The following is a 63,751-nucleotide window of genomic DNA, read 5'->3' as shown; positions in this document are numbered from 1 at the left end:
TTGTAACTCCTTCTATGAAGCTTTGAAGAAAGTTCACACAGGAGAATGTTATTGGAAAAGAAAGAATACTTAAATCCCAGAGTGATGGCAGAAAGCATTAGATTTATCCCATATTGTAAGGCGCTAAGATAACGCTGCTCTCTACAGCTGAACAAATTTCATTGGCACTTCAGCTCACAGCCTTTTGTGAGCAGTCCTGACAGTACGTGTGAAACTGCCAAGGACATCTCAGCACTATTTGCCCAGAGAGCATTCGGAACTTGCCTTATTTTACAATGGACACTTCCACGTGATTTCATTCTTCTGCAGCTGCTGAAATCCAAGCAAAGCCATTGCCTGCCCTCCCGAAAACATTCCGTTTCAGTATGGTGTGATTTAATGTCCTCTGCAATTCGTTGCTAGAAAGTTCAAACAGACTTGATCGGAGAAAAAAAAAAGACATTATCTGTAATCGTTGTTTACATGGGCAAAGCACTATGAGTTTGCCCAAGGGTTCAATGGAAGGTTGAATTTGTACTGATGTCACAGCTCTGAGATAAAATGACACAAGAAGCCTCAAGGCTGTTGTGGTTAACATTCTCAGCCAACCTCTGTGTTTTTGCTGAAATGATGAGAAATGACTGACATCCATCTCTCCATGGCAGCCATGACCTATAGGATATCTGTTCTTCTTTTGGTTTCTTGCCTGGGCAGTGCTACGTCAGCCTCTCTGTGTCCGCCTCGGTGTACTTGTTACCCAGGATCTTCGGATGTGGATTGCAACTACTGTGGTCTTCGAGATATCCCTCCATCAACCTCTATTCCAGACAACACTCAGAGACTTAGGCTGAAGAGTAACTTCATTCGGCAAATCCCTGCCAGGGCTTTTGAATCACTGACTGAGCTACGGCACCTAGATTTAAGCTCAAATGCTATTGCTTTTTTCGACAACCAGACCTTTTTGGGATTGGCTAAACTGGAGATCCTTTCCTTAAATAGGAACAACATCAAAGAAATAGTGGGAAATCCCTTTAAGGCTCTTTCCAATTTAAAGACTCTTCTCCTGAGAGACAACCAGATCAAGATCATTGATACTCATGCTTTTGCTGGACTATTCCTTCTTCTGATTTTGGATTTGTCCAACAATACAATACAGGAGCTTCCGCAGGGGGTGTTCTCTGACCTCCAGACTGTGTCTGAAATTCAGCTAACTCTGAACAACATCTCCCAGGTTGCTGCTGGAGCCTTTGACGGACTGAGACAATTGCCAACTTTGAATTTGAGTTTCAATCACATTAGTGATCTGGAAAAGGATGCTTTTAAAGGGTTGGGAAGGTCATTACAGAGGTTGTGTCTGGATTACAACATCCTTTTCACAATCCCTCCAGGGGTTTTATATGATCTCCCTCTTCTGGAGGAGATTAGCTTATTTGGGAACACCCTACAGTTGATTTCTACAGGGTCATTCATGAATCTTCCCTCTCTCAAGTTACTCAATCTGAGTAGGAATCAGATCTCCATGATAGAACCCAAGGCATTCCAAAGTCTTCAGGAGCTGGTACTGATGGACGTCTCCAATAATCACTTGCAAACTATAGAAAGTTTCATTTTTGTGGGTTTACGGCAGATGGTGGAGCTAAACCTGGAGTTTAATCTTATCCAAGTTTTAGACCAGTTTGCTTTTTTCGGGTGCTCATCGCTCTCAGTGCTTCATCTGGGAAATAACCGGATTCATATGATTCATCCAAGAGCATTTGAAGGTGCATATTTCCTCACAGCATTACATCTGGAAAACAACAATTTGACCTATTGGTCGTCTGAAGCCACAAAAACTTTGAGGCTTTTACACACAATAACATTGTTCAACAATTTTATAGGAGAACTCCAAGACGGAGCATTCAGTGGACTGGCCCATCTGCAGGCTTGTAATCTCAGTTACAACAACATCACCACAATCATGGACGGAGCTTTTAGTGATGTAGTTAATTTGAGGCTACTTGATCTCTCTAGGAATTTTCTCTCAAGTCTTGGATCCAACATATTCCTGCTGCCAAAATTAAAAATTCTCAACTTTTCCAGAAATGTCATACACAGCATTCATTGTGATGCATTTAATGGACTTGATGCTCTGGAGCTGTTGAATTTAAATGACAATCAGCTCAGTGAGGTACCCAGCTGTGCTCTGGAAAATGTTTCTTTTCTAATTATATTGGATCTGAGCAGCAATGCAATTCACCACCTGGGAAAGGATGCTTTTACTAAACTAGACTTCTTACAGGAACTTTACATCCAAACAAATGGCCTCACATCTGTTCACCCCTTAGCCTTTCTGCAACTGAGGAAACTTCAGGTCGTAAATCTACAGAACAACTCCCTTGCTTCATTTGACACACAATGGTTCTCAGACTGTCGTGAACTTGAGTATTTATCTTTGTCAAACAATGAAATCCAGGCCATAAATAACAGATTCTTTTCTGAAGCTATGCTATTGAAGGCATTTTCTGCCCAGGGCAACCCATGGAGTTGCAATTGCTCCAATTTCTGGTTGACTGAGAAAAAATCAATAATGGACAGCAGCCTCCATCACCTCTACATCTGTCACAGCCCTGCTGAGTGGAAAAGTGTGAATGCATTTGAGGCAATCGGCAGTTTGCCATGCAGGGCTCCAGAGATAAGGGAAATCCAGGAAGTAAGTAAGTGTGTGCTTGGAGAGAAAGAGGAGTTATTGTGTTTAAGCTGTAGAGCAAATGGGTTTCCAGACCCCGAGGTGCACTGGATCCTTCCTGATCACACAAAAGGCGAGTCTGTGTTTGATCCAGTCTTAATGAGTCACACATTAGAGCTACTGTCACGGGGACCTATTCTTGGAAACTACACATGCAGAGCTGAGAACGAGGTTGGTATGGATGAGCTTCAGGTCATTGTTGATGTTATTGAAACCATTTCTGTAGCAATGCCCAATAGTTATTTTACAGTGGAAGACATCAGCACTGTCAGCATGACCTGTTCAGTGAGGGGCTATCCAGAATACTCTGTGAAATGGATCATGCCTTTGGGCTTGCAATATCCAGGCCATCACCGATCTATGGAGGCAGTCAGCCATAGAGAGGTAGGTACTTACTACTGTTTAGCTAATGACTCGCAAACATCCATCAATGGCACAGTCTACATGGCTTTTGGAAGCCCACCAGAAATTCAGGATAGGCCTACGAATTTCAGTTTATTGGCTGGTGATGTCTTGCCATGTTTTGCATCAAGATTCCCCCCACCCCATGTGGTTCTGAAACTCCAAAACCTTCAATACAATGTCTCTTATAAAAAAGAGGGAAGGCTACAAATATTGGAAAAAGGTGAGCTCTTGATAGACGGTTTGGTCTGGAGTGACAGTGGTGTGTATGTATGTGAGGCTGCAAACCTTGCTTCCATGGGTTCCATTCATCATGTTGTCTTAGTCTTTGATCATGCTTTTTTCATTCCACCTTCTAACTCAAAGAGACTTTTAAAACTGCTGCTTTTGACACTGATTGTCTTCTCTGTGTTCACTGGCATCGCAAGCCTTTGTAGTAGAAGACTACACAAGAACAGAGTGAAAATCATTCAGGTGCAGCCAATCTCAGAGAAGAGTCTTAAAACCCAACCAAATGATGCAGATACAGTATTGTGAAAGAAGTGGATACCTTAATTGCTTAAAAATGGAATAACAGCATCCGACAATTTTACTGGAGAACTGAATTTTATCTCCCTTTGTACAAACTCAGATAGGGTAAGCCCTGTATCTTATTTTCAGGAACGTATTGGGCTTTATTTCAGAACAGAAACACACAGCTCAAAAAGGTTTTAGCTGCAAATGGAAATCCTGCAATATACATTTTTTGTTACTGACTTAGTGGATGTTGTCTGCTGACTTTAAATAGCTAAAATTTTGTTAAATGACAGCTCTAAGAGTAGTTGACATCAGCAGTGCATGAGACAGTCAAACCAATGCACATTGGGGGTAAGATGTTTGAGAAAAAAGATATTTTATCACTGTATAGGAATACTGTCCTTTGTTAACATAAAGGTAGCAGACTTCTGCATGTTGTTTTACATATTGTTTTTGTAAGAACATTAAAGTGACAAGGCTACATGAAAGGCTGCAGAGCATGTAAAGCAGAGATTTGTGTATGATTTTGATTGATTTTCATAACATGGAATAAGTACTGTAATCTTCTGTGACATCAGTCTACATTTGACTTTACTTTACCTTTATTGTGTAAACGCAACAAAACTGTATCTACATTGGCAGAGCTCTATCCAGCACATTGAGCACTTTTGGAAAAAGGTTTGATTGATTCAACAGTTGAGACTGAATGCTCATGTTAAATGATTGGACCATCTCTGAACTTAGACATAATATACAATGTACAAGTCATATTTCAACCAAAGTGTGTATACAAAGGTATATGTGCATTCTAATTATCACAGCACAGAATTGCTTCTTGTTGCTTGCCTAAAAACCCATTTTAGCTCAGTCCTTGCCGGCCAAGACACAACAGCCTGGACTTAACCCCTGATCCAGGGACATTCTTCTGACCAGACTGAAATAAATCGGTATATGGAATACAGTGTATGAAATAAATGGTATGTAACATGATTTCAATATATGGACATTGAGCTGCTTGGAATATTGAGGTACATGACTCCAGAATTGTTTCTGCTTCAGTGTTAAATGTTTTATTGTTATGACAACATTATGCAGATATTGCTCATGTGTATCCAAATGCAGCATCATATGAATAAAACATGAAAAATATCCCATATAACTGACAAGTATTTGATTAGACTGTTTCATGGCCACCAATATTTGATTTACTCTGAGCTGAATTCAAAATTTAATATTAGATATGTTTTGCCCTACTGTGTACATATTGCCATATTGCACAGGTTATACTGTGGAAACGCTGATGTTTTTTTTTTTTGTGACATACCAATAAAACTATAAACTGTTTTTCTGAGTAAACAATGATGGCAAAAATATCAAGTGTCTGTGTCAGCAGTGAGTCAAAAAATGCAAAAGCACATCTCTAGCAAACAGTATTCCTAAAACACACATAAATGAGTATTGCCACTGAGCAATAGCGGCATCATTTTGATCAAATGCCTGTTTTCTGGTAATACCAGTAGAATATACCTGTCTGAATGTCTAAAAAATGGGAATGCACAGACAACCCTCTTCCACCATGGGGCAATTAAATAATATGAATTATTTCATCTCAAACAAAATGCATGTCTACTGATTTTGTAACAGAAAAAAAATGTGACAGTTTTATGACAAGTACTGCCTCCTTCAAGAGTAACATTCGCAGTATTAGACAGTATGATTATGATGACTCTGTGGAAGTGAAAGACTGTTGAACTATATTTAACCACTGTATTGCTTAAAAGGAAACTGCCAGAAGGACAAAATTGCAAAATTACTGAACTCTGTGAAAAGCTGACAGAAGATAAGGGGATCTGGGATCTGTGAACCAAGGATGCAGTGGTAAAAAATTAAGAACAAAGTTATGTGCATTAAAAGATGTCTCACTATCTGTTTCCCTTTGGCAGGTAAATCACTGTCCCTGTATAACCCTGAGGGTGTTTACTAAGTGTATATATATATATATATATATATATATATATATATATATATATATATAGATCCACTGTGTGTGTTTGTGTGTGTGTGTTTCATAACTACATATAACTATATATGAAACTAAGTTACTTGTTTGAGTTACACTGTGCATTTTGTGAGCAGTCAGTCTGTTTGTATCCATGCAATGCCACTACTGTTTCATATCCGTGTAAATGTACATAGGATCACAAGCAATTTGCCCAAACATTACCTCCTTCAAATAGTTTCACTCCAGATGGTCAAACGCTTTTTCAGCAGCTGAGTGACAACATTGCGCGTGACAGGTGCACGTGATACAATCAAACTTGCAGCAGAGCCTGTAGGAGAGTGGTTAATATTTTCGTATTAAATCTTTTTTCGTATTTTCTTTCATTTAAAGAACTTGGAAAATAAAATAGTGGTTTAGTCTTTCTGTACAAAGTAAATTATTGTAATAATGACAACAACAATATTAATCAAAATGTTAACTGCGATCTCAAGCACAGTGTAATAATACAATATTTTCCACCGCATAATACTTACTACCAACAACAACAACAACAACAACAACAATAATAATAATAATAATAATAATAATAATAATAATAATAATAATAATAATAATACGACAAGTTGTGTGCTTTTGGTTATGTGAATCAGACATGTGCATTGTTCCATTCTTGCCACACTGAATTCCAAGCGGAGAGGGAGAGTATTGCATCACCGACCTCTCCTCACAGCATTGGTCGCCATCCATCCCGGATCAACACAGATACCCATACAGATGGTGTAAAATATCACATCTGTCTGGAAGCACCACAACAAAAGAAAGTATTAAGCTCGAGTGGGGCTCCTCGGACCACGACCAACATGTCGGTTACTCAGTGAGCGCGGTAGTCATTTCTGATGCGAGGTTTCAGCGCGACTGTTGAATAAGGGTCTTGCGTCTATCTGGATTTTCCAGCGAGCGAGGAAGATGGCTGCCATGAAGATTTTAACCAGTACTGGACTGTTTTTGGCGTTTAGTGCGTTGGGATTGTTAGCAATGGCAATCTGTACCGATTACTGGTACGAGACGGATGCGAGGAGGCACAGGGAACGATGTAAGAATTATGCCAACAAAAGAAATGATCCTGGATATATTTACATTTCCAATCATAACCTTCCCCTCCGGATGCCTCCAAATGAAGTCTATAGAAAAGGCAAAGGAGTGGGTGACGGAGATCTACCCCGGGCTAAGCGGCACTTCTTGGCCTCTGCTTCAGCAATGGAGTCTCACTGCAGTCGGCAGTTCAACTCCACCATCTCTGGGTTGTGGAGAAAATGTCATCGAGAGGGTTTTGATCTGGAGACTGAAGACCTCATCTATAAAGGTTAGGATTTCTACGCTACCATATCGGTGTTTAACGTCCGTCAAGTAGCAACGATGTGCCATCAACTAAAACAAAAATATCCAAAATTAAAATAGCGCGTGCAAATTACTTCGATCATAAAGTAGACTAGAGATATTAATTGTTTTTCAACCTGTATGTGCATGTATGTCTTTAACAGCGAAAACAATGGGATAGATTTTACCATAACATCAGTCAACTATCTACCACCACAATTGCACAGCCTAGAAATATTTGGTAAGTTAAGTATGGACAGAGTAAACATGTCTACAGCTGTTAAGATCTCTCTGCTTTGCAAGGAGTCACTAAAAAACCGTCTCTCTGCAATATGTGTTTGTGTTTAGATCGTGGGCGAATCCACTGAATAAAATCACTTGTAATACTTTGGTTTTATTGACATAAATGGATTGTTTATTTTGACCGGAGGTGGTAATTGAGTGGCGCTGAAGATGCGACGTACTTTTAACGATAATGGTAAGAAAATCCTTGCGCTATCCGTGGTGCTGATTTTGCGCGCCCATCCCCGCCTGGCTGTCATTACGTGCTGGCGCACACAATGTACAGGCTGAAAGGGAGTCTGTCTCAGGTACCGTTTAGTCAATTCGATTTTTTTCCCCTTGTGATTTTGGCCTGTTTCACATACATATACAATATCTATAGTATAATTCAATTGATGTCTTGACATCTTCAAAGGAAAAAAGAACAATGACTGAATAATTGATAAACATCCGGGTATGGAGAGGTTTCAGCTGCAGAAAAAAAATCACATACGGACTGCAAATGGCACTCTCATGGAATCGTAAAACCCAATCCAGCCACATACTCTACGTACTGCCCGACACACCGGAGATGTTGTCCCATGATGCAGAATGTGGAAAATGCACAATGTGAAAGTCAATTACTTTAAAATGTAAGAAGTTAAAAGCAAACCAATTAATAACAAAAATGACAATGACAACCATAATGATGATGATGATGACGATGATAACTGTAATAATAACAACACTTGTATTACTATATTCATCAAGGAAATTATAATTAACAGCTTTCCATCAACTTGTGTTCCAGTTTAATGTAAAGAACATCTTTTTGGTTCAATATAAAACTGGAGAAAGCCAATAACGATGGTTTATAAAATTAATAATTACAATTACTGTCTCGGTCAATGCATTAATACCAATCATTCATGTCACAATATTCTGGTGCTGGCAAACCCTTTTCATATTGCTCTGTAAAAGACCTGAGCTAAAGTGCCTTCTCAGTGTACTGAACATTCTAATTGCTGTTTGAAACACATTGAATCCAAAGAGATACCCTATCAAAGGGGACTATACAGTAAAACATATCATACTATATAACATTTCTGCATGTTTTGGATCAATGAATATTTATTCAAGTGACCCATCTGGTGTGTGTGTGTGTGTGTGTGTGTGTGTATTGATGTTGTTGTTGTTGTTGTTGTTGTTGGGGGGGGGGTTCAGTAATCTTGATCCGAAACATGTGGTCAAACTGGTCCCCAGCAACCTCTTACCTCTTCAACACAGAGGTCCTAAAATATTTAAACAATCCTGACGAGACTACAAAATCTCCACAGACTGAGAATTTTAAACAACCAAACTTTTGTCATTGTTTTACAGTGTTGCTTTAAGTAAATTTGGTTATTAATAATAAAACAATGTTGTATTAGCTTTATTACATGAAAAAGTAATGATATTACCCTGACTCTTTGCTTACTCTGTTGCTAGCACAAGACACCAGAGGTTTGGAGCAAAGGAGTGAGTTACAGTTTCCCCACTGCCAAAGACTCTTTATGTAAAGTTAGAGCTGTCTATGTGTTAGGTTGTGTGGGCGAGTTGTTTTTCTCAGCACAGCAAACTTCCTCATAAGGTGGGAACAAAGTTGGCAATTACACATTCAGTGCCACGGTTTACTGGGACCAGTGATATTTGGCAGGAGGGGGATAGTTTTTTGTTGCTTGTACAAACTTTGAGTGCAGTTGAGTTTAGAGTGCAAAGGTTGTGTTGTGAGTTTGAGAGAGGATGCTACAAATCAAAAATATTATGGAGTGAGTTGCTTCTGCTTGACACTCAGCACTACAGAGATCAGGCTGGAGCTATTGCCTTGTGACAGACAGACTTCCAGTTCAGTGGGTGTGTCAAGCAAACAGGATAAGATCTGACCCTATGGATAGTTGTTCAGTTGAAGAACTGAATATTTACAATTGGTATGGTAGGTAGTATTTCTGTGGTGGGTAGTTGTATTGTTGGCTCATAATTTGTTACAACTGTTACTGTCCAGCTCTCTGATACAGTGGTGAGTAGTTCAGTGAGTTTCTGTAACAGTACAATGGGCAAAAATGCCTTGAATGTGGGGAAGGACTGCTAACTGGAAAAGTAAATAAAAGTGCATAAATAATTAAAATAAATAGTGTGCAAAAAATATTTTAGAATGGTATTATTGTGTTTGAATCAACAAGATGACTGATTTACTATTTTTTACATTTACATGTAGAGATCAAATATATGCAAATGCAGTTCCAAACAAAGATTTGGGTGGATAATTTTTAGAATTTTTACATTTTTAATCCCTTTTTTAATCCTCAAATCCATCCCATTCTCAAGTATAAAAAACCCACTCACCACGTCCTTTTCAGATTAGCTGTTCACGGCATCCCTCCTCCACCCCATTGCCTCCTAATATCTATTCCCAAGTACGATGTCCACAAAAGGGATGTCAACAACCTTTGCCCCTGGAAAGGTGTGACCCCCTTCCACAGACTCCAAGCCATATGTTGTATGCCTATAACCTCACCATCAGCAATGCCCCGATTGTATTAAAATTACTTAACTGAATAGCATCAACAAAATGGATCAACAAAATGTTATATTTATTGTTTTTCATTTAGATGTAGTCTACACAAATCTTAATCTATTAAATCTTAGTAGGTGGATAGGGAAATTACAAATACGACATACCTGTCCATATTTTATGATTTCATAACATGACTTAACTTTCATAACATTTCTTAGAACATGTCATAGTTACAACATGATTGCATACAGGGCTGAAATTATGATTATAACTGTCTGAATCATTTGTATACAAAAAAATCAATAAAATTTTTGATTTTCAAGCACTTGGTGGATATTCTAAATGGTGGACACCAGACCTTCACTTTAAAGTCTGCTACCACAGGGTGAACTGAAGAAACATTAACTGATTTGGAATAAAAAACATGTCTGTACTAGTGATGTTACGTTTGCAACCGATCCGAGTCTTTTGAACAGCTCTTTGGTACGAACGAAGCCATCCGAGTCGTACTTGAGAGCCATTTCTTTTTATCGTTGCACCCAAATTTCACTGCGTGCCTTAAGTTCAGTCAGTGCAGCATAGTGGTTATGGAGCAGGAATCGAGAAAGTTTTTTTCCCCCCCTCTCTTTCATGGTGGTTACGTTGTAAAGCACAAATACACAATGACATTAGGTCTGGCAATACGAGTATCATTATACGATGCAATCATTTTTCAGATAAACCTAGTAATCCCCGCCCCCTAAAAGAAAGGAAAGGAACGGAGCCATAAGATCCGGCTCCCTTCAAAGAGCTGTTATTCCCATCACTAGTCTGTGCAGCATTTCAACATGTAGGCAGGAGTGAAAAAACCCTGTTCAATATCAGGGAAGCAGAGGATGTCCACAGGGCATATATAGCTAGCTAGCGTTATTCTTATCCTGAATTCATTAGAGTAACCTTCATTAAAGTAACCTTTCAATCAATAAATCATTAATAATGCAAGAAAGCTGACCAGCACTTCTCACAAAACAGAACTGGAGAAACAAACTTACAAAAAAAATCAAATCCTTTTAAAAATGAAAGCAAAGAAACTCAGCCTAGGCCATCAGCACAACAAGCTGCTCACAATGGTCTCCTAGCAGCATTCACACACCTGTATTTAATGTCCCTCTGGGAACAAGAGGGACATTAAATACAGGTGTGTGAGTACTTTTGTGAGCAGCTTGTGGTCCATTAACCAATGGCTGGCTTCACATGCACACAGGTAATTACAATGACAAACAGTTCCACAATTGACAATTGACAGATTAGGATGCACTTGATGAAATGATTTTCTGTTGGTAGGTTTGAATTGGACTGAAGACAAAGGACCTTGAATATTTAACATTTTAATGATTAACAAACTAATAATGCATTCAGTTTCTAGTGAACAGGTGAAGGCTCTCTTTCTCAAATAATATCATCAGTTAACCCAGCTTGAAAATGAATATTGCCATAAAGCTCACTAAATAGACCCCAATTGATTAATTACCACTGGCTAACCTGGCCAGCAGGATTACTATGAAGCTAGCTAGCTAGTTACATGAAGTATGCAATTTGCTTGTAGTTACATTTATTCATTTAGCAGATGCTCCTATTCAGAGTGACTTACAAGAAGTACGTTCAATAAGCTTCAGGAATTTGCTGCACAGACACTGAATATTTAGCGCCATCCTTGAAATGTAGTGCCATTGTGTGAAACATTGACACAATGGAAGAAAGTGCTGTTAGAGGGCATACAACCTCTAAAGTATTACCGACAGCTTCCAGCCAAGTTTGTGTTGACACAACATGTTTACCATTGAGCTATTGCTGCTGCACAATCTTGAAGTGCCACCAAGCTTTTATCTTCTATGTTCAAATCATGATTTGTTTTACAACTGCTAGCTGTTATTACAATGTTAGGAGGGGGTGGGGTGAGTGTGGGGGTGGGGGTGGCTGGGGTCGTGGGGGTTGGTAAGAGTTTAGAGAACCTAAGTGTAGTCTGGATAGATGAGCATGATGCCAACAATGGACAGATTTGTGCTGGGTCCTGAGAGTGAGCTCTTTTAAATCTGCTGTGTTGCAGATCACTTTATCATTTGTGAGTAAGGGTGAGTTCGGGAAACATGGGTTGTCCCTCAATAAACAGAGGTGCTAACGGGAGAAAAAAAGTCCAGAAGTAGATTTGTCCTAGTCCTTAGGCTTTACACATGGAGCCCATCTTCCATCTGCACCGTTGCAAAACATTGCCCCAGGTTTGACAACTGAAATCTCCCCTGGGCTGCATTTAAGATTGTAAACAGTTCTGTGTAGTTTTATAAACAGTAGTGAGTTGAACTTCCTGTTGCAGAATGCTTTTAGTTTTGTGGATGGAGTAACGCATTGCCAGTTCAATTTGACATTTTGTTCGATAAGTGTTGCAGATGCAAAACCCCTGCTTGTTGTTGCTCAAAGTAGCTCTCAAATGGCCAACACATTGGGACAAACACCTCCAACATTTTGCCACACACATGAAAATGAAGAGAACTGGGTTCAATTTTGCGAAAGCTGTTGCACAGAATGTCAGTTTTGAGTGATGCGGCTGTTTACTTCAAAACATTTGTGATATAACAGAAGAGAGTTCAATACAAATCTTAAACACAGCCCAAGTATTTTGACCAGTGGTAACACCTGAGGCCATTTACCAAAATCATGCCTCTTATAAAACTAGTCTATTGTAAATATTTGTTTTTTATGTAAGATACAGCACAACACTCTTTTCACCCAACTTCCAGAAGAACTATGGATGCTGCCATATATTTGTAGTGCCCTTGTGGATAGGTTTGTGTGTCTCTTGTCATTTTATTCTTGATCCACTGCCCTCTGGTAATCAGAATTTTGAGTCGCTGAGGAGAAATGTCTCCAGCTTTGTTCTAAATTTTGAAGAAGTCAATTTAATGAAACAATACATTTATAAACTATAACCCCAAATTGAAAATGCAGGTTTATATTGCAATAAAATGTTTTTACAAATGGAAAAAAAGGCTTTGTTAACTTTGTTCTGAATAAATTAAATACTTGTTCTATGTATGATTAAATTGTTGCACATTGAAAATGTATACTACTATGTATACTTACCATAATATATCAACTGTATAATATAATTTGATAACATGTAATAATGTAGAAGGTATTCAATATGCAAAGATATGACACCTTTTTTAATTACTACTATTATTGTGAATGGCTTAATGACATTTTGAAAGGTAAAGTAAGCCAAAGTTCCTAGTGCATGTTAGAAGTTGTAATTCCTCATCATAGAATTGTGTCTTCTCCTTTATTTAATTGAAAGTCCAAAGAAGGATGAAGTATACATTAGATACATTGTTTGTATCTAAGGATTAATGATTCACAGTTCATAGCAATACCTAACTGCTTTCCTTTGTTTCAATGGATATTTGAACAGGGAACACTGGTCAAAGTAGGCCATTTGTGAAAGTCAAGCAAATTGGAAAGAATGTAATAGAAAAAAGTACACAGTACACTTCAAGAAAACATCACAATTGCGCAACAAAGAAAATACTGTAATTGTAATTGAGTGAATAGTTCCCTCAATAGCTCATTGGCCATACTACACTTGTTGCCTCTTATAAGAGTCTTAGGTCTGGAATTGTGGTCAAAATCAAATGAAACAGACATGATAATATTGAGGTGCATCAGTTCAGTCACACTTCCTTATAAAAGTGCAATATCTTTTCAATATCAATCTCATTCAAGTATTGCTTTTATGAGCCTGTTGATTCTCTTGATTTCGCTTCTCTTGATTTAATTTCTCTACAGTATAACTGATATAAGGAAAATACCCATAGCAAAAGACTACCCATTAATTGTTTTTATTTGTTTCAGATAATTACTTTGAAAAACATTACTCCTAACTTCACCTGAAGTGTCGTGATTATTAGCAGGGTCTGACCTAGGGCGTGGGTGACCAGTCCGTTTCCTAATGTGAAGGTCTTGCCATGTGTCACTGTAATACACCTGCTTCAGTGTGAATATTTTACAACGAATTGACTGAACTGACTACTAGTGTGTCATAATTATGCCTATCACATCATATAGCATATATCTGTTACTGTTCTTAGTAGCTGTTCTTGTTAAGAATTATAATTCCACTTCATTACAGTGAACCATGCTGTGAAAAGCAGCGGTAGGTTACTGATAGTGATAGAGAAAAACATGAGACTGCCGCTTAGTTGTACCCAAACAGACTGTACTGTAGTTAAGCTATCGATGTGCATAGGGAGACCTACTGTAGTCTAACTCCATGAGGCCTTTTTATGGCCTGCCTTTTTGTAATCATAAATTGAGTGAATTCATGAATTGAGTCAGGATGAAAAACAAAAAAAAAAATACAGAAACACACTATTTTTCTTGCTTTTCAATGTACTGTACACAGCCACATCAGAGCCACTCAGGTGTATTGACGCAAAAATAGGGAGGTATTAACCTTGGCACTGAGTGAGTATTAGATTTTTTCCAGTTTGTCCCGTGTGCAAAAACAATACAGATTAGAGTTGCACAGATGTGCACATTACAGTGAACAATAGCAATCCCAATATTTGAGGATACACGGGAACCCTGATGTGCAATGATTCTTTTCCCTCTATTGTTATAATTAAAATAAATTTCCCTCAGTTTCTAAACACTGATTATGTGGTTATTCTCTATTATTAAAGTGGTTATTCTCACTTCAGGATTTTCTTTTAAAAAACTGGAATAGTGATACTGAAAATGCTTAATTTATGAAAAAAAAATAAAAGGCCAAAAGGAAAAGTTGTATATACAAAATATATGTATATGTAAGTTGTTATTATTAGGGTGATATTATATTATTATAATATCACCCTTCATAATTAATGTTTATATGATACTAGACAAAGATTTGTAAGTGTTACATGACCATACATCATATTTCTATACTCACATTGGCTAACAATGACCTAATAGAGCTATACTACATTATATGCTACACACCTGGATCCACCAATACAACAAAGTCTGTGGCTTAGTTGTGTGCAATATATTGCATATCATGTCATTAATTAATGTTTTTAATTGTATATTGTCTTTGAAACAAACATTTTAAATATAAAGCCTCAGAATTAATATAAGGATGTGGAGGTGCAGGTCAAAATTTTGGAATCCTGGAAACTTTGGAAACTTGTGCATTGTAGTCGATACTGGAAGACTCTGAAAGATGTTCTGACAATATGTGCAGCGTACCCCACCACCTGGGAGCCAATTAGGAAAAAGGTTTGGGATGTGCAGCCATGGAGAACAAGAACAGCCAGATGACCAGAGGATTATGATTGTAGAGTGCAGAGCTGTAAGGTCTGATCATGGACTGAAAAGGGGGAATCATGCCCTTGACTGCCTGGAAAGCTAGCATTAAGGGCATGAACTTGATGCCAACAGCAGTTGAAAGCCAGTGAAGGGAGACAAGGACAGGTGTATTTTGTGAGTCTGGGGAAAATGCCCTGAGAAATAGGGAGACAGACCAGTGCCTGATGTTCCCATTCCAACCATGAGGAACATCGATCCCCATTTTGTCTCATATGCTCCTGCATATTGAGATCTGAAACTGTTATCATGACTATGTATTCACTATCGTTCATATTCCCACATGTGGAAATATTCATTGCAAGAGGCCACTGGTCATATGTGATGTGAATCTCTCTCTCTCCTGGTACAGAATACAGTGAGAGCTGAGAGAGTTTGGGGCTCACATCCCTCCACCATGTTACAGAAGCTCTTAACAAAGACATGGATCATGTGTTTGCTGATTTCTCAGCTTTATCCGTGGATAACGAGAAAATATTCAGCTGCAACATCAGTGAAATCAATGTGCAGAAGACTGTTGGCTTGAAGAGTAGTACTCAAACATTTGCCTGGGAAACCATCTGAGATGGATATTGATTTCTGGAAAGTACGTCACATCCGTGACCAGATTTCCTCCATCTGGCTCTCCTTCTTTCAGCTGCTGCAATTAGGACACACTTCAGTGCAGACACACAGCTGAAAGAGCACAATGGTGTTAAATCAGGTTCCTATATGCACTTTTAATAGGTGTCAATTAAATCACAATTGAAACGGTTGTGATTATGAACACAGGAGTTCCGGGAGAAAAAAAGCATTTTCGATATATTTTAAATGTGAGGGTATGCAAGGTAAGGTTGTACAAGGTTATTTCACCACAGTACTTGCATTGGATGTAAATATTTCCCTGAACACGAGCACACCACAAAACCATTGCATTGTATTCTTTCCTTTTCCAGAAAATTAGAATCAAATATTCATTAAAGCGCCAAACAAATGATACATCTTAACAATGCTTTCCTGTCACATCAGACATCATTCAGCATTATTGTCTCTCATTTAAATACACCATTCCTTTGAAAATGTTGCTATTTCATGTTATTGCATTCTGGCTGTACTTTCAGAGAGCTTGAACCCCTGGGTTTTTTCACACTAGGTTGGGTTCTGACTTCTGTCAAATTACATGTAATATCTGATACCATCAGCCATATTTGTCTTATTTGTCCCCTTAGTTTGCACAAAAATTATTTCTGTTAAAAAGGCTTGGATTGTAGTTTCCATGAGTTGATAGTTTATTCTCGCCTTGAAAACTTTTATTTTTATTTTTATTTTTTAATGCACTGGCAATATTTTGATATCAGAAGATTCCTTTGTTGCCTGATGATTGTTAAGTAAAACATAGTTTAAGTTACAGCAAAGAAAAAGAGAAAAAGAAAGAGATGTGTGACTGCCCCAGATCCCTGGCCTTTCAGCTTAAGTTAAGTGCACTTGGCCTCCTTTTTCCACGCAAACCCTTCCCAACTCAGTTCAATGGTCTATGTTGTATGAAATCAAGAAGATAAGCAGGCTCCTTTGTGTAAACATTGTATAAATATATTAAAGCCAGACACCCAGAGTTTCGTTCATCCCATGTGATTTTTTCACAATTTTAGCTGCTGCTTTATCTCTTGGCAAACAAAACAAAATTTCATTTATAAATAAGTTAATTATCTTTCAATGCAGGCAGTGTTTTTGCAAAGATGTTCATTATTAAGGAATTGAATGCGAAGGTTAATAGCCACAGGGTGATACAGTGCACCTCCACCCTCCCCTCCGCTTGTCTGCACAGATACAAAAATGCTGAACGGGTCCCTTTTTCCCTTGGCACCAAAGAATGTTTGCCAACAGAGTAAATACAAGCCCAGGAAAAAAAACATATTCTAAGATGCAAATGCTGGCAGAGGGTGTTTTGCCTTCTCACATTGCTTTAATGAAGAATTCAGAGCAAAGATTGGTTCTCTAATTTTACAGTGTTATATTAGCTTACATTAGATCATGTTTATATAAGGCAAGTTGAGGACCGTAATGTTTACATCTTGATTTGGGCCAAAATCAAATAAATAAATACATCTTCAAATGAATAAATGGCTTTTGAAATCATCTTTAAATAATAAAAAAAATTGCTCAAATCTGGAGAGATTCATTTGAGAGGATATAAGGCATGTCTTTAATATATCCTCAAATATGTGCATTTTACTTATTTAGTTTTGTATTGCTACATGTTTGATTTTATTTCATTGTGAATGTATTCTGCTTTAAAGTGCAATTACAGTATTTAAAGGTTCCATTCTGTTTCCATCAAGCACCCTCCTCCTCTTTCTCATGTACAGGTCATACGCCTGCTCTTTCACATATGCCAACTGTGCATGTGTCTACACTCGGCCACAGAATGATAGCTGATGCTTACAATGATTGTGCTGATCATGGCAACTTTTTATTACATTGTTTTTGTGGTTAACGCATGAATGAATGAATTAATCACTCTTTAATATATTGTAGCTCCTCATGCTGGTGTGTGGTATGTTCTTTCTGTTCAAGGGAAAAACTGTTTGAAAATATAAAAAAATTAATGTGCTTCTGGAGAGGAATTTCCAGCATTTTAAGCTATTACTTTAAGACTATTTAAGGCTAATTGCTTGTGCCTAAATCCACATTGCAGAAAAAAAAAATTCAATACGGATAAAAGGCACAGTGAATGGAAATGAACTTATTTTCCACATGGTGTTTTTTTTTTTTTCTCAGTCTCAATAGTTCATCCTCTTTGTATATGCAGGGTTGATTCAGCGCTGCACCCCAGTGAAGTACCACTACTCCTCATCCACCCTCCCCCGAAATCTGCCTGTCAACATAACCAAGACCATCCGGCAGGATGAGTGGCACGCGCTCCGTAAGTAGTTATTTCCACAACATCCCGCCATGTGCTCGGGCGTGTTCCAAGCGTATCCACTGGGGAGCCGACTGGGCCCATTCCAATCTCGCAGCAGCCGCCGCAGGCAGCGTGACATGAAGTGCTGCAGTACAAAAAAGCATTAGTGAACTTTTAAATTCATTAATGCAACAACGACGACGGCAGCAAAACAATGGTAAAATAATAATGAAACAGTGTCACAAAACGAGGAACTAAATGTTGGAGAATCGATCATGACTGATTACTGTTTCATTATGCTTTCCAACAAAAGGGATCCTCTAGACTATATACAGAACCTATATACCCCAATAAAATATACATAGAACTGGGACCGTACATGAACTGTAATATTTCTATATATTACATTCTCAATTTCAGTGAAATAAGTTAAACTGCTGGACTCAGAAATAGCGCATCCACTTATGAAAAAGCTGTTACTACAGGGCAGAGTGAGAAGGCCTCCAGTATACACATTTGTCATGGCTGTCATCATATGGGAGTTTTCTGTGGAAACAAGAACAACTATGACATTATCCCATGAGGGGAGACAACAAGGATATTTACAATGGAGATGACCTTAGACTACAGAGATGATTTATGTGTGATTTATTGTCTTTCCATCCCACAAAAAATGTCCCAGCACAGCTGAGATGTAAATGTAACATGTAATCTTCAGGCCAAAGCCATTAATGTGCTGATCTACTATAAACAAAACAAGCCCTTATTATTGTGTTCTTAGACACTAATGTTTGCCAGCACATACATGCAGAGACTTGGTCCATTTTTGCTTTGTAATTGCATTTGCTTTTCTAGGGAAACACAATCTTATGCAATATGGTCCACATAGAAACATTGTTTTTACAAGGTTTTTGTGAAAAGGTTGTGTGTATGTGCCACCTGCTGGTACTCAATGAGTTTTGTGAATAAACTGAGATTATGTACATGTAATTGTAAATACATGGACATAATGCAACCACAACCTGTAATATACAAGTTCAAACAGTGACTTACAGGTAGCGTTTTGATTGTTTTTTTCCCCTTTATGCAACCTTGTTTTTGGAATATTGTGTGCATGCATGATGCATATGCAAATCATGCTTAGTGTGAAGAAAAATGTGCTTTTGAATCTGCTGGTGTAGGATCCAGATGTTTCTTAAGAGTCTTAAGAGGGTCAATGTGCTTCAGGTCTTTTTTTATCTGATTCACTTTGGTTATTGTCACCATACTTGTTTTTTATGACTTTTTGCATCTCTCTGTTTTTTCCTTGCCCTACAGATCTGAGGAGAATGACTGCAGGCTTTATAGGCATGGCAGTCTCCATCATCCTCTTCGGATGGGTCATCGGGGTCCTGGGCTGCTGCAAGCAGCATGACCTAATGCAGTATGTAGCAGGGCTACTCTTCCTCATGGGAGGTGAGAGGCTGTTCTTTGAGCAAGTGTTTTGTGTTTGCTTTGGTGGGTGGGTGTGAGGCAGGAAGGCTATGGGTGATGCGTGTGCGCTCTCCAGCCGAATTTGTCTTTGCTTGTTACAAATGATTTTCTGTTTGTGTTTTCCCACTAATTTATCAAAGTGAGGCTGCAGAGTAGGGCTTCATTAGAGATGTAAAGCTTGTTTCACATCAGTGATGGGCCAACAAAGGTCCATTGCTGTTCATTGACACCATCGTAACATTAAATATGCTAAATATAAATGCCACTGTCAGTAAGCATAGCTACGCAATACCATTATCTGACATCATGCCATGCCAAACAAAAAAGACAACCGTTCAGCCTAACACAGTTGGCAAACTGAAGCTTCTAGGGCATCCTGTTGTATTCTTGAGAATGCTGGACTTGGATTTGTGACTTCAGCAAGATCTTTGAAGGAAAGGACATACTGTAGTTTGATCTTGCATTCTTTTATTATGTACGATGTTGGAAGCATCCAGTAAAATTAATTATTTCCACAATTTCGTGTCAAGTCATGTCATAAGTAACAACCTGGGAAGTTTGTAATGGAGTATGTCAACTATAAATCATGTAAAATTCTGACGGTTCCCTTTTCAGACCAAATGGATTTTTTTTCCCAAGGCTTAAATTCTCCTGGTTTGTAACAAACTAACTTTCCACTCCTTGCACAGTTTTGCTGTGTTATGCCGTCAGCCGAATCGTCTCTCTCATATTGAGCTTAAACTCAGATACTATTTGAATACTTAATGTAGCTTCTTTTAGACATATTTTATTCTATTCCATTCCATTTTTTTGCTCCAGCAGCAGATCTTAGGGACATATAGTGCCAAAATTCATGCTGTCTCAACACCCAGTTTGTCCCGAGCTGTTCCTCTAGCTTAAAACCTGCTGTAGGCATTTGGAGATTAGGACTCCTGGCCTAAATGCAATTTATGAAAGTATTTTTCAGCTGGTTTGACTGAAAGAAAACATATACACTGCAGAACACTGGATAACATGGGAACAAAGATACATTGTCATACTACAATTTAGTAAATCCAGCTGAGAGACTCAGTTTACTGCTTTCTGGCCGGAGCCTTTACACAGCTTGCAGAATGTGCTGCTGATTTCAGTTGAGAGTAAACTGATCCATATTTCATTAAAGAGATACATTTGTGAGAATTGGGGTTTAAGTCAGAGGTTGCAGGTTCAAACACTGCGCTGATGTGCCCTGGAGCAAGGTGCATTACCTTAATTGCTTTTGTACAGCACATGTCCAACTGTATTTAACATGATAACATTCCCCAAATAAGGGCATCCACTAAGCAAATAACTTATGTAATCCATGTAATCAGACCAAATGGATAAAATATTAATGGTTGAAGGCATATCAGGTAATGGGATTTGTAGTTTTCCTGTAAGGAATCCAGGGACAAGAGGTTACAGAATAGTAGGAATAGTAGGAGGCTACAGAATAGTAGGAAGCACCCCCAACCCCCCTCCCCAAAAAAAAAACCTCTCGTATTTTGAAACCTAAATGTTGGCAGATATGGGTAGGGGGGGCCCCCCGATTGCCACCGGGTATTTCGTACACTGGTAGGAAGTATTTGATGAATTTACTGTTAATTATACTGATTAAGAGGTTTATTCATTTTATGAAAAATTAAAACAAAAGCAATACCTAAGTGACATTTAACATAATAAAATGAGGTTTACTTTTACATTTCTTACACAACCTTTTCCATTTTGGCAAAAAAGAAAAATGTACATGAACTTTTCTTTTAAAAGACTACTGTTTAAAATCTGTAGCTGATCCTGAATGTAGCACGTTAACATTTTGCACTGTAGTTAGAGTGAGTAAGCCTATAATTAGCATTCGCCCCCGACCGTCTAAAAATTGAGTTTCACACTCTTAGAATAAGGTGTTCTTATGGGTTCCTCTGCAGAGCAGCAGACTCAGTCCTTGCTTTCCAATTGAAGCGTTTCCGGCAGTATTTTTATCCCCCCGCCTCCGTGTGCTGCAATCATGCTTCTGCACAGCATGCTGGTCACGTTTCTTATGCCGGGCTGAGAGGGACGGTTTTGATGTTAATGCAACAAAGGGAGCAGAGAGCTCCGCGTTTTTTTTGCAGCTCCGACTTAACATAGCCGACCCGGTCCTTCGCCGCCTGGCCATTCTACCTGTGTGGCCCACAGACACACCTGTCACTTCTAGTGAAAGGGAGAACCGTGATGTGGTATGAGAGGACGGTTCACCACGCTGGGTCTTTATTAGAGCTGACAGATATATGACAGATTTCAAAAGCTGCGTCTTCCCCTCTGCGTCCTCTGCGTCTCATTTCTTTGGGAATCCAGCACCTTGCTCCTCTCCCGTTGTAGACAAAACATGCGCACGCTCTTTGTTTGCCTCAATCAGAAGTGCTGTGGTCAGGGATTCTTCAGCAATGTAACTGTGCCGTAGATGCGGCTGACTCCAGGTGGGTCCCCAGATGGTGCAGTGGGCAAAAGGACCATATCATTCTGCTGCACCTCCCTATTTGAGCCCCTGATGCCTTTGCTGAACACAGTCAATGAAATTTCAGTGCTGGCAGCACATGCAGTTTTCACTTGCTTTTTAAGAACTGTTTATATTTCAGTTACATTTAGCTGATGTTCTTATCCAGAGCTATTTACAAAGCGGAAGTACATGAGGTCACATAACGAGGTTATATGAACAACGGGATATGCAGAATATGTTGGATCACATCCGAACAAGTGTCGGTCCATCACACCTTACTGTAGTAGCCTGTGCCATGCTGAACACAGACTGAACAAGTGCTACAGTAATCAAGCATTTCAACAACTAGAGTCAAAGTATAAAATACCCTAATGTAATATACAAGAAAAGGCAAACTGTAAGTGCTATAACTAGGGCAGGGATGGGAGACTTTTTTATTGTTGTTATTATTTATTAAAACATTTACTGAATGAGTTTGCTTACTTGCACAAACACCAACAGCAACACTAAAGCATCATTATAATGCTTATTGGTAATGGAAAAAAATAAACTGCATGGGCTAACTGGCATACATGTAAAAATCTGTTGTATTAGGAGTTATACATCTGGTTGGAAATTGTGGCTGAAACTTGCAAAAACATCTAATTTCAGAGTATTTGGGTAAAAAAAAATGTACATTTGCTGTTTGATGTCGTGAATTGGAAGTGAATTTGGAAGAGCTTACGTTAATGTGTTCTGATGTGTGTCACTTTGGATGGATTGCAAAACTGTCCCTATTTGGAAATATATATCATCAAGAGTTTATAATGTAAGTTGTTTAAAATGAGATATTTCTAATAAAGCAGGGACACATTGCATTAATATACATTTGGTGCAAATGAGATCAGGGGTTTTAAAATTCTGTTTCTGGAGTCCCACAATCCTACTGATTATCTTGGACTCCATTGTGAGTAAAATATGCATCACTTTGAATGCAGTATGCCCTGCACTATTATAGGCTAATAACTGATACAGTTTCACAATTATGGCTTCAGATGGAACAAAAACAAGAGGCATCTCCGGCACTCCAGGAAAAGGATTGCCTACGCCTTTTACGCACCATCTGTTGAGAGCTTGACTGCTTCTGTTGGTGTGTTTCTATGGTGCCATCTAGTGGTTGGGTCCCCACTCTGTTCCAGGAGAGCCTAGATGAATGTGATCATGAAATAATCATTCATTTAGCTAGATGAGGAAAAAGCCATGAGACATAATATCAGGCTGACCACCCTATTTGATGTCTGCCAGTTATATTAATATTGCATACAGTAAACCAAGAAATCACTGAGGTGCCAAAAAAAAGAAAAACTCTTCTTAGGCAGGTATATTATGAGGTGATAACACAGCTGAAATGAAAGCAGAGGTACATGTACCCCTAACTTAAATTGTTTTATTGTTACTCAGTATGATACTGCAGTACTACAAATGTTCCACAGGGTATTGTAAAAGTAAATATACAGTAACTGTAGGTGCATGTTTTACACTTAAAAAATGACTTCACTCACTCAGTTCCTTCCCTTCTTGTTTCTCCAATAGGAACATGCTGCATTATTTCCTTGTGTACCTGTGTGGCCGGGATAAATTTTGAACTGTCCCGTTATCCACGCTACATGTATGGATTGCCAGAGGATATCAGCCACGGGTATGGTTGGTCCATGTTCTGTGCCTGGGGTGGGCTGGGTCTCACCCTGCTAGCTGGATTCCTGTGTACATTAGCACCTTCTCTTAGCAGTCCTCGCACAATGGTGCATAAGCCAAGGCAAGAAAATGGCACCGTGTGACAAGTGACAGAACGCACAGGCAGTCAGTGGCTCCCACTCTCCTTTGACCCATTTCTGTTTCCCTTCCTTCAAGACATTTGTAGTAAAGTGACCTGGACAGTTATTGGGGGAGGAATGCTATTACTGAACCCCCTAACCACTTACAGACGGATCAGCAGTACCCAGAGTTCATTGGGGTCTCTTGCTCAGCACAAACCGGACAAGACCTTTGCTCACTTCCAACCAAGTAGCAGTGGCTGTTTTTTTTTTTTTTTGAAGAGGATTTGTGTTGAAATGGTGCTCTCTCTCTCTCCATCTTTCCTTTTTCTCTCGAGGAACTGATATGCCTTTCAGTATTAAAAAAAAAACTAAACAAAACAACAACAACAACAAAAATATATTGTGGCAGCGAATCCTGTCCGATTGTTCTTTTTGTCGGGTGACCTGTTCCGTGTTTATTAATGCTCGCAAGATACATGAAAAACAAAATGAATTATGCTGGCATAAACTGCATATTGTTAAAAAAATATCTTAAAGGACATCTTATTATATTGCTTGGAATGAAACAGGGGATGGGATTCAGCAGTTGTAACTGCCCCTAACAACCCTGCATTGGTATTGGGAAAGTGAAATATTAAAAGCACAAAATGGAAACGGGAAGACTGGAACTGACAAATAGAAAGACAGAAATGTGTTTTCAGCTTTTTAGAGTAACATTTCAGTGCTTCTAAGATAAAGTATGTGTAAATGCATTTCTATGTAGAAGCGGGTCTCCGTTTATAGTTCTTGTATAAAGAATGTTTTTTCCATTTGTTATGAGGTAATCTTAAGTGTAAGACAGTCTTGGGTATTTAGTGGCTTTGCTGGGGGGAATAAGTGTGCCCTTGGGGTTGAATAAAACCTTTCTCAAGTCATTTTTTACATGAATTGAGCATGACTATTGAGCTCCACCTGTGACTGACAGAAAAAGTGAAAAAAAAAAAAGAAAAATAGTCCTTGCTGCTTCTGGCGATGTTTACAAGATTTCAAGGAACCTGTAACTTTTCTCTTTCCTCCTCTTCCACTCAGTTTCTTGTAGAGGAGATTCAGGTAAGGTCATTCATTTCTGATACTAAACATGCCAAATGCCACTCCAGCAATCAAGCCACCTATCCCCAGAGCTCTGCATTTTCACAATCAGCATGAACCAGCAGACAGTCAAAGTTGCAGTGCCAGAGAGTTGCTGGCAGACGAGCAAGAAACTTGGACAGCTACTCCCAAACAGTCAATAATTACTTGGTTGTATAGTTAAAAAAACAAAAAAAACATCATCTTCCAACTTAGCTGCAAAAATGCTTTACATATCCACAGGTTCACCTTCAGAAGAAGAATTAACTCCTCTTGTGCTGACATTGAACGGTTTAGTGGGAACAGCGAAGTTTTTTCAGTTCTATGATTTTTATTTTTTACATTCATGCAATATGTTTAGTCTAATGGCTGTGGGTTCATGTCATCATCCAATTGGGAGTATGTCCAATGTATGATTCACTTTAAAATTATGAAATGATAGTGTGTAGCTTTTGTTAGCATGATGACAAAAATAGACTCATTAAACTCATGTCCACAGTGCTGCCAGGTGGTAAGAGCAATCCACTACTGTAAGAACTGGCATTTGTGATCATTTATACTCAATATATTTTGTCTACATGAAGTAAACTTCCATCTACAGTAGATGCTGGTTGAACAAATGGCACTGTGCAATGCATTATATGCAGGTAAGTGCATTGTTGGATAATGCACATGAACTGGTGTGGTCTGTGTCATCTTACATAACACAGGTTATGTTTATACACAATCGCTCCCTGCAGCACAGTCCGCTAAATGTCTAGGGGTATGTTATTTATCTCCTGGGTTACAAGTTACCTCACATTCCAGAGACTTTCTCCATAATAATGAGACACAAGAGATATAGTCATGCTTTTATGCATGGAAGTTTTTTTTTTTTTTTTTTTTTAAGATTTTACATAACAATTTTGCACCATCAGTAAGAAAAAAGTATCACAGTGACATGGGACCAGACTTAAAAAGATGCCAAGAAAATAATTCAAAGAGACTCATTCATTTTTTTTTTTCCCGGACCATTAGATTTCTTGATATGAAACACTTGAATGCAGGTTTGGTGTTCATCTATCTCTCCTTTAAGAATTTCTAAATGCATGTCTGACAAGTGAAGAGTGAAATGTAACACATGCACACACAGCGCTGTCATAGTCTCATGTGTGGTGTGACGTACCTTTTTCATGAGCAAGTTTTTTTTTTTTCCTCCATCATACACAAGTTATTTTGGTTTCTTTGAAGTATTACTATAATTACGAATGCTTCATGTGTTGGTAATGATGAAATTAAGTATCACTGATCAAATAATTGTCATCGTCAATTGAAAGACTATACCTAATGGAAGTTATTTCTTGTGGTGAGAATCTCAAGTCATTTTCAGCTTGATTCATGTTTGGGATGTAGTAACAAGAGTCTGTGGTGTACTTGACTACATGGAATGTGCAAAAGATCAGAATAGCAAGTAAATATAATTTTTGGTGGCACTGGCTTAAAAGTTAACATTACAAAGTCATCTAAAAATAATCATCAAGCCAGGGTGGACCATATAAAATAATATTGCACAGTACTGCATCTACCATGCATGGAGCAAAAATGACATCATCATTATGATTAATATTCATTATTATTAGTTGGAAAAGATCCGGTTCATTTGTTTGTATTTAAAAATAAACTAGATTTCAAATTATGCATTGAAATTATTTCACGTTTAGTAGCTGGTTAACTGTCAGGCAGAGAAAACAAAGTTTTTTTTTCTGAAAGCACAATGTCATATTTGTATGCAAAACTGACAAAACCATTCACCTCAGAAGCCAATGTTAAGGTAGTTCCCAATTGTATAACAGAGGTTTTAAGTGTTTTGTGCAGAACTGTGGAAGTGTTTGGCATTTGTAAGATGTATGATGCTTTGTACAAATACAGACATATTGCTGACATTTACAGTTTGATTTCTTCAAGTAGCACCACTATACTTTTGTAAGAATAATTTTTACTTATGAACATATGAACAGGAGGGCAAAGGTATTATTCAGCATGGAGTCATGATTTCTTTTAATGTATTAAAATGTGACAATTTTTTTATTTGCTGATTTAATTGAAATAAAATGTAATTAACATTCTATTCCAACATTCTGGGTTCATGAGTTTGTTTCACTTAAATATAGGTCAGATTCTATACCCCTGCCATTGCCATTGCCACCCCTGCTGATTACTGTCAATTGAAAATAAGAAAATTCCCCCAAAACTACCTACTGCATGATTCAACAAACTTTACTGGCAACACCTAAAAGTGTTATTATTGTTATTAGTAATTATTCATTTGGCACATACTTATGTAGAGTAACCTACAATGCAGACAAGAGAAGATTCATAGAGTGTACAACACAGAAATGCAAGACCAAGAACATGTTATAGTATGAAGAAGCAGGCACCAGATCAGTGATAAAGCATCAAGCTAAAAAAACAGTTGTAGGACAAGCATACTACTATTCTTATGCAGTACTTATGTACTTTTGAGATTCACGTCACATTTAATTGTTAAAAGCATCCTAACAGTGGGGTTCCAATGAATGTTTAAGGTTTACACAACATCTACCTATCTAAATTCTTCGAACATGTAACAAAATGCATTTCACCTGTTCAGTTTTTTGGTTTTTTTTTTTCCTCAACAATTCTTCAGTACTAATACGTAATACATGTTAGTTACCATTTGAATGGTACCTTGTTAATTCCTGGCACTGTTGGAGTAACAGTACCACCCAGTCGATATCTTTTGAATTTGTTTTCATAATGTGATGCCTCCTTAGGTCTTCAATTTGCCAAATTTCTTGCATTTTTTCCCCTTGGGCCACACTATTACAGTATTTCCATTTTTTCCACAATATTACAAGACTGAATGTAGCATTTATCATCTGTATCTCTGTTTCATGCCATGTCACCTGGCAACAAGGCACTTAGCTATACTGCCCAATTATATGTCTGACTATTTCATGTTAGGTATTTCGGATCATGTAGTTAATATGGCAGGAGAAATAAAAACATTGCTTTCTGCCAATGAAAAACATGAACTTTTTTGAGAGCATGAAGAATGGATGAGACAGAAACCTACCGGAAACTATGTTTAAGGTGAAGTTTGACACATTAGCAATCAGATAAGCAACAACATCAACATAAGCAGCAGAACATTTTGTAAATCATAAACATTAATTTTCTGCTTGTGAGAATCAACAGCTTGTTAGCATCAAATCATCTGATAAATACAGAGCACTGTAGAGAAAAAATGCATGCATACTAGTACCACAAATTAGTCTATAGAAAAATTTTACGTTCATTGCCTTTATTGGGGTAGGTTCTCAAATGCATGTACGAGACAAAAACTGTGTATCACATCGAGAACCTGTCAGCTGTTTGATTTGCAGCATCATAAACTGATAATTTTCTGAGTTTTATGATTAAAACACTATTTACAGCATACAAAGAACAAATGATGAAAAAAATTCTACACCCACAATGTTGATTTAATGTACAAACGATTAAAAATTTTGTTATCGGTCCTGGCACAGTATGTATAAGCACAAGCTGAAATAAGGCACTCAGCTCTGCACAAGCTACAGATAGTAGTTTCATTCCTATCAATTTCTGTCATTAGTGGAGTTCTCATGAGGATTATACACACATAAAAATGATTCATGTTAGGCAAAAAAGCCAACATTTACACCAAAGTTTATCAAGCTGACAACTGGTGAAAATTACGTTAAAACAGATGTCCATTTGATCACAGGATTTAAAGTGAATGATCCATTTGCAGTATGTGTGTAATACAACCCGTGAACCTCCACAAATAACAAAGAACTGGCTTCTAAGGGCATATGTGGTGATTTGCTGAACACTACAAACAAACAAGGCTGTTAACTCGTGAAAACATTTACTAACTATTAAGGCTATTATGAAATTACAATGAAAAGACTTTGGACGTAACAATACATAACTGTCAAGTTCTAACAATATAAGGTGCTTTTAAAAGTTTCTTTCATTTAAACATTTTAAAAGAAAACATCACACAGATAAATAGTACCTTTTCCTCTACAGTTTTCCCTACTTTTTGTTTTTAGTTTTTAAGCTATGAACTATCATCTACAGAGTGACAGAAAAATATTAATTATACAGACATCACAAACCTTACAGAAATTACACAGACATTTCATGTCTGTGAAGTTTGCATTAAACTTGCATAACATTATCAAAGACTTTTGGTGATGCTACAACAAACATACGGATTTGCCAAAAAACTTTGTTTCTATTTAAACCAGCTGTCATTCCTGTACCATTAGACAGAATTTGTGAAGGGAACACCTAAATGTTGATGGATTATCCATTTCATTTAACAGACACAGTATACTTTGATGCCTCTGTTTGTTATATAATTGTTTGGTTGCCTGTAGAGAATCTGCAGAATGTGCAGCTACACGCAGGTACAGTTGTTGTATGTATATCTGTAATAGATGTTTTAGACACACATAATCTAACTTTAGATGTTCCTGTCACAACATCAATGAATAGGGTTAAATCCAATGGGCTTGTGTTTTTTGATTACAACTACTTTCTTTTAATGGTTCAACGTTTATGTATCCAAATATGTATTCATGGTGACATTTTTTTTGTTATACAGTAAATTAGTGTTAGTACAGTGATTTTGAGAAATGACTTTGGGGAAAAGTGTACAAATGAGAAAAAAAAAAATTACAATAGTTTCAGAATTCTTAAAATATTCTGTTACAATAGTACCTGGACTGTCATACATTTAAGCAGCTATATGTTGGCTAATCTGCTGCTAAATTATGTTGTCAACTGGCTAGTACCAACAAACAGCTACCCACCAATCACAGTATGTTACCGTGTACCTAAACCTACCACAAATGGAAATAGGAACAAAATTAAGAGGACGACAGAATGTTGTGTAAACTAAAAACATAATGGTAAAATAAGCCGATTGCTGCCATCGACCAGAACACACAAGTAGTTCCACAGTCTGTCATTCAAAACAAAAATACCACATTCATGACAAAGATATTTTTGTTTTGTACCTACCAGATACAATTTTTTGAGAACACCCGTTTTTTCATTACAGCAAGCACGCACATGCTCCACACAGTATGTCTTAAGCAGTGCAGCCAAAGCACTTTGAAAGCCTCCAATGAAATTCACCCCTTTCCTCAGTAACCATTTCATTTTTCATTACAGTAAGGACCAACATAAGTATAATATTGCAGTTATCAATTGACTCACAATCAACTTTCACACATTGCTTTTTGCACACATCACAGTTCATGATTGAAAACATTGGCTGATGTTTGGTTAAAGAAGCTTGGATCATCGGCAGCCACTCCACATACACACACTGACTGCAGTTATGATGAAGGAGGCAACATCTTTTCAGTTACTAAAAAATATATATATATATATATGTTGGAGATAGCTATGGTTTTAAATTTTGTATGAGGAGTGCACACATTTTTTTTGTACTCGAGTATCTATTACATCAAGACTTGAGGTATACACTCAATGGACTGGCACTTAGTCTGTAAATCAGCGTTTTAGTATCATTCCGGACCGACATTTCATATATTCTCACACAATCCTGACAGGTTCTTCCACTCAATCTGTAAGAGACCAACATACTCGGCAATGGTTTTTAAATTTTGCCAATGACTGCTTCCTTCCATTTTTGAATTCTAGATGAAGACAAAAAGTAATACAAACTAGTAGTGCATTCTCTTGCCAACCGCCCAATTTAGATTTGGTGATGTTCAGAAAACCTTTTTGCATTATGTTGTACAGTGGTGGGTTTTCCATAGTCAGGTCAACTCAGGTTCCTAATAATTCCTAATAATCTGCAAGAGTTGTTTTGTGAATTTACCTTCTTTCTTTCTCTTCTCCATAGGTCTCACATTTTGCTAGGTAGGCAATCCTATTGTCTGTGACCTTTTAATAAAATAAAAAAATATAAGTCTTACATATAATCACTTCAGCTAAACCTGACAAGTCAAAATATTGGCCTCTCTACAGCAAGATATTTGTATTGAACATTATATGGTGGAAAATGCATGCTGTGCATTACCCCATTACATGGATGAGGAAGGTAAACCTCTTACTAAGGAGAGCTTTGAGATCCTTGGTGAAAGACACAGAAATATAAGCATTTATAGAATTATGTACACATAAACTCATTGCTATAAAATCCTCTGAAGTCCCAAGACCACAAGGACACTCCAGAAATGATACTTGAAAAATAGCCAATCCTCCCACAAAACACGTTAAGCATACAACAAATGCCTATCCCCTATATCTTTGCTACGTAGCCTTTCAATTTTTTATTTACTGTGACATCACTTCCAAGTCACAGTGATTTAGAGAAGAGCAGATCAGACCGGGAACAGAATCAAAATGGAGAAGCAAAGGTTCTGAAGGGTTTAGGCCTCCCCACGAACAGCCTTCCGCAGGATCCTCAGGCGAGACATGACCTCATCCCAGTCTAGGTATGCTCCCTCCAGGTGCCTAATGTTGTCTCGGTGGGACATGTAACTCTTTCGCCCATGGAGTAAGCGCCAGTTATCGAAGGTCACCAAGTCGCCTGCCAATGTAACAAACATAGAGATAAAACCTGACATTAAGTATTCCCTTCCCTAAATCTGTACAATGTCATTTCCAACACCCTGTTTCTTTTTAATTATTTTCCATCTCTATAAAACTGATCTATCTCTGCAAAAAACATTTTTATCAGCTTCTACCTTGTCGAGCATCAACACCAATGGTGACTTACACCAAGTACTTGTATGTACTTGTATGATGCCGTCATTCAACATCAACTATTCGAAGACACAAACAAGTCAGGTGCTGTTAACTTTATGGCTACTTTACTCAACAGCCAATGATAATTTTCACTTTGATAAAAGGATCTGATGAATACAAAAAAAGATACTCAGAAAAATGAGATACTCAGGTGTTTTTGGACTAAATCTGGATGATAAACTCCCACCTGGCTCCATTCTGTAGGTGACAACATTTTCAGGCTGACACATGAGGTCCACATAGGCTTTCAGAGAAGAGTAGAAGGGTTGGACCTGTTCCAGAGGTAGGTCTAGAATGGAGTCTCTGGTGGCATTGTTGTAGTTGATCCTCACTACCTGCCCATCACAGTCCACACTGTAAACAGAAAAAGAAGTTCAAAATTCCCCCACAGAATGGTGTGTAATGGGTATAGCTGTGTGATGGAATAATTTCTATTGCAAACACGTACGGCTCAGGTCCATGGCAAAAGTCAAACATTAAAGACAAGGCTTCATAGTGATTTTCAATGTCGAAAATACTGTACATGATATGCATTATTATTCAATCTCTTCACTGCTCAGGAAATTTGATTTACTCACAGTACCTAGTCATTATTCCTTTGGTCACTCTGCTGATATATATATACTCCTCACCATGATTTTTTTTTTTTTTCCATTCCAAACTTTTATTAAAGTACAGATGCAACCTTTTAAAAAAAATAAACAGTATGTGAATTTGTTTTTGAATGCCCTCTCTGATTAAATAGTGTAATTCACTGCAATAACATTGAACAAGCCTTGCTGACAAGATAAAATCAGTAATAAATCTTGTTCATTAAACTTGTTTATTATTAAGCATCATTTCTCCCATTATCATGTTATACCATTTATTTAATACCAAACCATTTACTTCGAGTCCATCCTTAACTTTTTCCAGCCACTTTCATCAGACAGAAACCAGGTAATTTGTCTACACAAACACTGTCTTCATTAAACCCATATGTAACCTAAAATACTCTGCTTCCCTTGAGGAATGGATTTCCCCAGAAACACAGTCTCCGATACATACTTTTTTCCTTCATGGATGGCTTTGAAAGATGACCGTTCTGTAAAAATAGTCATGGTCTGTTTATTACTTGACCAATAGATGGCAATATTCTCAACAATTTGGCCTCAAACGCAAATAAAAAAAGAAGTGCTATTCACGGACAGCAGGGCAGGCATATGGAGTATTTAAAGAACTCCAATGGCGAAATTATGGCCACAGGATTTTGTCTGCACCCTGCCTTTGCTCCCTTGAGAAAATGATTTAACCTGATTCCTCAGCAGCTATTCAGATGTGTAAATGAGGAATCAAAAAAAAAAAAAAAGTGACAAAAATGCTTTGTAAGGATATCTGTCCAGCAAAAACAATCAGGTAACTAACACATGTAACGTCTTTTATCTCTGAGATATAACACACATTTTTTTTTTCCCCCAATTTCAATTTTTTTTCAAAAGTAGAATGTTTCATTATGTATTATTATTTATTATTTATGACCCCATGTAGAGACTTGATGGGCAGTGCATTCTAAGCGCTTGCACTTGCCACTTTTGTGCCTGTGGGCCCAGTGCCACAGCAGAGCCTCTGTCATTCAGGATGCGTGCATGCGTCATCGTTATGTGCAGGACATTACTTCACCTCTAGTAATGGCTGACAGCGGCGTTAAATGAGATGCAGATGCCTCTGGCAAACGCATTAAGAGGGCAAAGCCATAGCATAGCAGACGGGGGGGAAAGAAACATGTAAGATGCCCTTCCCAGAAGGAAGGAATCTGAGACCTGAACCTTCAAACATGAATCAGTAAAATGTATGCACTTAATCAGACAGTTATGGGAATATGTCTTGGTGTCGCATTTCAAACGTGCATACTAAAACATGCCTATAAAATGTATACATATACACAGGGTAAACAGACCAAATGTACAGTACATGGATGTCAATGCACATATAGCGCAAGTGTTTGAATGAAACATAAGCAATTGCATAGAGCTGAATAAAACATAAAGAGAGATATGGAGTCTAAACATCAACATGCTGACTCATGGACATGACAATCTTTAAAGTGATGTGTATTGGTGCAAATTGGGCATAAATCCGTAGTGCCTAATTTGCACCAGTATACATCACTAGGTGCACTTAAATGTGGCCGTGCAAAAAAAATTTCTACTCAAAGCGATAGACAATGACTGTCTAGCAAAACCAATGAGCTGGCATAACTGTTCCTGAGTCATAGGTGAAAGCTGGCTAATTCCTTTTGTACCTAGATGACACTATCTACTGTAGAATAGCTAACAAACCGGCTAAAAGGTTAATTCATTACCTAAACAGTCTAAAAATGTGAATACATTATTTCCTAATTATAAAACACTAGCATTATACATTTGTCTTAGCTCGTCTTAACTGGTCAATCACAATTTTGCTGCTGGTAAGCAGTGACACAAGTTTACACAATATAATTTCAAAAATATAACAATCAAGCTAGCCAGATAATATTCAACATATGGGTGAAATGAAAAAGATTTGTCCACGCTGACCAGTTACAATGTGACTTGCTACTTGGAAAACCTTCAAGACATCTGTATTGCTAAAAAGCATCACAAACAACAGCGGTTAAAAAAAATAAAATAAAATAAAATGAAATAAAATGAGGCCCTCATCATCGCGAGCCCCATATTTAGATATGCTACGAATAAGCAAAGGGTAAAATTTTTTTTGCATATTTGAGTGCCTGTTCATTGACACAATGGTGTTTTTAACGACCATATCTGTGATAGAAACACAAGGGATGCAAAAATGGAATGACACCTTTAAGAAATTAATTCTGGCGCCAGTTTTCCTGCAGAATAAATTAGCAGGCCTTGAACAAAGCTTCTGGTTTTGCTCTGGTTTGTGAGCCCTTACTTTCGTGAATTGTTTGTGTTCTCCTGGCATAAACAAACAGCTCAAATCTTGTTTTTGTGTCTGCACAGCTTGTGCGTGCAGGATTTTGATGAGGTAAAAGCTTTTGAGAAGATTTGCATTCTTATGAACTTTACTTGGCATTTACAGTAAGAATCATAGGGGGGAAAAAAGCAAATTACATATGTAAATATGGCATTGAACAAAGACGCATACTGTACATCCATTTTTGCTTTGAGCCTGTGTGCTGATCTTCGTTTTACCCTTTAAAGTGTGTCACTCACTCGATGATGCGGTTTTTGGACTGCACAGCAAAGTCGCAGTAGTCGGCTCCCGTGTCGGTGAAGTCCACCCGGAGTGAGGACAGGGTGTGGAAGGCCTCTGGATTTTCTCTGCGCAGCCGATTGGCCATGTGGAAGCCATCCACCACCTCGCTCTCACCGCCCTGGTGCGCCTGACTGAGGCAGTGCAGGAACTGGACCTGGGAACCGACATTACCCCTGGAATTACTGCTCAGCGGTTTCTATGACAACGGTGCTACACCCTCAGCCATTTCCATAAAGAGGTCCAAGATAAACATCCTCCAGCCATTTTGCAGGCAGGGTGCATTGCTTTTGCTAACACAACACCTGAAATAAAAATATTGATGATATCAAATACGTGAAATATGTGTGGGAGTGAGCATTTATGCTCCAATTTATCTTTATTAAAAATAATTAATATCTCATATTAAAAATCCTCATATCATAAAATACTGTAAAACTGACATACAGTTTCTCCTGTTCCTAGTGGTATGTATGAAAGGTTTTTAAAGATATGTATGGGGTGTGCATATGGCAGGTGGGCGCTACCAGCATGTGTGAATGTGACTTATTCACAGTGTGCACAGGGGACGAGGTGTAACTGTGTGTGTGTGCGTAGCCGGGTCAGACTCACCCCTGGTGGGTGGTGCAGAGCTGGGTAGTCTGTGTGTAGACTTAGCTTTCCGGAGGTGTAGGCCACATTATTTGCACCAGCCTTGTCCTGGACTTGCCATGTGTGCCTGAACAATGAAAGAACACCAGATATTAAAGGTAAGAATCTCGGTTATTTAGATTGGTTGGTACCTGTTGTGAACCGCATCATCATATTCAACATAACATGCAGAGCATGTCTATACACTACAGATACCTATATCTTTGACAGACGTAGACAATCATATGTCAATAACAATAAATTCAATAAACTATTGGGTATTCAATCTTGTACAATTCAGCTTCTCATTTTTTGATTTTTGTTTTGTGAATTTAATCATTCTCCATGGAAGCACTCAAGTTCCATTGATCAGAAACAAAGCAAAATTTAATAAAAAAGCAAAAGTTTAAGGTGGCATATAAACAAAGGTGGCATACAACATAGTCCTGCAGTATCTACAGAACAGGCTGAAAACAGATGAGAAGGAGAAAAAACGTGCATTTCATACATTCTTGTGGGTGTTTTTGTGAGCTCCCTGAACAAATGGCAGAGTGTGGCGGTTGACTGCACTGCTAACTGACTTTGTCTGGTTCTTTGCATGGTGCAACATGGCCGCTGAGGCAGAAACCAGAAACCCTTGAGATCCTGGGGGACTTGGGGAAAGCATCACTGCCTGCTCCAGGTCATGCAGCTTCTCAGGAACACACGTGGAATGTCTTTGTAGGAGACATTCCTGTGAATGGGAAGAGCACTGATCCCAGAGGATGTAAAAATAAAAAATAAAAAATTTAAAAATTGATGATGATAAACTATTGTTGGAAACTACCAGAACTCCTGTTATTACTCATTTCACCCGAATCTGTAAACCAGGCTTTGTGCAACCCCATCTTAACTCGAACCTCACTTTATGAAGTGACACCAAAGCTTACGTATCTTCATGAGACTTTTTTCCTGTGGTTAATGTTTCAGAGGAAAGGAGATGGAATACACCAGAAGCTGTGAGCCAAATGCTATCTGTTACAAAGCAAAAACTGAAAAACTTCCAAAAACAATCAATAAGAGATTGAAGTGCAGAGGTCACTTACTCACTCACTGCCAGAATCGGCTCCCAACCAACATTAGTGATGCTGAAGATTAGGCACTGCTTCATTGCAAATTCATTGCTTTGTCTCATTTAAGTACGTTATTAGTCTGTCCCTACTGACATTAAATGATTTAAATAGGATGACAAAATGATCCTGTAATACAAATTTCACCCCCCCCCCCCCCCCCCAAAGAATCAGTTAGTTACAGACTATTGCAGCAGTTACTGCCTGATACCTGCATCTTCTGACATAGTAGGCTGGGCACCTCTTGCCAGGAGTCACATGCTATGTAGTGACAAAGTCTGTATGCATCAGACTGATGGGATTACATCAAGTTCAATAATGGACACAGAGGTACACCTCAGTAATAAATCCAGCAGAGCAAATAAAATAAATTAATAACATAAAAATACAACTAAAATCACTGTAAAATAAATGCTGCAACTTTACAGGGTTTATATTTATTACCCTGATCCTGTGCCAACAAAGAACTTCAACTGAAAGCCATGTCAAGTGTAAGACTGCAACCATAAAACCATAAAATCAAGATATGGACATTTATTCAAAGAGCAAAAACACAGCTCAGCCAACTCCTGGGCACGCAGAATAGGCTATATCTTCACAGACACTAAACTCAAACTGAACATTTGCTTTGATATATTTTGTATCTTTTGCATCTTATAGCTTGCAGGAAAAAGAATGTCAAAATGAGACATTACAGTCTGTCACCATTATGCTCAACCCCATTCACTTCGTGTAAGCACAGTGCCCACTAACTTCTACCATCATGTATTTGACAATAGACAGAAGGATGCTTTTTATTCCAACACCTGTGTTGACAACATCAGGTAATTGCTCTTGCATATTTTTTTCCAAACTGATTTTTCTGTAATCGCTTCTTTGTCCCTCTGCAGCCCGTGTTGAAGTAAATCAGCCAGTGTTCCCCTCTGGGCTGTAGAATAGCCCGCATGCACTGTGTAAGTCATGCTCTAATCCGGAAAGAATGCACTCAGCCAGCCAAAGGCAGTCTCTGCTTCTCTTCCAGCCCTCTTCTGTCATTACTTTACACACACAGACACGTACGCACGCACAATAACACAGAGATGCAACCATATCTGATAGACATATTCATTTATCGCCAGAGGATCAAACTAAATAATTAACAAAAGGACTACAGTACCCAAATAAAACTAATGTGGTCATGCCAAATCTTCACATCATTCAAAATTGTCCTTTTTTTCTCCCCAAAAGACATTTAATGCAAGCGTGATCTATGTACAGCTCTGTGAGGCAGCTCACTTTCAGACGTCGACTTAATTACTTTACAAGGTTTTTTGACATCGGGTATTAGCATTACCGCCTTAGCACTGTGAACATCTGCGATATCCTTGCGTGCATTCCCTGCTTTCCGTGGGTTTTTGATACGCAGAGCAGAGGAATGTGTGATTATCTACACTGTGTTCTATGGCTCAAGATTTATCGATTATGCGGGTGCAATATCTTGCCCTTTTTATCTCTCTCCCAACCTCCACATCTGGTCTTTGTCAGTTGGGCTGTACTCCATTATCCTTGCTGGGGACGCTTCCTGGGAGCCAGCCTGGACATCCTCACGCACTCACATACAGCACTCTGGCTCCGAAATCACGCCACTCATCCAGCTTTGTTGAGAACTGTAGTTCTGGCACGAGAAATATAATTACTAGGATGGTTAAACTCATTGAAAGCAACAGGGGACAGATAGCCATTTTGTAGAGGACTGATTTCAAATTTGTTCAAATTCAAAGTAATTCATCTATGGTACACGCTTATGTGATTCAACAGCATGACAAAACCTCTGATTTTTTTGTTTTGTTTTTTAAGGGACCTCAGGCTACTGTGATTCTATCACATCAGGAACCCAGGCCCTATGTGCTCTAACATCAAGGACGCCATATGGATGGATGGGATAGGATTTTTATGTGATGAAATTAGCTTTCCACTGATCCAGTAATTCCAAATCTATTACTCTAGGAAGATTTTGGGTTCAAAATTACGTGCAGGTAACCTCCATTATACTGAAAATGAATTCATTTAGAATGCTTGATTTAAATTTAAATTTAAATTTACATTTGTGTTTATTCATTTCACAGACGCTTTTATCAAAAGTGACTTACAAGTGAGGCAACACAAGCGAAAGCCAGACACGAGTCACAGTATTAGAAGTGCTGCAAGTTTCAATAGTTAGCCAGACAAGGTACAAACTAGCTGGTAGAAATACAAGTGCATTAAACAACAACAGAGTTTAGGACACAAGAAATTTAACTGAATCTGTGAATTCCTGTGTCCATCTCTTCTTGCTCCTTCCTAGACACAAATGTAGGAATTTTCTTTTACTGCAAAAAAAAAACAAAAAACATACAGAATAGCTGTAGGAAGTTAAATGACTGGAATGGTGCTATCTCTGAGAAGGCTGGTTTGTAGTCACCCCGCAGGATTGTAAGGGGGTTTGTACCCTCAACAGCCTTTGAAACAGTGACACCAGATTCTCTGTGGAGCCTGATCACATCTGCTTTCACTTTACATTCCATACTGCCCTATTTTGCTGCTGTGACTCAACTGCATGACACTGGAACACCTACTGGACAACCACCAGCAAACATTGATTGGTTATCCATTCCACCCTTCCTGGGGGGGAGGGGGGGGTGCACCTAAGCCATTCAGTAATGTTTGCCTCTTTATAAATATGGCTTTAAGGCAGAGCAATGCTTCAAAATCATTCATATATTCTCTACAAAAAAAATCTGAAAATGTTGTTTGAAAGAGAGTAGTACAACATAAAATTTGACGATGAAGCTGAGGATTGAAGGGGTCTCTGAGGAGGGAGCCACACTTCCAGATGTGAGTTGCTATACAGGGATGTTACTGTCTGACCAAACCAATAAAAAACCAATATCCCCATCTTTAAAAGGAAGAACATTTAAACACTCGAGGCCCCCGGTCTGAAGAGAAACACGCAAAACATCCCCACTAATCTTCCCACCAGTTCCAAAATGAGACGTAATTTGTAGAAACAAGTTGGAACCAAGAGACAATGCAACAATTAAAATGGTTTGAATCAAATTTATAGCACTAGAATGGACCCATGCAGAATGTCCCTTCAGGATTTGTGGTGTGAAGCAGAGCCTCCCTCTGGTTGAGACCTACTATAAAAGACGTTCCCCTTTCACGTCAACTCAAAGGTTCTCCAATTCAGGACTGAGACACTATTGACTTTCCAAGAAACTAGAATGCTTTCAAGTCAAAAGACTAGTGATTGAACTATTTCCTAGAGTACACTGAGACATAAGAGGCAAATATTAAATGAATGAGTGAATGCTAGTGAAAAGTTACATAAATGGGTCATTCCATTTCAAATCAACCAAAGCCTCATACACAATGGTCTCAGATTCACTTGACATGCTCAGCAAATATTATGCAATAATGCATATGAACAAGCTTGACGTTTAGGCATCGTACTCCAAGCAGGTTTTGAGCCATGGGTCAAACTGAGCTAAATAGGACATAATGCACAAATATGGAATTTTAGTGGCAGCTAATTTGGACACAGAGACATCACACACAGCAGATTATCAATGTTCAAACAGTGGTGGAAGATGTTCTTGAAATCATGCCAAAAATAAATACATATATACATATATATATATTTTTTTTTTTTCCCCCAACTGGGGAAAAACCTCAGTGATCTGCAGTCAATGTAGTTACAACCGTTGTATGTAGTTAATATGTACTTGCGCAATTCCTTCAAGGTAAAACTACTCTGCCAAGCAATTGAGCAGATCCTACGCCCCAGCGTACGTTTCAATAGGTATTCATAAAAGTATTAAAAAGGTGGGTTACTGAATAAAGCAAATTCAATGAATACAGTAAAAGAAATAGCAGAACAAAATAAAAGTATAGACAACATATAAATGAAACAAAGCAACCAACAATAATACAATGCAGCAAATCTGTGTCAAATCATCATGGAAATTATGCAACACGTTGGGATTTCTGTTCCATAGATTTACACAAAGTGATCTAGCAGATGCAACTGTGTGACTGATTAAACAGAATGCACATTCTCACTCCAGCCTCCAAAAAGCATGCATTCTGTTCCACGCATCAACTGGGTGGTCTGGCAGCTCCATGGATTCACAGAAAAATGCAGCGATATATTCAAATTTAAGAAAATACAAGACCTGGCAGAGGTATTTATAAAAAGTAAACCATTAGCAAAGTAGCATTATCAAACCAGAGGCATTTTTCTATTCTTGTAAATTGTCTTCATTCATGTTAGTATTCATCTTCTACTTTTAACTTCTACTCATCTTCTACTTTTAACTTCTACTCAACATTTTAATCAAAATAATAGTACACGTTCTTTGGGATCATTTTGCTATATTTTTTCCAACGTTGCTTACTGATTGATGTATTAGATATATGCACTTTATTGTAAAAATCATAATCAACTGTGTTGTAATCTGCCATATATCAAATTCTGAAGGAAGATTTCAGTGTAGAAAAAGTTGGTTGAACTGGTTGAAACTAATTCACTATTATTCATATACCAAACTACAGTGAAACAGAGTACATTGGAATACATGAACTGTGCAGAGGTGAAGGCAGGACAAGCTGTGATGGAGTAGATGAGGCGGAAGTGGGCTTACCCATAGAAGGTCAGTCTCAGGTAGCCAATCCTCTGGCTCAACCTGGCCACCTGGCCTTGCTTCACAGGAGCCCCCTTCAGGTAGACTATGCCTACCTCACGAAGTGCCGTCAGCCAGTCCAGGGCAGCCTTGTCATCATGAAGGACCTCCTCAAAGCTGGCAGTGGGAATCTGTAGCTCTGATCCCCAGTATACACGTTCTGAATCAAGAACAAATGCAGACCAAGAAGCATGAGCATCCACTGATTTTCTGAACCAGACAGTATTACTGCAGTTCACAGTCATATGCAGACAAGCTGAATACGCTTCAACAACTTTGAAATCTAAGCTTCAGCCCATATTTCAAGCCTTTTTATGAGAAGCTAACGTTACGCCATGAATTAGTTACAGACAAACATATGAAATGACATTTAGTAGCAGTTTACAGAACATAATGATCAGTTTCAATAATATTTTCATGTGAATGGGTTAATTTATTATCTGTGTGCACTGTCAGCACATCCAGATTTTATAACATTCAGTGAACTTTCACAGTGTCTGTTGTGAACAGACATTTCGCAGACAATGGAGTCAGCGGATTCTAAACTCTGCCAGACAGCAAGAAGCCTTGGTTTGTTGTATGGTAGACACAAAAAAAGCATACAAGCATTGTGCTAGATAAGATGTAATGTAACGTAATGTAAATATAATGCACACAACTTTTAGCTAGTTAATTAGCAAAATAATTAGCTACATATTTTGCCTAGCTATATCCATGTCTCTCTCTCACACACATACATATACACTATATGCACATATATACACACACATACATATTATATATACATACATACACACACGCACAGCTGTAGCACACACATGCACACACATAGAAAATGCAGCGATTCCTTGCAGGAGGAACTGTAGGAAACTGACAATGGTATGATAGCAGCAATTTTGGGAAAACATTTTTAAACCTAATAAAAAGGAAGTTTCAGTAGCTAGGGAAGTACAGCCATTTTTTTCTGAGCTCTGTGATGGGTGAATCCACAGGTATTTGTGATGTGTCCTTTAATATGTCACTGCACACATCACATAAAATACAAATCCTCCTTCATACTGTACAACCACTTACTCATAGCCAGCTGTGAGCTACGTCAGAGGTAAAGTGAGAGTCCCATATATAGTGTGTGTGCGCATCTCTGTCACAGCGAGCAGGCTTTGATAAGGCGGAAGCCTAGCAACAGGGAGGCCTTTACTGCAGTGTGTAATGTGGGGTTTGTGGTTCAAAAACGACATGAGAAACTGATTTTCACTTCCTACCAGAGAAATGGCAGGTCACACTGCTAAGAGCAGAACTAATGTCTGTGGGGCTCCATTACAGCCATGCACTTACTAAACTGACTGAACTCATGATTGTCTTGGGGAACAATTTAGTTTTTTTCCTCCATTTCTCAGAGTATTAATATTCTAAAGAAAGCTGGGACACCTGCAGGACTGTGACCCTCCCTGACCAAAGTGAATACCCCTGGCTTACAGGGATCAGATTGCTCCAGATTCGTCATGATGCTTTGGAGCAGAGTGGGCTAACCATTGTCTTTTTTCACCTAGATAAAGGTTCACACTACCATTTTACTTAACAGACATGCTTTTATTTCTGTGATTTGTGAAGAGATAACAAGTGATTACAGGATGAGACAATGACAATTAAAAAAAAATGTTTGCAGAAACCCCGCAGACAGCAAAGATATCTTTATATAAAGGACATATGTGTTTTCAATTATCTTGTTCCTTGCAAGAATAACAGCACACCCAGGTATTAACATTGCATAAGTGGGGAACCACATTTCCCTATTGAGACCGGTGGAAAAAGACTATCTGGATTCATCTGCAATTGCTTTCCCATAAAGTCTCCCTCACAGCGTCTCCTCCAAGCACAGCTGCTTTGCACATTTTGGGATTAGCTGGCTCCAGAAACAGTAGGGACATCTATTTATTGCTACCCAAGGCCTGTTCCCTCCCGCCTCCATCTTTCTGAAATTAGCGTTTCACAACAGAGCGCTTGAAGACCGATAGATAACCTGTACATTTCAATGTGCATTCCTTGCCAAAGGCAGCAGATCAGTAGCCAGTCATTTGTGATGTTACATAATGTAATTAATGTGATTGAAAAAGCATATTGCAACTGAGCGGAACATACATAAATATTCCCTACTGGTAATCTATTACATTCAGCAAGTTGGAACCGGACACAGAACTATCTTGTTCAACATAAAATATGATAAGTAGCATTTTTAATGATCTACAGTTTGAGGGTTTTGCATTTTGTATTTATCTTCAGACCTTCCATTGCTCTGTACAGCTTGCTTTGGGCTGTACATGCATAATTTTACACATCCTGTCATTACTACAGCCATGAGTAGACACCTGTATCCAGTCTCTATCCAAATCAATTTACAACAGGTGAAATTATAATGGTCATGAACACAAATATAACCACAGATAAATATTTAATTCATTAGTAGTGCATGTGCAATAAAACCATAACATAGCTTCAAAAGGATACAAAGATCAAACTGATGTTGCCTTCTTTCCCCCTTACAGTTTATTTAGTGAGGTAAAACATATTATGCACATTACTGATGAACATTATATTCAGGTGAGTATAGACAAACCTGTTTTTGAATATTCATGATGTCATCAATTTTCAGTCACACTCTTGAGTTTTCGAGTCATTTTCTCAAAAGGTGCATCAAAATGTCTGATTGGAATGCAAGATTTCGTACCCAGGTGAATTCAAAGAGAAACAGGTTTAAGGGATAAGGGATGCTGAAGGGGGAAAAAGTAGAAAATTTTCCATACCCCTTCTATTGTGGAATTTGATTTCTGTATTCCTTGCAACTCAAAGTCCATTTCTCTAGATAACAAGGAAGAACGGAGAAGGTTACTGTCTCATCATAACTGTCTTTGACGTGGTTTCCATGAACCAATCAAACAGCAAATATAGGTCAAAGGTCATAGCTGGGACTTCAACAAAACCTGAAATAAAGACAGCATCAGTAAAGCTTTACTCAACAACTTTTGTGTTAATAGGTCACACGATATGGTGCTTGTGACCCACTCTTTAAAATGTGCACTGTCTGGCATTTCTCACAATTTTCAATAAATAGCATAATAGTATAAATAGCATCTTATACACAGCTGAGTGACCTGGATGAAAGCTGCACCATCTAGTCCGTGGCTCACATAAAATTTTGAGGTATCATTTATTCCTCTGCAAATTACAAGTAAGTGGTTGCTGTGATGTGTAAAAGTTTTAACATGAAAACCTTTACATTGGGGGTGGCACAGTGGTAAGGAGCAGGGCTCATAACCGAAATGCTGCTGGTTCGGTTTCACACTGGGACACAACTGCTGTACCCTTGTAACCCAGAGCTGCCTCAGTAAATATTCAGCTGTATAAATGGATAACATGTAAAAATTGTAATCTACGTAAGTCACTCTGGATAAGAGTGTCTGCAAAATGCCAGTAATGTAATGTAATGAAACACAGATGAGAACAACTTGTTTTTTGAGACATTGTCAAAGTATATTGCTCTTCTGTATAAATAGTCGTCTGTCTGTGTCTGTCTGTCTGTCTGTCTGTGTGTGTGTGTGTCTGTGTGTGTGTGTGTGTGTGTGTGTGTGAGAGCGGGAGGAGAAGATGATTACGACAAGTAGCACATTTTCAGCATTAGGTAAAACACATACTTACTCTCTCTTGGTTACTCTCAAGCACATGCACAATCCTCAGTCAAACACCATGACTTTCCCCAAGGTAATCAGCTCTTAACAGAAAACAAGCCTGAACTAAACTACAAAGTCCTGAGAACTCTAATTCACTTCAGGTGAGCTTCCCCAGGGTTTCCCCCTGCATGTCATTCTGGCATGGTTCAGCAGATATAGCCAAGTTAACAGGTCACACAGGTCAGCTGCCACATTGGATTTGTATGAATGAGGCCTGACTTCTGTTTATCCCCAGTCATTACTGCTTGGAGAAATATTTACCATTGTTATTATTTATTGGCAAACCCCCCAATCCAGAACAACTAAAAAGCTTGCAATTCTTCGTAAGTGTTTAACATAAATCCAGGTTTCTCAACTCAGACTACCACTCTATTCAGCCATTCTGATGGGACTCCCATAGACTCCAGTTATGTCTGGACTTATATCCCTTGATCTTAAATATCAGTGATTGTTTATACTAAAAGCAGAAAAGAACAAAGTTTGCACAATTATCCAGCTTCATAGCTTAGCCATTACTATAACCCAATCTCTTACTGCATGACCTCCAACAGCCCAGCATAGTCCCAAATGAGAGGAAAAAAAAAAAAAAAAGTTGTGTGCTGTCTGTATCTGAGATTCAGGTTCTATGGCATCATGCCATTAAAAAGCAGCTAATTTCCAGGGTGAGAAAGTTTGTGTTAGTTACCAAGGCATTATGATTTAAATTTCATGCATTAATGACATAATTCATTATTGTATAGATGGATTTGGTGTGACCAAATGGAAATTTAAGAAATGACAGATGGTAGTAAGGGACTGATCAATTCTACTGAGTGTTGCCCTCCCCTGTGGAAAAAGATTCAAGATGATCAAAAGATAAGGTGGAATTAAAGGACTGAATGTGTTGCTGTGTCTCAGGCAAGACCTTTCCTCAGAAAGGCATGTTCTACCTTCAGGAATCAAGAACTCCGCAGAAGAAGCTAAAAGAGGGTGAAGAGCTGAAAGACTTTACCCCAACACCCACTATCAATAACAACAAAAGTTTCAAGTGAAAGAAGAGATAGCGGAAAGTTCTCTTAATGGATTTCTAGGAGGAAAACAGAGGCCATAGGGACAGCCGTTTAGTGATAATGATTACATTAGAAAGTTATTACGATCCAAAAATATTTCAACACTCCTCAAGACTGTTTTGTACATCCTAACAATCCTCAAGAGTTTAGATATTCCGTCTGGTCTGGTAAATGACCTCATCTTACACCACTGAAAGCCTGGCTGGGGGGGAAACCAGTTGATTTGACAACTGAAAAATATTACAAAGGAGAAAAGAACTCCTGATTGTTATTGTGTTCTTCAACACAAAAGAATATTCTACACAGAAAAATTATGACAACCCTTTCAGTGAAGTGCCCCATTTAATTTCATGGAGTCGGTTTCTTTTTTCAATCTGGAGACAGACAGCTAAAGTCTTGCCAGCAGCAAACTGTTGCTCCAATGAGCAGCAATATGTCTGAGCTTAAAAAAATAAATGCTGGCGTTGCAATTTGCCAGGGGCTGGGATCCAAAGGAGGGGGGTTGAGACTCCAATGTGTTAGTGCCACCACAAGCAATGATGTGCACCATGGGAGATAACTAGATTTTCAACAACACCAGAGTAGGACCTGTGGCACTTGCATCCTCCAATGAAACCGAGTGTGCTGAAAATCAATTGCTCCAGCGCCTGCAGATAATGTTCTGTCGATGTGCTCTTCCTTTCACCACAGAATGTGTTCTGCTGCGATAAAGTATGTCATGACCACACTAACGCTGTACACAACCCACATGCAATGATCTGCCAACACATGAGATCATCCTGTCACTGCTTCTTGCATCCAGGCTGGGGAAAATCAGACACCAGCTCTGCAAGCTGTCAGCTGTTTTTGCAGGTACTATTTTGCCCCCAAATCATACTTGACTTTCTGCCACTACTAACATATGCAGAGATCCAATGAATGCCAAACCAGTGTATGTCCCTTGGTTGGGTGCAGACCGATCGTTAATTGCAGAAGACGACATCCACTTTCACAAAGTTTTTCACTGGCATCTACATTTCCATCAAACTCTTTTGGATGTGCTGCACACACCATTAATATGGCTCAAAACAAAAAAAGGGTGGCTGAACTGCTCTAACATCCATGCAGAACCCCGTTTTTTTTTTTTTTTTTTTCCCCTCCTCACATGGAATTGGACTACGGGACACAGTCGGGGGACATGTCGCCTGCATTTCAAAAGCAAAGCAATTCACACCACCAGATGCTACCTTTCTTCTGCCACCTCATGTTCCCACCAGGGATGAAGTAGTGGTGCTTCAGAACTGGTCCAGGGTAGGGAATCTGTTGTTCTTATTGCCATGTAATGCTTCATAATCTTTTTCTATCCTGCGGTATTTCTGCTGGTATCGCATCCTGGCACGTCACGGGGCCACAGAGCTTATCCTTCATTTGTCTCTCTCATTTTCCATTTGAGAGCCGCAGAGAAAGAAATCATGTGCGTGTGTGCAAGTTCAATTTCACATATTTTCTTTCCTTTTCTCCTTCTTTTCGTCTGTTGCCGTGTTTTTTTTTTTTTTTTTTCAGGCCAGGAAACCTGAACCGCGGAGCTCCCGTTCTTGGCAGGCAGTTGGGAACAGTTTGCAGAGTGCAGAGAGAGCTGCTTTGAGCCGGGGGTCTCCGAGGGGAAGAGGGACACTCAGGCAAACCAGACACAGGAAATCAGACTCCCGTTTAGTCTCGCCTGCGGCAGCTGATCTGGCTTCCCAGCATGCAATTCGGCATTTACCTTTTTTTTTTTTTTTTTTTTTTTTAAACTGTGAAGCATAGCATTCTCTCCAAGTGGTTCAGCCGTGCTTTAAATATTATGCCAAACAGAGTACAGTAACCAGGATGTCTTAAGGAACATTTAGAATCGTAGAATGTAATTGATCCCTGCATTTACATTGAGGTTGATCTTGCATGAATTCCAGAAGCTGGGGGAGTCGGGGTTTTCTACACTCACACACATATCCACTTGACAGTGTTCTCCAGTTCACTCCTGCTGTCTGTCCTACAGGAAAGGGGAAGCGTGGGGCACCCTGACTAACAGTTTAAAACTTTTAACAGAACAGAATCTAACTTTACAAGCCACGCTTTCACTGGCCATCCACATAGTCAATCAGCTGTCTGCACAGCAGTCTGGTTTTAGAAAAAAAAAATGTAATGAAAACCGGGTGCTTTCCATTCACAAAGCCCCTGTGTTTTCCACAAGGATGCCACACAACTAACCCTGTCTCCCTGAGGACACTTCTCCCTTCTCTCAACAGAGTAAAACGGGAGTGTTCTCCGCTTCATAGCATCCAGGAGTATGACACCAAAACACTAATGAATATTCAAGTTAAATTGGATAAACAGCATGCAGGCCAAACACTGAAAGACTCAACTGACCCTTCCCTACTCACTTACCCATTTAAAATTCACTGTCCTACAAATAAACTACAGGCAATGCTCAGTTCTCAAGACTGTTCTATTTCCATCACCCCCAATATCATAGTTTTGACATGACTGCATTGTTCTCCCTATTAAATTCAATTAGAATTCTTCAGATCAGCAATTCTGCAGCATTGCTGTCTGCCCAGATGTTGAAAGAGTCAGGCGTGGAAACTTTTAAACAAATGCTCACTTAAAAGTTTAGCGAGATGTGTTGTTGGCACAGCAACAGGCTGGCATCCCGTTAAACTCAATTTCACACCATTTCATAAGTGGGTGGTGTGTTACTGTGATCACTGGTCACACACACTTAAGGAAAACAAAACAAACTTTCAGTTCTTGTGCCACGTCAGCAACTGGCCGTCTCTGTAACAGCCAAAAACTATTAGAGGAGAAAGGGAGTAAATCGTGGTGTGCTTACGGAGCAAGACGCCCGTCCAGAACACCGTCACGCAGATGATCTTTTTTGGACTAGGATAGCGCATGGGTGGAGTTGCAAAATTCGTTGTATAACTGTACTTCAACAGAGAGACCTCAACATAAGGGAAGAGATTTTGATTTACAGTGGATGTATTGCTACTCCCCATGGTTGCATGTTGACAGTTTAACAGCCAGACTAAATGTCCCATTAAATCATAACTTTGATCTACCTTCTTAACTAATTATGGTTCTTACGGCCAATAGTGTTGAGTAGATCAAGCCTCTTGCATGAACAACAACCACTTAATGTGCTATAAGCATACCCTCAGCTACACCTTTTTAGAGGTGGAAGTGATTCTATGAATAATGATTGGTTCTGTGTGCCCTGCATTACACAGTTAACCTCAACATTTGCTATCAACTGCGTTCCAAGACACTTTTTTGTCTGTGTTTAAACAAAGGATCTGAATACATTCAGCAGTCAATGGTGCATGTACTGCCCTGGGATGTTCTATTCAGAATTCTATGGAACATAGGAAATCCTGGCAAAGACTATAGCCCACCCACCAACATCCAATGCTCTAATGCCGTGTACTACAGCCAAAAACAGCAGGAACCTTTTGAATTTGAACGGGTGAAAAACAAACAACAAAAATAAACATTCTTGAGAGAAAACTTTTTTGATAAAGCAGTTGTCAGCAACTATAAAGCAAACAATGATCACAAATACTCTCATGCTGAGATGTTCCCTAGTGTCCTGATTTCAAGCTGGGTGAGACGAAATTCAAATAAAGAGTAAGGGTGTGAATTTTGAATTCTTGTGAGTGAACGTTCACAAATGCTGACCTAAACCAGACATATTATGCAGGATTCAAAAGCCAACACCAGCCATGCAAAAACACAGGTACAGAACTCACAATGGCAAAAACATCCACAGTACTGTCCACATTCATCAGACTTAGACACTAATTCTTGCTCCCACGCATCACAACTCTCTCATCTGTGCTCTCAGAAACTCAGACCACATTTTCCCTTAATAACTCAGAGTGATTAATAAACTGTGCAGTGTTGACCAGTGCTTCAGCAGTGTAATTCAGGTCAAACCACAAGAACACCATCTATCACATGGAATAATTTTTCATCATCATGTATTTTGGGGTAAAGAGACCAAAGGAGAAATACAGATGGTTCATATGAAGACTGAACCACATGGGAACAGACACAGGAAGAGTACCCACCTAACAAAAAAAAAAAAAAAAAAACTGTTCACTGCGTGCATTCTGTGTGTTTATTGTTTGCATTCATGCAGTAAGCTTACTGCAAATAGTAAAAGAGGTTTTTGCTATATAAAAAGAATAGAATCTTCCTAGTGCAATCATAAAATTGGGACGATATAGGATATATTTTTTTTCTTTTAATATGAAAGCAAATCAATTGTATAAATTCATACTTTGAGAAACAGGAAAATTATTCTTATTTTTTGTAATTTATTGCAGATTTGCTATTTGGAATGCACATTTCTAGTGTACACTACACATTAGGGCATATGACAAGATTACCTTTGGCTATTCGTGAAAAGAGCCATCTTTCAGGGATAATCAGCCTTTTGGGAGATTTTTGCAGTGTGATATGAATATATTCATAATATTCTCCCTTAGAGGGCTGTGGGAAAACCCTGGGCACAGACACACAAGGCGCACATCCTAGAACCATAGCTGGGGGCTTAGTCCAGCAATTTTTCATAAAACACTGAAATTTGTTGCCTTATTGAAGGTGTCTTTTCTGCTGTCATCTACACATGAAGCCCGAGACTTGCCACTGCCCCTGTAAAACTGCTTCAAAAGGCTCTATGTACACATCTGCTACAGCTTTTAGGCAGCAGAAGGACAGGAAAGATGTGCTTCCCTCCTATGGTCTAAGCACGACTCGTTGGGGAAAGCATGACTTGGGGGAACCTCTTTGGGGAAGAGCCAGTCACTGACGGAGCTTGGCTGGCCCCTCCTTGACTCGATAAAGGTGGGGGTGGATGTCTCTTGATGGACCACGGCTGCTTTTCCAAGAACCCTTTGTTTTAAACAGAAGAGATCCCACAGACAGAAAACAGGGCACACAGATCCTTAGGAGGACTTGAGGCTTATCCTCCTGGGAGAGACAACAAAAATGCAGCAACTGAAAACCAGACAAGCTGATGAAGGACAAATGTACTGATATTTTGACATCAGAAATATAAACTAAAACCCAGTTCATAGGGCCTTGTAAACAACCTGGAAAGGCAACAGTTTACTGAAGAATTTTGATGGAGTTATATACTCAGTTTATCCTCAAATCTGATGCCAGTGGCAAATTTTTTGCCAGATAAAATATAATGTCAATCTCCCTACACACAATTTCAAAAGTGCAGTGTATCTAATGTGTTCATACTGTTTCATCCTCTGTACCATTGGGAGTTGGAGGTCACCACAAGCACTCAGACACTACATTCACACAAGATGCACACAAAACATTTAAAAGACAAAATTAAGACTCAACTGATGTAGTGCAGCTTACTGCCTGCATAGGTAACATGGTGATAAGTGACAGTTACAGATGGGTACAAGAAATAACATCTGAAGGGGACATATATGACAGAACAAACTTGGTTTTCACAAACTGATGTATCCAAACCTGTGTTTCATTATAGTGAAATACGAACTGGATATATCCAGTATCAAAGTGTTTTTGTGTGTCCACACCAGGGAGAAAAACCTTTTGATTATCACACCAATAAATCTGGTGCACCTACAGATGAGAGGAATTTCTATGTGGCATGGAGTGCATTTTCTTCAGATGTTTTGCACTTACTGATCTGCTGAACATAAGGAAACTGGTTTTGAAACACATGACCTGTCATTTTGATTTTCTTGTGTTTGCTGTAAAAAAAAAAGTCCCACCCAGCAAACAATCATACTTTATGTTTTATGCAAAAAAACACAAAGTGAAAAAAAGACAGCTAAATCATTTTTATTTGCCTTCTCAAGGCTACAGTAAGGGTGTAGGAGAAAAAAGTGACAGGAACAGACTTGGATTGCCTTGGCCATTTACGAGGTACAACAGAAGAGCACTTCTGAGACATATGGTGTATGAATCACCAGACAGCAAGCCATGTTTGCCACACTTCCACCCATAAAAGTATCCCACAAGAAAAACATCTTTTTTTTTTAATAACCTCCTGTAAAAAAATCCCTTCTCTTTTGGGATGAAAACATGGAGATAGCTATATAAAGAAAACACTGGTTCCAAAAAAAGAGCATACCTAAAAAAAAATAGGGAATTGAACTTTAGCGTTGACATGTTTATTGGTGTGGCTCAATGCATAGTTGTGCAAATCCTGTCACCAGGAGAGCGTTATACTAAAAGCCAATCCAAGCATGTCTGCGTCGTTCGTCACTTACTCATACCACAGATGGGTCAAAAGGGCACCGGCCCTGTACAAGGCCAAAGGCCTTACAAAGGGAATGAAAACAAAAAAAAGAAATAAAATCACTCATCATTTGTGATCCTAAATGGCAAAGGGGCATTCGATACCAGCCAAAGGTCAACCTAGCACAGCACTGTGGTTTGCTTAACCTGACATGGCAATAAGAGACAACTCTCTTATATGCTGTAATTGCATATTGTCATATCACATCACAAGATGATTACAAGAATAGAAACGCTGTAAAAGGAGGTCTTTGATCTGGTGACTCCAGCTGTTTTCACAGAATGTTATGTTATGGGATGTCTTTTACAGCTAGCATTGTCTGTAGGTGGTTAAGGAATCTAACACACACGGGCGCGCACACACACACAAACACACATCTGGCAGTGTTAATCCCTGGATTTTAGGCAGAGGGGAACAAGCACCTCCCTTCAAACACTTTATTTTTTAGTCATTTGTAGAGCTACATTACATATGTGTGGCATTTTAAGTGGAGACTGTACCATGAACTAATGGAAACAACACTGCTCTGTCAAGCACTGTGGATAAGTAAAGACTGAAACTTGCAGACTTGCATGTCTCAAGTCACAGATGATAGCTTTACAAGGATTTTGCCTAAAAAAAAAAAGTGTTTATTCACTACTTACAACAGACCAAGGGTGTGATGTTCAAGCAAACAATGATTTATATCAACCGCTGAAATATTGACAAAAAACATCTTGACAACACTCTCTCTTGAGGATATACAATAGTCACAAATTGAAAAAATTGACTTTTTAAATATATTTTGGAACAAATCAGATCCTGGCATTGGAAAAACAACTTTCCTTTGATATGGCATGAAATTAGAAAAATAGGATTACATACTCAAGATAGAAACCAACTCCAGATGGACGCAGAATGCAGTGACCAACTCCAGACATCATTGGAGGCAAACCAGAACTCTAGGATCACTGAACTATTACTAACCAAGTGCGTAAGAGGGCCAGCCTACCGTCATTTCATTCCTAACTTATTTATGTTCCATTTGAAAGCGCAGGGGAATTCTTGGAGTAAAAAGCATACTCCTGACCCAGGAGGTTGTTCCTTGGGGAAATTGCATCACATTTAAATGGAGAACGCACCTTTGGTGGGTTAAGCTAAATAGCAGAGAGAAACCAAGCACAACTGGCCCCTTTTATAATTTACTACAAAAAGTTGCTGAAAGGAAATAGAAAAACAGGAAAGAGAGCAGTTCTCTTCTCTAAAGTGCCAGGATAGCAAGAGGGAGGTGTGAAGCATGGGGGAAGCCAGGGGATCAAGTGAGTGGAAAGGACCATCACAAAAAGAAGCAGAAATCTCGGGCATGAGTTACAGTGGAGAGGTTTCGGCCCCAAGTTCAGCAGTCGGTCCTCTCTCCATGAGCCCTCTGTGGTTCTCCCTGCCTTAAATCAGTCAGAGAGAGGAAGCTGAACCCAACTTTCCAAAGAGCCTCATGCTGCATGTCATTCCGCAAGGGGATATTTGGTTTTGCTCACTGCCTTAAGTGGTTTAACACACAGCTCAAAGCTATAATGTTCCTTCCCACTTTTGTCAGATTGCAAATAGACCAACACAACCATGGAGCAGGACAGAATGCCATTCCACACCGCAAAAGTATGTGCTAAATCAGGTCCCCACAAAATATAATTTGTATTTACTGAAAATGTTATAACTTATATATGCAAAAAGCTAAAAGAAATCTTTTGATCCTGAAATGTTTCAAACACCTATTGTATAAAAAAGAATCATGATTTCTATCCTTTTCCTAGCTTTGTTTAGAAAAATCTCACAATACATTTTTCTACGGTGTCTGTTGAAGTATACATCAAGTAAGTTTTGTATGCTGTGGTATGGAGTATTTCCCAGTATGTAGCGAAAATTTCTTTTACAGATGGCAGAGAATTAACTGGCAGTGATCACGCTCAGGAAAGAGTACAAATATTTTCCTAAAGTTTGAAGATGATAGCAGCCACATGGATGGACTATCTAAACACATCTACACATATAAAAGGTGCAGAGTACTTGCAAAAATGTTGTCAATGTAAAGATTTCTAATGACAAGATCTAGCCAGATGTTCCTCTACTGTACAGTGGGAGCTATGATAAGGATGATACGGACATATGTTTTTAAATAAATCAACACAAGGAAAACACATATTTAGCTACAGGGCTCCTCAAGTATGTACTACGTGCTAATTATTTATTTTGAAGCATCGCCATGCAATGCTTTCAAAATGTTCTCAGCACAATATTTCCCATTTGGGTTGGTTCTCCCAACCCATAATGCCACATATTGACTGGTGTTACAGGTGGTCCAATGCTTGTCTGAAGAAGTTCCTTGATTCTTGCTCCTTCTGAGCAAAGAGGTTTTCTGACTACAGCATCCCATTGAAAACCACAGGTTTTGATGAACAAAGTGGTGCTTGTGTGTGTGGCCTAGAAGATGCTTCACTTCTTTCAACTACAAACAAACTTTTTCAAACTCTGCATTAATATTTATATATAAAAAACCATTAAAAACAGAGACCAGATGAAATCTGGTTAATATTTTCAATAGCTGACTGTTCATGGAAATATTTCCTGTTTGCAGACTCAGTGCTTAAAATAGGGTGTGGAAAGACCAGTCTAGGCTGGGCACATTTGTATGTCTTGAACATTAAATTCAACAGAATATCTAAAGGACCTATTCAAAAAAATGTAAAACACACCAAATGCACATTCTTATATAAATAAAGACATCCCGGCAAAAGTCAAAGATTTGGAATCTATTTGGAAATACAGCTGCAACCAGGAAGAATTTCACCTTTCTACATTCCTGGCCATGTAACAAAATGGTCTTGTAGCAGTCTTTCTATGCATTTATTGAAGTCACATAACCAAAACTTCCACAATTTGCATTTGCACTTTTAGGCACTTTTAGGCTTATACACCTTTTTGGGTGTAATAAACTCAGAATAGTCAACATCATTATGTCATGTTTTTTATGATCATGACAGCCTAAGACAAGTAACAAAGCATTATTTGATGCTGTCAAAGTTACAAATGAGCAACTGTGGGCTCCTGAGTAGCTCAGTAATTTAGGCGTTCGTTATGAACAGAAGCTGAGCTCTACGGGCGGGTTCAATCCTGGTCACACCATCAGCCAATGATGACCCAGAGTGCACAACAGCAGAGCAAACTGACCTCATGCTGCTAGGGATAGAGGTGGGTAAGCTGGCCAGGGATTTGATCATCTCATCGGACACCAGCAACCCTTACTAGTCAATCATGCACCTGTGGTTTACCTCTATAAAGCTGCACTTGAAATGTCTTCCTCTGACTCATGTCTGTGCAAAACTGGCATAGAGACAGTTGTACGAAAAGCGGCACAGGCATTTGCCTGCGTGGTCCTGGATAGCTGTCAGGCATTGCAGCAATGAGCAACATCTCTACGATGCAACTGTGCAATCCAAATTCGGACAAAAAAGGAGAAAAAAAATCACCTCCCCATTCCCTAAGCACAACAATGAGTTCTAACAAAGAATACCCTAACCGTGAGTTGTCTCCCTTTACTGCAAGTGTGGTGATAAAACTGCCCCAATGTACTGCTTGTAAAGTGATCAAATGTGGGGGTAAAAAAAGGTAGGTAGTACCCAAACACGCTACTCTCAGCCTCAGCATACATCAGTGACTCCTTCTGTCGTGTGGGGGATGGAGGAGACAGGAAAGGCTCCTTATGTTGCAGAGCATACCACAGCTTCTGCTAAGCCTAAAGAAGCAGCACTTTCAAACAGCCATTAAAAGTACTGAAACAAGACATTGATTTAAAAGGATTCCAGTGGAGGCAGCAGCACCCAATGGAAAGGAAAAGGAATGGTTGATAGATTGAATACAGTCTATATTACATGCAATCTAAGTATAGGAGTTAATCTTTTATCTGTTTAGCACTGTATAATTATTAAAAGTTAAGTATGACATAGATTATTTGGAATAGTCAGAAAAATCAGTATTCTAAATGTTCCAAAATACAACAATTCAAAATAAACAGGTGGAATATTTAAATATTCCAATTAACAGGGCAATGCAAGTGCACTTGGATTAACAAAGCTCATCCACATATTTCAGAAATAAAAGCATGCAGACTGAAGCACATATGCAGGGATGGATATACAGGTTTGGTGAAACACATGAAGAGTCTCAAATTTCAACACCTTGTTTTTTGTTGCTGCAAACAAGGCGTGAGATTAATATATTCTCACTCTATGGTCAAAAGAGCCTGAGACAAGCCATACTCTCATGCATACACACTGTGTCTTTGCTTGTAATCAGGATCATTAAAAGTTAAAAAAATAATCAATTAAAAAATGTGTGCATGCAAGAAACCCTTGTCTGTTAAAAGTCTGGAAACACTACAGACGTATACTGTTCAACTTTAGGTCTGCCAAAGGTTGAAAGATTGACAAAGTTAAGATCACTGCCTAAGTCTGCCAAATCCTACTTCAGTGTCATCGCTACATTTACATATGGCTAAAAAAAAAAAAACATTCTTTTGAAAACCCGGTGAATTCAGTCTACAAACACTTGTCAAATTAAAGACATAGATTAACTATATTCTACACTGAATTAACCAATCGGGATTAGTTAATTTCCTGTGACAGCTCATTAGGTCTGACGCCAATTAATTTGTTCGACTTTCTGTTTAGCTTTTAGGGGCAAATGTGATACATTCACAGAGTCAGCGCCACATGGCTCTCGTTACGGTTCCTGGCTTCCACTCATATCCGGAAATGAAGGGCCAGACAATAATTTGTCTAAGCATTTTACAGATGTAATAAAGCGCAGGGAGGACAGCAAAAACGTCACCCCTCAAAGGAGCTCCTTCTGTATGAGCTTACCCTGTGACACTTTGACAAATTCACAGGAGAATCATTGGAACATCCACTCAAACCACTCAAAAGTTTAGACACACTCTCCTTTTTTTTTACTATCTTTAGATTTTAGAACAATAGTAAAGACATAAAAACTATGAAACAACACAAATAGAATTATACAGTGACCAAAAAGTGTTAAAAACAAATCAAAACTATATTATATTTTAGATCAAATTTTTAAAATTTTTTGGCTATTTTGAACAAATTTTTTTTGTTTTGGAAATAAATTTATATAACAACAACTATAAATTAAGAAGTTGATGACTACGAAACAAATTTCAAGAATGTAACAAATGTCAAATATAGTCATCTTAACAGAAACAACACAGCTTTGTAGTGTCATAAAAACACCAATACTTCCGTCCCAAGCTCTGTTAATTATTCTTTACACGGTATAGAAATAGCAAAGGTATCAGAACTGTCTGTACCTGTGTGATGACAATTCAACCTTTGCATTAATATAAAACACAGTAGTAAATTACTAATAACAAAAAAGCTTACCTTAATGTCTGTGCAGAGACATCGTATAGTTGCACTGATTCATAATATTTTCAGTAGAATAGATACATGAAATACAGAAGTTCATTACTTTAAACAGCACAGGCAGCACAGAGAGCCCCACGGTAGCTAGCTTCAGTGCCAAACTCTTTTTGCTTATTCAATTCAGAGCAAATTCTGTACTTATCTTTCTATTATCTGAATATGTTGATGTGGTTAGGAATGTTAGGAATGATGTGGAATATGTAAGGTTGATGTATTCATATAAATTAAATAGTAGATTTAAATAGCCCCTGGTTTACAATCACACCCATGGTAAAGCTTTGGTTCCTAGCCATGAACAAGTTTTGGTATTAACAAATGCACCATGCTCACAGTGATTGCAGAATAAAACGCTTGCCAAATTTTTGCTTCTGGTATGGGATCAGTGTTACACAACTTTGCAATATAACCTACTACAAGGTCACATGTGGACATGCGTTATCTGCATGAGCCAAAGCATTCACACTTCTACATAAGGCCTTACTGTTGAGAAAGAGCTCTTCTTGTTGCGCCCGTCTTGCTTCAGGTGAAAAACATCTTTTCTTTAGCCAGTCAGCTTCGTACTCACTGGTGTGTTGGTCAGGCCACACAATAGAGACCTCGGAAGGGGACAAAACCACAATGATTCACTATAATGTTAAGGGTCTAATATAAGTGACGTGCTCTGAGTAAAGCGCCTGAATAACAGTTAAATAACAGTTCATCCAGGTAACACCTACGTAAACACATTCAGGTGTCCAGCATGGAGAGTAGCCTACCTTGGTGGGCTCAGTCAGCAGGACTTGATCCACACCGGCATTAATGTCCAGCTGGGACAGGAGCAGGCTGCGGGCCTTAGCGGAGTGGAGCATGCAGAGCGGGCATTGGCAGTTGTCCCGCAGCCAGACGAGGGGGTACAGGCTGTGGCTGCCGTCCTCCCACTCCACCTGCACCAAACGCTCCTCTTCCAAGGCATGGACTTGCCTGATGCTAAGACCGGTGGTCTGAGGAAGCGGTGCAGCCGCGAGCGTCTGCTGTTGGCGCCGTTCCCATTGGGCTGGGCAAGGCTGGGCCTCCGGCTGATGCCTGACAAACCCTCCCGCTTTCTGCAGAGCACGGACGCCGTCCCTGCTCAGCCTTGCTGCCGAGAAACACCTCACCAGACCGTTCCACATCCTGATGGACCTGCCAAGATGCGCTGTTCCAAACAAAGCAATGCAGCACTGATTGCCAAGTGAGCTGAAGTGAATAAAAAGGAAAGTGATTATGTAAGTTTTATGGCCTCAAACAAACGATAGCCATATCAGTGTTCCATCTGACACACCTCTGGCTTTCATCTTTAATCACATAACATCCACTCACTTCAAACTTCCTCTGAACTTCCACCGAAGCAGATTTATTACTGTACTTCTCCTTGATTGATGGCCACACACGTAGTAGAATGACCTCATGAGGTAATCGCATGCAAAATAGACAAGCTCAGCAAGATTCGACTTGTATAAACGAACATTTCCACAACACCACAGGAAAAAAACTGCAACAGACAAATGCTGAAATTTAACAAACACATGCCATTGTTTTCCCATTTTCCCCCTGGCAGTTAAGCATTTTGTGGCCCAGCTTCACATTTGGTTAGAGTGCTAATGGCACCAAGAAACCTCTAAACTCTGTATTGCAGAATGGCCAGGCCCCATTTCAGTTTCTCTCTTCTGGTACAGGACAGATGGATGGACTTCATAAAATTAAAAATAAGTGTAGCGTAGAAAATAACTTGGGGATTCATTCATATAGCATTGCCATACATTATTATTGGCATTGTTGGACCTTCATTTGCAGTCGTGTTTATTTGCACGGTTCAGTCAATTAATATTGCCACGTCCTCGTATACAAGTACAGGTCACTGATCTATAGGATATGAGTGTTCTTCCAACTAAAACATGGATTTGTTCCAGCTGGTCAAAGTTCAAAAGAAAACCCAACCTGACATCAAGTAATTTGCAAAAGGATCACATTATAGGGATAATAAACTCACAATGGATCAAAGGTGAGCACCATTACAGACTCTGAATAGACATATTTGTTCACACATTAAAGAACAAGTACAAAGTGCTTCCAATGAAGACTCGAGACAGACACCAGGCTAATACGACACAACTGACAACATGCATTATTATGAATTCACACTTAAAACTGAAGACTGCAATGAGAGCATTATTTGACTGTTCTCACTTGCAAAAAAGTGACTGGAATCAGATCTGTAGTAAAACACTTTATTTAGGTATATTCTTATTTTTCTTTTGTTTCAGACTTATGAAGCACAGGGAAATACAGCATAGCACAAGTACAAACCATTGGGCATGAACTGAGAAATGGATATAAGTGGGGAGTTAACAGAGCTTAAACTCTAAGCCCTTATTTAGGTTGCTTTCACTTCCTCAATCAAAACTGTCCCGGGAGAGAGTGTCAGTGAAGACATAACAAAAGTAGCCATGGTTCTTGCAAGTTAAGTTAACACATTTGCAAATGAAAATACAGGTCTGTAGATAATTCTACTCTATTCAAACTCTCAACTCCAGTTACAGTGGCTACACCAACATATTAATGTACAAGCCCGTTCAACATTCAATTTCAAGTTAACATTTTATTTGTAACTGTGAATAACAGCAAAAGATAGACATTAACAGCAAGTGTTGAATTATTTATATTACAAGTAAGTTACCTGTAGTATAAGTGGAATAAAGCAGCCAATATACTGTACATGCTCTTGTAAATCTATATAATGAATAATTACCAGTAATACGACATTCATGTTAGCGTTTGTGCATACAGCACACACCCAGCTAAACAAACTTGGCACTAAATCCAAATGTTCATAGTCTAAATACTCTACCTGCTTGCTGCTTCAAAGCGAGTCACTGTTTTTCTGCCTGTTGTTCCACTTTTAATAAAATTCTCTCCCTGAGGTCATCCAGTACATGATTAAAAATCACGGGAGGGAGGCAAGTGAAGGGCCATCTACCCAGTGCAATAATGTAATGACAACCCCACCCACTTCAGATATCCGACAATTTCCAATGAAGAGGGCTACTTAACCTGTCTGACCAGATGTGCAGTCTGGTTAAGACAGGTGTTACTCAGTGTTGTTGCCAGGGTTTTCTTATTATTTGCTTTTATTTGGTTATTTGTTTGCTTTTTCCACTCAGAGTTTCCATTAAAAAAAGGGTAAATGTATGAAGCTTATTGCACAAGATATTAATATCCTGTAATTAGATGTGTACTACAAATATGCCATAACCTTTGATTTGTAGAAAAGCAATCAAGGATTGCACTGGCATGTATGCCACCCTGCCACAATAGCTGGTGGGACACACTTCCATACCTATAATGCACACAGTTAGGCTCTTTTCAGGGCTTCCTGCAGACATAACCACAATGACCATCAGCCCTTAGTACCATCCAAGCACATTTACCCACACAGAACTGGCATATAACACCACACAATTAATGCCAAAACTTGACCATTTAAAACGTTCTTCCTTGTCTTATTCTGGCTCATTTATCTCAAGAGCTCAGCTCATTACACCATTGTAAATCGTCCAGTGCTTGGTCTTCTTTCTAGACTTTATAATAATCAACCAATAATAAAATGTACTCAAAGTAGCTACTTGCAAGACAAATGAAACATTAAGATTTGTACTTAAGACTCATGAAATGCCGGCAAAATATTAACAACCTAAGCAGTAACGGTGAGGCCAAAAAGCTCATAATGGCCAGAAAAAAAATACAGTTCGTATAATGTCACTTTAAAACATGGCTGCACGACCTGTGGACCTCAACCAGTTGAATGTGCGGGCAGGGACTTTGCATGACGATACATAGGTTCTACCTAGTCCTGCAGACTACAAAGCAGAAAGAAACCTCGAAACACAGTGTATCGCATTCTTGTATTAATTATTAATGCCCTGGGTGCAAGTAATGTTTTGAATTTAACATGCTCGTGGACAGTCGCATCAGTTGCCCTATAATAATAAAGTGGGCAAGCTACGGTCCACTTGACGCCATATTAGTTGCAGCACTTATGGACAGGCTGTCCGTAAGTGCTGATCTAGGACCAGATTCCTCAACCACCGCTCTAACCCTAACTATTATAAGCCAAATACCGGAGCTGGTCATAGATCAGCATGTACGGGCATGGGGCGTCTCTGGAACTCCAGTAATAGAAACTCGCTTCCGGTTCCACTTCCATTCATTCCATTTTGAACTGCACGCCACATAAATTTAGATGTCTTTTTTTTTTTTCCATTTTGTGGTCTTCTATAGAATGGCGTGGGTAGGGGTAGCTCACTCTTTTTAGGGCTGACACGTGACGATGATTTGGAATAGGAAACCTGGCGTACACACACTGAAAGGACTCATTCATAAGAGGTTACTTTGATCACGAAGTAACATTACACACGAATGTTATAGTTATGTTCACTAAATTCTGGCTTCCCGATCAAGTCTCTAAGCGGTTCTTTTGCGAAGGTGACGTGGCAATATCAAATTAAATTCATAGTTAAGTTAGCTGGCTACACTTGGAGCTTTCCAGATAGCAAGCCAAGTAGAGCAAAGGTTAATGTGCCGAAACATGGAAAGCTGCCAAGAATTGAACACGGAAGTTGGAGTCTTTTTTTTTTCATTTACTCGTGATACCTTACTGGTACTAGCTAGTTAACTACCATGCCGTTTTGTTTATTAATCCGACTAACAAACCAGATCGCTTGCTAAAGTTATTATGGTTTGCTGCCGTGTTGCTGTATGAAATAAAAAAGATCCAAACTTTCAACAGTACAAACCTGGCTAACCATTTGACTGTTCTGAATAAAGTTAACTAAATGGCACGCTGAAGAAATGTACTTGTACTGGTGTGGAGTTAAAGTTACTAACGTTAACTCGACGAGACTGCGTTATAAACATAGCTAATGTAGTTAGCAAGCACCTGCAACATCCAGACTGGTTTGTCAGAAGCTTCTGTTATTATGCTAAATTGCATCAAAAGGCAGTTATCTACATTATCAGGTAGTCTGGCTAACTGATTTAGCCCCTTATTTCTGAAAATTAACAACCACGTTTCAATATCTCACTAAGGTTAACTACTTATCGTAACTAACTATCCGTACACCACTTCAGATAGCTAGACAGTTAGTCAAGTAAACCCACAAATTTGAGATGCACGTAATTCGGTAACGCTAATGCTAAATAGCTCAGTCATGAAGGTAGCTATCTAATAAGATCTAATGAATAATTTTACAATGGAAAGTTAATAATGTAAGTAAAAAAAGATGAAGAGCATGCACTTACCATGTATTTTGAAGCCGGCTGACTTCCCGTTACTTTTGAATCAGCTTTATTGACACACTAAAGCGTGGAGAGCAAGCAGTGTAATCAGTGAAAGTAGGGGAAAGGTTAGGCGCTGCCCTGACTTACCATCTATGACATTTATAGGGTTTCACTAAGGTCATATTGCTTTTCACGTGGACCTGTTCAGTCATCTCACTTGCTGCAGATTTTTACGCATTTTCATATAAGGTGCAAAGACCTTATAACTGGATATGAAATACAATGTGTACTCCATTTAGGCTGAAATATGCCTTTATTAATTGGTATAGATATGCATGAGGCTACTGTGTATGAAACACTGCATATAGTGTTTTTATGAAGTGTTTTAAAATCTATACCACAGCATTATAATTAGCTGAGTGTACACACACACACACACACA

The 63,751-nt window shown here is 38.8% G+C and overlaps 2 protein-coding genes across 3 annotated transcripts; one reads left to right on the top strand and one right to left on the bottom strand.

Moving 5' to 3' along the window:
- Nucleotides 1-6,337: 6,337 nt before the first annotated feature.
- Nucleotides 6,338-25,055, top strand: si:ch211-150g13.3 (transmembrane protein 178B). Its single transcript, XM_036543832.1, has 4 exons — nt 6,338-6,987; nt 17,984-18,097; nt 19,394-19,531; nt 23,616-25,055. Exons 1-4 carry the CDS (start codon nt 6,591-6,593, stop codon nt 23,858-23,860), a joined length of 894 nt encoding a protein of 297 aa, XP_036399725.1. The 5' UTR covers nt 6,338-6,590; the 3' UTR covers nt 23,861-25,055.
- Nucleotides 25,056-29,191: 4,136 nt separating this feature from the next.
- bbox1 (butyrobetaine (gamma), 2-oxoglutarate dioxygenase (gamma-butyrobetaine hydroxylase) 1) lies at nt 29,192-63,408 on the bottom strand. 2 transcript variants are annotated; one of them, XM_036543525.1, is made up of 8 exons: nt 63,331-63,408; nt 58,770-59,229; nt 58,496-58,610; nt 41,424-41,622; nt 35,636-35,741; nt 34,984-35,180; nt 31,968-32,134; nt 29,192-31,562 (listed from the first exon to the last, which is right to left on the bottom strand). In XM_036543525.1, the coding sequence occupies exons 2-8, from the start codon at nt 59,163-59,165 to the stop codon at nt 31,402-31,404; spliced, it is 1,341 nt and encodes a 446-aa protein (XP_036399418.1). In that variant the 5' UTR covers nt 59,166-59,229; nt 63,331-63,408; the 3' UTR covers nt 29,192-31,401. The 2 variants fall into 2 exon arrangements, with proteins under 2 accessions (XP_036399418.1, XP_036399419.1); XM_036543526.1 differs by lacking the exon at nt 63,331-63,408 and adding an exon at nt 60,881-61,005.
- Between the last annotated feature and the right edge of the window lie 343 nt (nt 63,409-63,751).

The sequence above is a fragment of the Megalops cyprinoides genome, chromosome 13 (assembly GCF_013368585.1).
Source record: "Megalops cyprinoides isolate fMegCyp1 chromosome 13, fMegCyp1.pri, whole genome shotgun sequence".
NCBI lineage: Eukaryota > Metazoa > Chordata > Actinopteri > Elopiformes > Megalopidae > Megalops > Megalops cyprinoides.
The sequence above is the reverse complement of the archived record's forward strand: the minus strand, read 5'-3'. Positions and strand labels throughout refer to the sequence as shown.

Bases quoted from the DNA above. Each gene is read 5' to 3' on its own strand.
- si:ch211-150g13.3 (XM_036543832.1), top strand. From the start codon at position 6,591: ATGGCTGCCATGAAGATTTTAACCAGTACTGGACTGTTTTTGGCGTTT. The intron at 6,988-17,983 runs GTTAGGATTTCT...TTGTATATGCAG, and splicing joins TGAAGACCTCATCTATAAAG to GGTTGATTCAGCGCTGCACC. The intron at 18,098-19,393 runs GTAAGTAGTTAT...CTTGCCCTACAG, and splicing joins GGATGAGTGGCACGCGCTCC to ATCTGAGGAGAATGACTGCA.
- bbox1 (XM_036543525.1), bottom strand. From the start codon at position 59,165: ATGTGGAACGGTCTGGTGAGGTGTTTCTCGGCAGCAAGGCTGAGCAGG. The intron at 58,611-58,769 runs GTAGGCTACTCT...TCCCCTTCCGAG, and splicing joins TGCTGACTGAGCCCACCAAG to GTCTCTATTGTGTGGCCTGA. The intron at 32,135-34,983 runs GTGAGTGACACA...TTCTGTTTACAG, and splicing joins TCCAAAAACCGCATCATCGA to TGTGGACTGTGATGGGCAGG.